The 70,136-nt window shown below is 40.1% G+C and overlaps 3 protein-coding genes and 1 pseudogene across 7 annotated transcripts in view; 2 read left to right on the forward strand and 2 right to left on the reverse strand.

Annotated features, from left to right (window-relative positions):
* The window catches only part of ZSCAN30 (zinc finger and SCAN domain containing 30), a 7,286-nt gene extending 7,196 nt beyond the window's left edge, over positions 1 to 90 (reverse strand). The window contains exon 1 of the mRNA XM_027127739.1: positions 1 to 90. This exon is cut by the window's left edge and continues 470 nt beyond it. The gene's annotated coding sequence lies outside the window, so the exon portion shown is untranslated.
* A 20,703-nt stretch (positions 91 to 20,793) lies between these two features.
* LOC113631344 (zinc finger protein 271) lies at positions 20,794 to 32,620 on the forward strand. Of its 3 annotated transcripts, none has more exons than XM_027127730.1 (3): positions 20,794 to 20,860; positions 21,509 to 21,740; positions 29,631 to 32,620. In XM_027127730.1, the coding sequence occupies exons 2-3, from the start codon at positions 21,641 to 21,643 to the stop codon at positions 31,640 to 31,642; spliced, it is 2,112 nt and encodes a 703-aa protein (XP_026983531.1). In that variant the 5' UTR covers positions 20,794 to 20,860; positions 21,509 to 21,640; the 3' UTR covers positions 31,643 to 32,620. The 3 variants fall into 3 exon arrangements, with proteins under 3 accessions (XP_026983531.1, XP_026983530.1, XP_026983532.1); XM_027127729.1 differs by having other exon boundaries at positions 20,801 to 21,050; XM_027127731.1 differs by lacking the exon at positions 20,794 to 20,860 and adding an exon at positions 21,051 to 21,163.
* A 9,178-nt stretch (positions 32,621 to 41,798) lies between these two features.
* On the forward strand, positions 41,799 to 42,527 carry LOC113631251 (40S ribosomal protein SA pseudogene; annotated as a pseudogene).
* Positions 42,528 to 49,730: 7,203 nt separating this feature from the next.
* Positions 49,731 to 60,280, reverse strand: LOC113631346 (zinc finger protein 24). Of its 3 annotated transcripts, XM_027127736.1 has the most exons (5): positions 60,176 to 60,280; positions 57,797 to 58,299; positions 57,398 to 57,545; positions 56,108 to 56,166; positions 55,229 to 55,335 (listed from the first exon to the last, which is right to left on the reverse strand). In XM_027127736.1, exons 2-4 carry the CDS (start codon positions 58,214 to 58,216, stop codon positions 56,138 to 56,140), a joined length of 597 nt encoding a protein of 198 aa, XP_026983537.1. In that variant the 5' UTR covers positions 58,217 to 58,299; positions 60,176 to 60,280; the 3' UTR covers positions 55,229 to 55,335; positions 56,108 to 56,137. The 3 variants fall into 3 exon arrangements, with proteins under 3 accessions (XP_026983535.1, XP_026983536.1, XP_026983537.1); XM_027127734.1 differs by lacking the exon at positions 56,108 to 56,166 and having other exon boundaries at positions 49,731 to 55,335; XM_027127735.1 differs by lacking the exons at positions 56,108 to 56,166; positions 60,176 to 60,280 and adding an exon at positions 59,503 to 59,745 and having other exon boundaries at positions 49,731 to 55,335.
* Positions 60,281 to 70,136: the final 9,856 nt, after the last annotated feature.

The raw sequence follows: 70,136 nt of genomic DNA on the forward strand, positions 1-70,136 counted from the left end.
CTGAGAGATTCTGAATTCCAGTTCTCCAAAGAGCTCCTGAGGTGGACAATGCTAATATCACACAGGGAAAAAAATGTGTTTAGAATATAAATTCAGGTGTTTGAAAACCAGTTGCCACCAAGTGTAGCACTGTAAAGAAAACTGACTAAAAGGGAGCTTCCGTGTAAATAATACATTTATAGATGATTCAGGATTTTTCTCAGGATGTAAAACGGAAAAGTTAAAGTACCACCGAAATAAATTCAACTTTTGGTAACAATGTTAGAGACAACATTAGGGATAATAACTAATGCTTATAAATCATGGAAATCAGGAAAAATACTATAGTATATTATCAGCTCTCAGAATAATAACCACCATTTTACTGAGCACCTACTAGATGCCAAGCACTAGCTAGATACTTGACATAAATTTAATATAATTCCCCTAATAATTCTATAAGGATAATCATAATTATGCCCATTTTCCAAATGAGGCTACTGAGAATCACAAGGGGACCAAAGACACACAGCCAGTAAGCAGCAGAATGGCTCTCTGCAACCAGAGGACTTATTAGCTCTTTCTATTAAGCCATAGGGTCTCCCCAAAGAAGGGAATTTGCACTTAATAAACCTACTATGGGCCAGGCACTTTACAAATACAATTTTTTGACACTTGTAAATAACACTAATAGGTATGTATTATCAGCTCCACTTTACAGATGAGGAAACTGAGGTTCTTGAAAGTTAAGTAATTTGCCCAAGGCCCCAAACTGGTATATGGCAAAGTCAAGACATGAACCTAGAGTAGCCCAACTCTAAAGCACTTGTTTTTTTAAATTACAGAATGGGTTAATGCCCAGGACAATCTTGGTTGCTACTATAAATTAAGAATGAGGGTGGGGCTTCCCTGGTGGCGCAGTGGTTGAGAGTCCGCCTGCCGATGCAGGGGACACAGGTTCGTGCCCCGGTCTGGGAAGATCCCACATGCCGCGGAGCGGCTGGGCCCGTGAGCCATGGCCACTGAGCCTGCGCGTCCGGAGCCTGTGCTCCGCAACGGAAGAAGCCAAAAAAGGAAGAGGCCGAAAACCGAAAAAAAAAAAAAAAAAAGAAAGAAAAAAAAAGAATGAGGGTGAAGGACTTCCCTGGTGGCACAGTGGTTAAGAATCCACCTGCCAATACAGGAGACAGGTTCAAGCCCTGGTCCAGGAAGATCTCACATGCCGCGGAGCAACTAAGCCCGTGTGCCACAACTACTGAGCCTGCACCCTAGAGCCCATGTGCCACAACTACTGAAGCCTGTGCGCCTAGAGCCCGTGCTCTGCAACAAGAGAAGCCACTGCAATGAGAAACCCGCGCACTGTAACGAAGAGTAGCCCCCACTCGCCACAACTAGAAAAAGCCCACGCACAGCAACGAAGACCCAACGCAGCCAAAAATAAATAAATAAATATATAAAAATTTTTAAAATCTGCTTTCTAGGGCTTCCCTGGTGGCGCAGTGGTTGAGAGGCCGCCTGCCAATGCAGGGGACATGGGTTCGTGCCCCAGTCTGGGAAGATCCCACATGCCGCGGAGGGGCTAGGCCGGTGAGCCATGGCTGTTGAGCCTGCGCATCCGGAGCCTGTGCTCCGCAGCGGGAGAGGCCACAACAGTGAGAGGCCCGCGTACCACAAAAAAAAAAAAAAAAAAAAAAAAAAAATCTGCTTTCTAAAAAAAATAAAAATAAAAAAATAAGGGTGAAAATGTTAGGAAAAGGTCATGGAGAATGGCCAGGGTGAATGTACAAAAAAAGGAAGAATTTTTCTGTTTTGTTAAAATGTTTAGTTCTTTATTTATTAATTTTAATTTATTTACTTTATTTATTTTTGGCTGTGTTGGGTCTTCGTTGCTGTGCACGGGCTTTCTCTAGTTGCGGAGAGCAGGGGCTACTCTTCGTTGTGGTGTGCAGGTTTCTCATTGCAGTGGCTTCTCTCATTGCAGAGCATGGGCTCTAGGTGTGCAGGCTTCAGTAGTTGTGGCACATGGGCTTAATTGCTCCACCTGCATGTGGGAACTTCCCAGACCAGAGCTCAAACCTGTGACCACTGCATTGGCAGGCGGATTCTTAACCACTGTGCCACCAGGGAAGCCCGGAAGAATTTTTCCTGACTTTAAGTCACAAGGTTCTGAGACAGCACAAAGGAAAGAGGAATGGATTCCTTCATCCACTATCTCAACAATATTTGAGCTATGTGCTAGGCAGTGTACTGAACAGGACTCTCAGGATTCAGAGGTCTGTCTTCAAGGACTCCTAGTTTAATAAGGGAAAGTGACAGGGAAACAGGCAAACACAGTGCAATACATCCAAGGATGGAGGGAAGCAGACAAGGTAGCCCGGTAAGATGACTAAGACCAGGAAGAACTGACTGCCTGGGGGAACCATCTCAGCAGAGTCTGGTATGAGTGAGCTGGGTGGAGCTGTAGAGGGAGGTCATTCAGGCAAGGAGCAGTAGGTATGAGAGGATGTGGCCCACTGAGGAAACTGCAGGTGATTCAGAAAGGCCAGGCTCATGGCTATGGCTCAGAAACAGCCATGCATGGCCCTCAGACTTGTTGAATCAGAATCTCCATGGGTGGGGCTTCAATAAGTGCCACAAATGCTTCCGATGTGCAGCCAGGGTAAAAACCCTGGGCCAGAGCCTTGGCAGAGTTAAGGAATAATGAGAGGAGGAACCTAAACACAGAGAAACTTGGGGACATTTTTCTGCTTAACTTTGTAGTATTTGGAAAATACTAAATACATTTCTTTAGTTCTTATTACAACAATTGACATTTAAGAAATCCCATGATGATGCATTGTCAGATCTATGCATCAGTATAAATACTATGCCTCAGCAACTTGTCCTCCATTGGTGGGCTGAGGAATTATAGGTGTTCCTTCTCCATCTCCTTCGCAAGTCCATCCTCCTTTACATCAGAGGTCCACAGGTTAGCCCTTAGTCCACCACTGTTCTCATGCTCTCCCAGGCAATCTCATCCTTACCCTCGGTTACCATCGATCTCTAGTCTGGACCTCTCATCTGAGCTCCAGCCCTATTTATCCATTGTGACTCACATCCATCACAACTCTTTTTCTTTTTGTTAAAATTTATTTATTTATTTATTTATTGGCTGCGTTGGGTCTCTGTTGCTGCGCGCGGGCTTTCTCTAGTTGCAGCAAGTGGGGGCTACTCTTCGTTGCGGTGCACGAGCTACTCATTGCAGTGGCTTCTCTTGTTGCGAAGCATGGGCTCTAGGCGTGCGGGCTTCAGCAGTTCTGGCTCACAGGTTCTAGAGCTCAGGCTCAGTAGTCGTGGCACATGGGCTTAGTTGCTCTGTGGCATGTGGGATCTTCCTGGACCAGGGCTTGAACCCGTGTCCCCTGCATTGGCAGGCGGATTCTTAACCACTGTGCCACCATGGAAGCCTCATCATAACTCTTTTTGAATTTCTCAAAAGGACCTCAAACTCAGCACATCCATGATCAACTGATGATTCCTCCCACCCCAACCTGCTCCTCTCCCAGTGATTCCCCTCTCGGAAGTAGGAACAACAATACGGCTGCACTGCCAGAAACCTGGAAGCATTCCTAATACCTCCTTCCTGTATTTAATGCAAATTAAGTCCTATTGATTTTATTTCCTATTTCCAGAATCTGCTCTTTCCCATCTCTGCCACCACCTTCTTCATTCCAGCAACTATCCTTCCTGTTACACTGTACAATAACCCACAGTCTATTTATAGTGTAACCACAGTGACTTCTTCAAATTGCAAATCTCATCCTGTTCCTCTGACTAGTTTTAAAAAAGCAAAAACAAAAACAAAAACAATAGATAACCAACAAGGACCTACTGTATAGCACAGGGAACTCTGCTCCATATTCTATAATAACCTAATGGGAAAAGCATTTGAAAAAGAATAGATACAGGGGAGGAGGAACCAAGACGGTGGAGTAGAAGGACGTGCTCTCACTCCCTCTTGTGAGAACACCAGAATCACAACTAGCTGCTGGACAATCATCGACAGGAAGACACTGGAACTCACCAAAAAAGATACCCCACATCCAAAGACAACGGAGAAGCCACAGTGAGACGGTAGGAGGGGTGCAATCACAGTAAAATCAAATCCCATAACTGGTGGGTGGGTGACTCACAGACTGGCAAACACTTATACCACAGAAGTCCACCCACTAGAGTTAAGGTTCTGAGTCCCACGTCAGGCTTCCCAACTGGGGGTCCGGCAACGGGAGCAGGAATTCCTAGAGAATCAGACTTTGAACACTAGTGAGAATTGATTGCAGGACTTCGACAGGACTGGGGAAACAGAGACTCCACTCTTGGAGGGTACACATAAAGTAGTGTGCACATCGGGACCCAGGGGAAGGAGCAGTGACCCCAGGGGAGAGTGACCCAGACCTACCTGCTAGTGTTGGAAGGTCTCCTGCAGAGGCGGGGGGTGGCTCTGTTTCACCGTGGGGACAAGGACACTGGCAGCAGAAGTTCTGGGAAGGACAACTTGGTGTCAGCCCTCCCAGAGTCTGTCATTAGCCCCACCAAAGAGCCCACTTACGCTCCAGTTTTGGGTTGCCTCAGGCCAAACAACCAACAGGGAGGGAACCCAGCCCCACCCATCAACAGTCAAGTGGATTAAAGTTTTACTGAGCTCTGCCTACCAGAGCAACAGTCAGCTCTACCCATCACAAGTCCCTCCCATCAAGCCTCTTAGATAGCTCATCCACCAGAGGGCAGACAGCAGAAGCAAGAAGAACTACAATCCTGCACCTGTGGATCAAAAACCACATTCACAGAAAGATAGACAAGATGAAAAGGCAGAGGGCTATATACCAGATGAAGGAACAAGATAAAACCCCAGAAAAACAACTAAATGAAGTGGAGATAGGCAACCTACCAGAAAAACAATTCAGAATAATGATAGTGAAGATGATCTAGGACCTCGGAAAAATAATGCAGGCAAAGATCGAGAAGATGCAAGAAATATTTAACAAAGACCTAGAAGAATTAAAGAACAAACAGAGATGAACAATACAATAACTGAAATGAAAACTACACTAGAAGGAATCAATAGCAGAATAACTGAGGCAGAAGAACAGATAAGTAACCTGGAAGAGAGAATGGTGTAATTCACTGCTGCGGAACAGACTAAAGAAAAAAGAAAGAAAAGAAATGAAGACAGCCTAAGACTCTTCTGGGACAATATTAAATGCACCAACATTCACATTATTAGGGTGCCAGAAGGAGAAGAGAGCTAGAAAGGACACAAGAAATATTTAAAGAGATTATAGTCGAAACCTCCCTAACATGGGAAAGGAAATAGCCACCCAAGTCCAGAAAGTGCAGTGAGTCCCATACAGGATAAACCCAAGGAGAAACATGCCAAGACACATAGTAATCAAATTGGCAAAAATGAAACACAAAGAAAAATTATTGAAAGCAGCAAGGGAAAAACGACAAATAACATACAAGGGAACTCCCATAAGGTTAACAGCTGATTTCTCAGCAGAAACTCTACAAGCCATAAGGGAGTGGAATGATATAAAGTGATGAAAGGGAAGCACCTACAACCAAGATTACTCTACCTGGCAAGGATCTCATTCAGATTCGATGGAGAAATCAAAAGCTTAACAGACAGGGCTTCCCTGGTGGCGCAGTGGTTGAGAGTCTGCCTGCTGATGCAGGGGACACGGGTTCGAGCCCTGGTCTGGGAAGATCCCACATGCCGCGGAGCAACTAGGCCCGTGAGCCACAACTACTGAGCCTGCGCGTCTGGAGCCTGTGCTCCGCAACAAGAGAGGCCGCGACAGTGAGAGGCCCGCGCACCGCGATGAAGAGTGGCCCCCGCTCGCCACAACTAGAGAAAGCCCTCGCACAGAAACGAAGACCCAACACAGAATTAATAAAAACTTTAAAAAAAAAAAAAAAAGCTTAACAGACAAGCAAAAGCTAAGAGAATTCAGCACCACCAAAGTAGCTCTACAACAAATGCTAAAGTAACTTCTCTAAGTGGGGAACACAGAGAAGAAAAGGACCTACAAAAACAAACCCAAAACAATTAAGAAAATGGTCATAGGAACATACATATCGATAATTACCTTAAACGTGAATGGATTAAATGCTCCAACCAAAAGACACGAGCTCGCAGAATGGATACAAAAACAAGACCCATATATATGCTGTTTACAAGAGACCCACTTCAGACCTAGGGACACATACAGACTGAAAGTGAGGGGATGGAAAAAGATATTCCATGCAAATGGAAATCAAAAGAAAGCTGGAGTAGCTATACTCATATCAGATAAAATAGACTTTAAAATAAAGAATGTTACAAGAGACAAGGAAGGACACTACATAATGATCAGGTGATCAATCCAAGAAGAAAATATAACAATTAAAAATATATATGCACCCAACATAAGAGCACTTCAATACATAAGGCAACTGCTAACAGCTATAAAAGAGGAAATCGACAGTAACACAATAATAGTGGGGGACTTTAACACCTCACTTACACCAATGGACAGATCATCCAAAATGAAAATAAATAAGGAAACAGAAGCTTTAAATGACAAAATAGACCAGATAGATTCAATTGATATTTATAGGACATTCTATCCAAAAACAGCAGATTACACTTTCTTCTCAAGTGCACATGGAACATTCTCCAGGATAGATCACAACTTGGGTCACAAATCAAGCCTCAGTAAATCTAAGAAAATTGAAATCATATCAAGCATCTTTTTTGACCACAATGCTATGAGATTAGAAATGAATTACAGGGAAAAAAACATAAAAAGCACAAACACATGGAGGTTAAACAATACGTTACTAAATAACCAAGAGATCACTAAAGAAATCAAAGAGGAAATCAAAAAATACCTACAGACAAATGACAATGAAAACACGATGATCCAAAACCTATGGCATGTAGCAAAAGCAGTTCTAAGAGGGAAGTTTATAGCAATACAATCCTACCTCAAGAAAGAAGAAAAATCTCAAGTAAACAATCTAACCTTACACATAAAGGAAGTAGAGAAAGAAGAACAAACAAAACCCAAAGTTAGCAGAAGGAAAAAAAATCATAAAAATCACAGCAGAAACAAATGAAATAGAAACAAAGAAAACAATAGCAAAGATCAATAAAACTAAAATCTGGTTCTTTGAGAAGATAAACAAAATTGACAAACCATTAGCCAGACTCATCAAGAAAAAGAGGAGAGGACTCAAATCAATAAAATTAGAAATGAAAAAGGAGAAGTTACAATAGACACCGCAGAAATACTAAGCATCCTAAGAGACTACTACAAGCAACTCTATGCCAATAAAATGGACAACCTGGAAGAAATGGACAAATTCTTACAAAGGTATAACCTTCCAAGACTGAAGCAGGAAGAAATAGAAAATATGAACAGACCAATCACAAGTAAGGAAATTGAAACTGTGATTAAAAATCTTCCTACAAACAAAAGTCCAGGACCCGATGGCTTCACAGGTGAATTCTATCAAACATTTAGAGAAGAGTTAACACCCATTCTTCTCAAACTCTTCCAAAAAATTGCAGAGGAAGGAACACTCCCAAACTCATTCTATGAGGCCACCATCACCCTGATACCAAAACGAGAGAAAGATACTACAAAAAAAGAAAATTACAGACCAATAGCATTGATGAATATAGATGCAAAAATCCTCAACGAAATACTAGCAAACACAATCCAACAACACATTAAAATGATCATACACCATGATCAAGTGGGATTTATCCCAGGGATACAAGGATTCTTCAATATACGCAAATCAATCAATGTGATACACCATATTAACAAATTGAAGAATAAAAGCCATATGATCATCTCAATAGATGCAGAAAAAGCTTCTGACAAAATTCAATACCCATTTATGATAAAAATTCTCCAGAAAGTGGGCACAGAGGGAAACTACCTCAACATAATAAAGGCCATATATGAAAAACCCACAGCAAACACCATTCTCAATGGTGAAAAACTGAAACCATTTCCTCTAAGATCAGGACCAAGACAAGGATGTCCATTCTCACCACTACTATTCAACATAGTTTTGGAAGTCCTAGCCATGGCAATCAGAGAAGAAAAAGAGATAAAAGGAATCGAAGTGGGAAAAGAAGAAGTAAAACTTGTCACTGTTTGCAGATGACATGATACTATACATAAAGAATCCTAAAAATGCCACCAGAAAACTACTAGAGCTAATCAATGAATCTGATAAAGTTGCAGGATACAAAATTAATGCACAGAAATCTCTTGCATTCCTGTACACTAATGATGAAAAATCTGAAAGAGAAATTATGGAAAACACTCCCATTTACCATTGCCACAAAAAGAATAAAATACCTAGGAATAAACCTACCTAGGGAGACAAAAGACCTGTATGCAGAAAACTATGACACTGATGAAAGAAATTAAAGATGATACCAACAGATGGCGAGATATACCATGTTCTTGGATTGGAAGAATCAACATTGTGAAAATGACTCTACTACCCAAAGCAATCTACAGATTCAACGCAATCCCTATCAAACTACCACTGGCCTTTTTAACAGAACCTGAACAAAAAATTTCACAATTTGTATGGAAACACAAAAGACCCCGAATAGTCAAAGCAATCTTGAGAACGAAAAACGGAGCTGGAGGAATCAGGCTCCCTGACTTCAGACTATACTGCAAAGCTACAGTAATCAAGACAGTATGGTACTGGCACAAAAACAGAAAGATAGATCAATGGAACAGGATAGAAAGCCCAGAGATAAACCCACGCACATATGGTCACCTTATCTTTGATAAAGGAGGCAAGAATATACAGTGGAGAAAAGACAGCCTCTTCAATAAGTGGTGCTGGGAAAACTGGATAGCTACATATAAAAGAATGAAATTAGAATACTCTCTAACACTGTATACAAAAAGAAACTCAAAATGGGTTAAAGACCTAAATGTAAGGCCAGACACTATAAAACTCTTACAGGAAAACATAGGCAGAACACTCTATGACATACATCACAGCAAGATCATTTTTGACCCACCTCCTAGGGAAATAAAAACAAAAATGAACAAATGGGACCTAATGAAACTTAAAAGCTTTTGCACAGCAAAGGAAACTATAAACAAGATGAAAAGACAACCCTCAGAATGGGAGAAAATATTTGCAAACGAAGCAACTGACAAAGGACTAATCTCCAAAATATATAAACAGCTCAAGCAGCTCAATATTAATAAAAACAAACAACCCAATCCAAAAATGGGCAAAAGACCTAAATAGACATTTCTCCAAAGAAGATATATGGATTGCCAATAAACACATGAAAAGATGCTCAACATCACTAATCATTAGAGAAATGCAAATCAAAACTACAATGAGGTATCACCTCACACCAGTTAGAATGGGCATCATCAGAAAATCTACAAACAACAAATGCTGGAGAGGGTGTGGAGAAAAGGGAACCCTCTTGCACTGTTGGTGGGAATATAAATTGATACAGATAGCCACTATAGAGAACAGTATGGAAGTTCCTTAAAAAACTAAACGTAGAGTTACCATATGATCCAGCAATCCCACTATTGGGCATATACCCAGAGAAAACCATAATTCAAAAAGACACATGCACCCCAATGTTCATTGCAGCACTATTTACAATAGCCAGGTCATGGAATCAACCTAAATGCCCATCGACAGATGAATGGATAAAGACGATGTGGTACATATATACAATGGAATATTACTCAGCCATCAAAAGGAACAAAACTGAGTCATTTGTAGAGATGTGGATGGATCTAGAGACTGTCATACAGAGTGAAGTAAGTCAGAAAGAGTAAAACAAATATCGTATATTAACGCATGTATGTGGAACCTAGAAAAATGGTACAGATGAACCGGTTTGCAGGGCAGAAGTTGAGACACAGATGTAGAGAACAAACATATGGACACCAAGGGGGGGAAACCACGGTGGGGTGGGGATGGTGGTGTGCTGAATTGGGCGATTGGGATTGACATGTATACACTGATGTGTATAAAATTGATGACTAATAAGAAACTGCAGTATAAACAAAGAAACAAACAAACAGAAAAAGCAACTAATACTAAACTTTCTTCGGGTTATTTGTATGGAAATATGTTAATATAACTGTTTCAGACATTACGTGAAAATTCTAAAAATCTTATATGTTCTAGTATAATTTTATGTCATAATTCTAGTTATTACTTTAAAATGTATATCTCAGAAATAACTAAATTTCCTTGTCAATTGCATTATTATGAACTTTCATCAAATCTTTAACTGTGGTCATTCTTAAGTCTTTTGTCATTTACAGACAGTTCTGGGTGTACTCTGATGCTTTTGCAAAAATGTTCCTATAAGAGGGTTTCATGTTCAAGGAATTCATGGAAAAGACTCTGACAAGTACAGGTTTCTGGTAACTGACTATATTGCTGAACTGAATGAATAAGCATTTTCAGAACTCTAATGGAAAATTGATGAATTCATAAAAGTGCTAACAAAAGATCAAGATAAAAAAAATTAATTACATGGGACCGAGTGAACTGATGAGGATGATTATAATTTTTGTGACTTTCTGTTTGAATATTAAAAAAAAAATTCCACAAGGACTCAGAAGCAAAAAATATACAAATCAATTTTCACTGCAAAGTAAAGGAGCTGTTACAGTGGAGGATTACTGGACTGAATGTCAATATTATGACATAGTATGAGTGTTTCGTGTTTGGTAATTGGAATCATTGTTGATTTTGTTGTGGTCATCCATTTACAATGCTTGGTGTCTGTTTATTTATCTCTTGTAAAAATAAAATACAGTGTGTGTGTGTGTGTGTGTGTGAAAAAATCTGATAGCCAAAAAAAAATAAAGGATACAGGTATATGTATAACTGAATCACTTTGCTGTACACCTGAAATTAACAAAACATCGTTAATCAACTATACTCCAGTATAAAATAAAAATTATAAAAGACAAACAAAACAAAATCCTTTAGCCAAGGTGAGGCTTTCTTTGACTGCAGTCACCTCACTTTGCAGATGCCTGGGCCTCATCCCAGCCTGAGCTAGAAACTTGTGGGTGGGGTTTTAGATCTGTAAAACATTCCGCAAGTGATTCTGTTGTGTAGGCAGGCTTGAGAACCCTGGGCCAGTCAAGGAGTCATGAGAGACACAATGAAAGAGAATTGCATTCCTTTCCCTCAGAGCACCTCTCTCATTTTGTCAGTATATATACTTCAGTAGGACTATTGGGGTAATATATATCTTCTCCATGATTAGATTGTAAGCTACACCAACATTTTTGCTCACCACTGTATCACCATCACCCAATCCAATGTGTGGTATACACCCAATCCAATGTGTGGCATAAGTTGACTGCTTTGGACCAGAAGTGTGGATTTAAGTGTCAGTTGTTTATGGAGTTGTCTAGGGAACCCAGTTGGGGGGCTGGAAGCACCTCTGGGAGATAAGATCCTGGTTCCAGTTACCTCTTAGTCCATTCAACCCAAGAACCTCCACGGCACTTTTGGACAATCCTGCTTACTGCAGTATAATGTATCTGCATTGTCTGCTTACTTAAACACTAATTGAGCTTTTATTATAGTCAAGTGCTGTCTACCTGTTTTAAGTGTCTTCATTTCACCTTCATAGCACTCTATGCTCTACAGTTTTACAGAAGAGAAACAGAGAAGTTATGTAATTTGTCTCAGGTCACATGGCTAGTAAGTGATGTAGTCTGGACTGTTTTGAAACCACATGGTCTGACTCCAGAGTCCATACTCTTGGATGTGTTCTGCTGAACTGCCCTTTCACATCTGCCTTCCCCCACCAAACCAAGAGCACTTCTAAGGACAGCCTGTGGTTTTCGCACATTTCTCTAACAATATTTATTGAGTGTCTACTTTGTGCAGGCACTGTGCTAGGCACTGAGCAAAGAGTTATAAACAGTGTCCCTGCATTACAGAACTTAAAAATAGTAAGGAGAAGCAGATGTCAAACAAAAATCGCACGGAACTACCTGATTTAATCGTGATAAGAACTACAAAAGGGAGAGCAGAAAGTGCTCTGAAAGTGGTAAAAAATCTAACCTAGACTGGGAAGTCAATAAGGACGGCTGAGAGCGGACTCAAAAGCGATCTCTGGGCGCGTGAAGTGGGAGGAGAGATTCCATTAGTGCCTCTCCGACTCCTCTGCTAGCGGCCTGGCACACAGGAGGCGCCCGGTAAGTGCTTGTGGAGTCAGTCGACGCAAGGGCGGGTAGATGAACCGGCAAACGGACAAATGCATGAAAGATGGACGGACGGACTGATGGGCTGATGGACAGATGGGCGGACGGACGGTAGCATCGAGGGGCGGCCACCTGGTGCAGCCGCAGGCTCTGCCCGGGGCCGAGGAAGGCCGAGGCCGGTCAAGGGCGGTTTGGGAAACACCCAGGGCCGTGCTGCCGGACCACCACACTCACCCTTCGCTCCGCGGGCTGCGGGGACCGACCCCAGGCGGGGAGCAGATCGGCCTCTGGCCGCGCGCGCCGGAAGTGAGAGCGGCGCGCCCCTCTAGGCCGCCCGGAGGACTGCAGCTCTGTGGCGGGCGCGCGGCAGGGTTCGGAGAACTGGTGCGGGGTCCGGGAGAAGCAGCGCGTCTCTGGGTGGGACCTGGTGGGGAGAGCACCAGGTCGAAAACGGTTGACAGGCGACTGAAAGAGGAAAAAAGAAATAGAGATAGAGGTTAGTATAGCATCGAGGAGATAAAAATAGAACCCATCATCTGTAAATTTGGGGAGGAGGACCAGATCACATTCACACACCACAAACACGTTGACTGTCTGCAATGACAGTTCTAGAAGTTACGGGGATGACTGTAGGGGAAGAGGCTGTACCCTGGCATGGCGAGGGGACAAGGCGGAGATCAACCCTACCGTCGACTGCAAGGGCGTGGGGACCCGGGCCGAGCCAAAGAAGGTCAGTAATTTCCCGTAGAATGCGGTACCCAAGCTGAGCCTTGCCGACCGGCTAAAACGGAGATTTGGAGGAGCGCAGGTTTCCCAGGTAGGGAGCGGCAGGAGCGAGAGCCCAGCGGTGGGACGTACAGGGCACGCTGGGGAGTTAGCCCAGCATCTTGGTTGGCCGGAACCTAGGCTAAGGGATGGGTTGGGGTCAAGTTTGGAGAGTTTCAAATGCCAGGCTAAGGAATTAGGAAAGCATTTAGGAACGGTGCAGACCATTTATATGTGAGATGGCCAGAACTGTACTTCAGGGCAGTATCTGACAGTACTTTGTAGAAAGGATTAAAGGGCAAAAAAGAGGAGAGGTGGTTAAAAATGTGAACTTAGCAAGATTTGCTAGTATCTGAAAATATGATTGAAGATGGGGAAGGGAATGACATTACCAAGGGAGATCTTATGGAAAATAAACAGGGAATTATGAAATACTAGTACCTGGGGGTGGGAAGAGGAAGAGTTGGTAAAGAAGAGGGGCTTCTCAGAGAAGTTGGGCCCAGCTGGTTCAAACATCAAAGCCAGGAGAGCATCTCAGGAGAGGGAACAGGTGACTAGGAGTTGTGCCAGAGAGCTGGAGATGATGAGAACTAAGGTGATGCTGGAATTAAGGCGAAGGGCAGAAGAAGGGTCAGAGAGAGATGTTACCTGAGGAATGTCCTTGCCAGGGGTTAAGAAGTGTATGGTAAGGCCCTGAGAATAGATAATAATTCCTTTTAAGAAATGTGATAATGCAGGAAGGAAAAAGAGAGGACACTGGTTGGTCTAGGCAACAGGATTGAAAGGTGTTTCTTTGTTTTCTGAGGAGGGTAGAGACCTAATTATATTTGTAGAAAAAAGGTAAAGTGTGAGTGGGGAGAAAAATTGAAGATAAAAGAAAAGAGGAATAGCTGACAGGGCGAGAATAAGACTGGATAGGTCTCAGAAAATAAGATGAAGCATTATAATAAAAAATGGTGCATTTGGTCTATGTTGTCATGCTTTGAGTGCAGACCAGCCAAGTAGTATCAGTTAGTAATGCTGATTTTACCAGTAAATATGTGCATGTACCGTTTGTTGAATTGTCACAAACTGAACACACTCATGTTACTAGCACTCAGATAAAAAAACAGAATATTATCAGTCCTCAGAAAACCCCCTTGTGCTCTCCTCAAGCCGCTACCCTCCTCTAGCCCTGAAAGATAGACTACACTGAACATTGAGCACGATAGGTTGGCCTTGCCTATTTTTGTATTTTATATAAATGGAACTCAATATGCACTCTTTTAAGTCAGACTTCAACATTGTTTGTGAAATTTGTTCATATTGTTTTATAGATATACACTGTACATTTTCACTTCTAATAATATTATATTGTGTGATTATGCCAACACTCAGACATTTTATTATTAGTGAACATTATTCAGAGTGAAGTATTTAAGTCTCCAAGTACATTAATTTATTTTTGAATATTAAACCAACCTTGTATTACTAAGATAAATTCTACTTGATTATGGTGTATAATTTATTAATATATTAAGGAATTTAATTTACTATTGTTTGATTGAGATATTTGTGTCCATATTGTTAGAGGTATTGGTCTGTAGTTTTCTTTTCCTATGATATCTTTGCTGGCTTTGGTATCAGAGTAATTACTGGCCCCACTTATTTTCTGGGAGAGATTTTGAAGGATTGGTATTATTCTTAAACTGATAGAATTCACTAGTGAAGTCATCTGAGCCTGTGCTTTTGTGCTTTACTTTGATAGAAAAATTTTTATCACTAACTCAATTTCTTTACTTTTCATATATTTATTCACAGTTTCTATTTCTTTTCCAGTCAGTTTTAGTAATTTGTATATTTCTAGTAATTTGCCCATTTCACTTATGTTGTGTAATGTGTTGGCATAACAATAATCCCTTTAAATCTCTATAGGGTTGGTAGTGATGTCCCCTCTTTTCGGATTTTGTTAATCTCTCTTTTTTCTTCGGTCAGTCTAGTAAAGGCTTGTCAATTTTTGTTGGTATTTTCAAAGAACCAAATTTTGGTTTGTTTTTTTAAAATTGTTTTTCTGCTTTTTATTTCATTAATTACTACTCAAATCATTATTACTTCCTTCCTGCTGCTTGTTTTGGTTGTTGTTGAGTTTGCTCTTCATTTTTAAGTTTCTTAAGGTGGAAACTTAGGTTACTGATACGAGATTTTCTTTTCTAATATAGGCATTTCAAAGCTAAAAAATTTCCTCTAAGCACTGCTGTAGCTGCACCCTATAAAATTTTATATGTTGCATTTCATTTTCATTCAGCATAAAACATTTTCTAATTTCCCTTGTGATTTCTTCTTTGAACCATAGGTTATTTAGATATGGGTTGTTTAATTTCTAAATATTTTAGAGTTCCCAAATTACTCTGTGGCTTGATATGCCCTCTGGGTCAGTGAAAACACTATCAACCCCAGTCTGTGGGCCACATAGGTCCCACTGGCCCCTGAGCCACTCTCAGCTGAGGTGGCCTTGGTGTCTCAGCCCTCAGTAGTGGACCCACCCTCTGGGTAGTCCATTCCCTGGATGTAGAATCCCAGAAGTCTGACAGCTTTCCTTTATTTTGTCCTGTCTCTGTCAGGAATTTCCCTGGTTGTCCAGTGCTTAAGACCCTGCGCTTCCACTGCAGGGGGCGTGGGTTCAATCCCTGGTCAGGGAGCTAGAATCCTGCATGCCCTGCAGCACAGCCAAAAAAAAAAAAAAAATTCGGTCCAAGATGGCGGTGTTGTTTCTGGTGCTATAACATTCTCAAGAGCCACGTTGGTCTTCCATGGATATCAGGGGATCCACACAATTGGATACAAGGGTCCTCCACAGATCCTTCCTATGGATAACCCCATTTCTATTCCTGGTTTCTGTTGAGATGGTTGATTGGATCCATGAATCACACATCCAACCTCTTCACCAAAAGGTTGTCCAGCTACACTTATGGCCTTATCTCCAGAGCATGCTATCTGTGTAGGCTGAGGATTTTCCTAATCATCAAGTACTGATTCCTTTTTGCTTAACAGTTCCTTCCTCAATTTATCTCTTCCTCTCACATTTTACTATAATCAGCAAGGAAAAAACATCAAGCCCCACTTTACACATTTTGCTTGGAAATATCCTCAGTTAATTACCCAAGGTCATCACAAGTTCTGTTTTCTGTCCAACAGCAGAATATGATTCAGCAAAGTTTCTGCTACTTTCTAACATCTATCACCTTTCTCCAGTTTCCAGTAATGTTTTCTTCATTTCTGCCTAAGACCTCTTTTTTGGCCACGCCGCATGGCTTGTGGGATCTTAGTTCCCAGACCAGGGGTTGAACCTGGGCCCCAGCTGTGAAAGTGCTGAGTTCTAACTACTAGATTGCCAGGGAATTCCCCCCACCAGAAGTTTTTTTTTTTTTTTTTTAATTTTTATTGGAGTATAGTTGCTTCACAATGTTGTAATAGCTTCTACTGCACAGCAAAATGAATCAGCCATACATACACATATATCCCCTCCCTTTTGGACTTCCCTCCCATTTAGGTCACCACAGTGCATTAAGCAGAGTTCCCTGTGCTATACAGTATGTTCTCATTAGTTCTCTATTTTATACATAGTATCAGTAGTGTATATGTGTCAGTCCCAATCTCCCAGTTCCTCCCACCCCCCCTTCCCCCTTGGTATCCATACATTTGTTCTCTACATCTGTGTCTCTAGTTCTGCTTTGCAAATAAGGTCATCTATACCATTTTTCTAGATTCCACATATATGCAGTAATATACGATATTTGTTTTTCTCTTTCTGACTTCACTCTGTATAGAAGTATTTTTTTAATGCTCATTATTTCTAGCAAAATTCTGTTCATGACAATATATGTATTCTCTAAGATGACAGAGGATTCCTCTACTGTCCTTTTCACTTCCTTCTGAGACCCTGCCAAAGTCACCTTTAATGTCCGTATTTCTACCAACAATCTCTTCAAGGCAACCTAGACTTTTTGTATCATGAGCCTCAAAACTCTTCTAACTTCTAGCCATTACCCAATTCTAAAGCCACATCTACATTTTTAGGTATTTGTTAAAGCAGCACCCCATTTCTGGTACCACAGACAGAGTGGTTTAATACAACAAAAATTGATTCTGTCACAGTCTGGAGGTTAGAAATCCAAAATCAAAGGTGCTGGCAAGGGCCATGCTCCTCTGAAGGCTCTGGGGAAGGACTGGTTCCATGCCTGTCTCCTAACTTCAGGTGGTTGCTGCCGTCCTTGGCGTTCTTTCCCTTATGGACGCATCACTTCAGTCTCTGCCTCCACATTCACATAGCATCCTCCTCTCTCTGAGAGTCCCCTCTGTGTCTGAATTCATCTCTTCGTATATGGATACCAGTCATTGGATTAGGGCCCACCTTAAACCAGTATGACTTCATCTTTACTTGATTACATCTGCAAAGACCCTATTTTCAAATAAAGTCACATTCTCAGGTAACAGAGGTTAGGAGTTGAACATATCTTTTAAGGGGGGGAGGACACAATTCAACACAACAGTGTGGTAAGTACAAACTAAGAGTTGTTTAAACCACTGTGACTTGGTTTTGAAGTTGAAGACTTCAAATTGTTGCCAATGACCTCATTTGATTGAAGACAAAAGAAATGATTTGATCTGAATTCAACACTAAAGGTTTTGGAGAATTCTAGTGTTTCTGATACAAGCCTACCCATCTCTGCAAAGTGAACCTAGGGAACTCTGATTATATTGGCCATTATTTCCCCTTCTGAATCTGAGTTTTCAGCACTTGTTCTGTTTTTGAAAAGTCAAAGTCAATTGGACACGCACATTAACATTTCAAAGGTGTTGTATTGTTGTAATTCAGGTGTCTTATTCAAAACAAACAGCAGCAGCCTACTCATTAATACATACTTGATCAAAACGAAAGTTAATTTTTTTAAATTTGCCTTCACAATTTGGATTTATGTCCCTTTTTTACCTAAACCTAGAGATTGAGTTTTAAGTTGAGGTTCATTCTTTGTGAAGATTGCTTATATAGTCTAAGTATCGAAGGAAATTAATTTCCAATGCAATGTAATACATGGTAAGCAAAAGTTCTCATGTAGGTCTTCATGTTCAACTTTCTGAGGAAGAGGTCCATAGTTTTCATCATATTCTCAAAGGAATTATATTATCTCAAAGATTAAGAACCACTACTCTACAAACCATGCCTAAATCAGACATATGTTAGTTTGGCCTAGTTTCTCCCAAGAGGAAATGGAATAGGAAATAGAAATCAGGTAGAATATTGGGGGTCGGGGGTAACATATCAGTTTCATTCTTGAGGCTCTGATATCATTTTCATGCCTGTATTACCACCCCGATCTCTCTGGAAACCTCTGAATATCTTTTACCTCACTGAGATGAGCCTCTTCAGTGTCAGCTGGAGTGGACCACAGTTGGGTCTAGGTTTGTTCTGGCCAATCCATCGAACTGTTGAACTCCAAGCTGGTTTCTCAGACTCACTCACAGAATGTAACATCTCTGGTAGGACTCCACAAAGCAACAAATCTAGCATAATCTGAAAGAACAGTTTGGTTTTCTTGGTTAAACACCCAGAAAATTTATGTTCACTTCATCACTTCTGGGTAAAAGATTAACAAAACCCTTACATTTGTACGTGAGAATTAACCTTTGGTTGACTTTCCCATTCTCTTTTACTGGAAACCTATTACAAGTATGTCAGCTGTGGCATTCTCATACACTGTTGGTGGGAATGCACAATGATTCAGCCACTCTGAAAAGCAGTGTAGCAGTTTCTTAAAATGTTAAACATACACTTAACCAGGAAAGAGAAAAAAGCATATGTCCATATAAAGACTTGTACACAAATGTTCATAACACCTTTATTCGTAATAGTGAAAAAACTATAAATAACCCAAATGCCCATCAGCTGGTGAATGGATAAACAAATTGTGGTGTGTACATCCAATGGAATATTATTCAGCAACAAAAAGGAGGAGTGGACTATTGATACACACAGCAAGATAGACAAATCACAAAATAATGCTTAGAAAGAAGTCTGAGTGCAAAACAGAGTGCATTCTGTTTGATTCCATTTAAATAACTCTCTAGAAAATGCTAATTAATCTATAGTAACAGAAAGCAGAACAGTGGTTGGGGGCTGTGGTAGGAAAGGGAGGGATTATCAAGGGAAGGAGGAAACTTTTGGGGATGTGGTCACAATTTTCATTGTGGTGATGGTTTCACAGTTGTATACATATGACAAAATTTACCAAATTGTATACTTTAAATATTTGCTGATTATTGTATGCCTGTTATACATCAGTAAAGCTATTTTTTAAAAAGCATCTGTACTCCCTACTTGGGAGGGCTGGACACAAACGAGCTCCTTACATTTTATCAGGGTCTCATTCACACATCCCTAAGATTTCATAAATCAGAACAGGGTCTTAGGCTGGAACAGAAAACCCTCTTCCTCTACCTCAATCATTACTTCAGCCAGTCACCATTTTCTCAAACCTATACCTTTTCCTCCGACATCTTAACCCAAGTCACATGTCTCACCGGTCTCAATACTTCTATTATTTCTTATTTCTATATCTTCCCCCCCTGCCCCCCGCCCTTATTTCCCAAGATATTTCCAAGGAAACAGCAATATCCTTTCCTACCCTGATGCCCTCCCCCACCCCCTTTCAGGTCCTTCTCACCCTGATCCTTTAGACACAATGAGGATTGTATTGGCAAGCAAACATTTTAGGAGACCCCATGGCCTTTCTTGATAGCAAAGTAGGTGAAAATCCAGCTTCGCAGCAATTTAGGGATTAATTCCTGAGCATTGTTTATTTTTAAGGCAGTGGTTCTCAGAGTGTGGTCCCAGGACCAGCAGCATCAGGATCACCTGAGAACCTGGGCTCTCATGACAGACTTACTGATTCTAAACCGGCGTGGGGCCCAGAAATCAGTATTTTATTAGAGGCATGCCACTGTGCTGGGGGGAAAACCAGAGAGGACAGGAAGAAAGAATGGAAGCACACCAGCGAATCTGATTGACAGGTTTGGGGTTGGGTGGGTGGGGGAAGGGATTAAAAAAAAAAGAGAGATAATTAAGGAAGAACTCATTTTGTAGTCAGAAAACCTACCCTGCCCCCAGGGAGCTTTCTAGAAAGATGTTTTCTGACATTCACGTCAAGAATTGGCAGATAGGGGGACTTCCCTGGTGGCGCGGTGGTTAAGAATCCGCCTGCCAATGCAGGGAACACAGGTTCGATCCGTGGTCTGGGAAGATCCCACATGCCGCGGAGCAACTAAGCTCGTGCACCACAACTACTGAGCCTGTGCTCTAGAGCCCGCGAGCCACAACTACTGAAGCCTTCATGCCTAGAGCCCGTGCTCCGCAACAAGAGAAGCCACCGCGATGAGAAGCCTGCGCACCGCAAGGAAGAGTAGCCCCCGCTCGCCCGCGACAAAGCCCGCTCACAGTAACGAAGACCCAACGCAGCCAAAATAATTCATTTTTAAAAATCCGAAGTGATTAAGTTATGTGTCTGCATGTATATATACACACACACACACGTATTTTAAAAAAAAAAAAAAAGGAATTGGAAGATAGTGCCAGCCAGGCCCCTCGCTACGGCTCCGCTAGGGCCAGATCCGCAGCTGTTCAGGGTTAAATCTCGGCAACTCCCGGCCCCCAGCTCACCTCGCCGCCCCCCGCCCCGCGCGTGCGCACGTGCGAAGCTACGCGCCATAGAGCTGAGCAATCCTCCCAGATTCCTAGAGCGGTCGGCGGTGATGGCCGGTTTACAGGGTGTGAGGCTTGACGGTGACTTAGAGAATACATCGAGGTATGGGTGATGTCGGCTCACGGAAGGCGGAGGAACTCGGGTGATCTGCCCTCCCCAGCGGCCTTGCAGCGCCACCGGGGAACCGTATGCTGTTTCTTGAGTCCGTGGGGAGTCGAGGCTGCCGACGTGGCCCCCAGGCGCGGCTCCTGGGCACTGCGAGCTGGTCGGTTCTCGGCCTGGTGTGCTTTTGGTACGCGGTCAGCCCTTGACTAGCGTTGCGTTCAGCTGAATGAACACCAGAAACTTTGGGGGCGGGTGGAATCCAGAGCTTGGATGCATTCACACGAATCAGCGGACGAATGCGTGAGTGTGATAAGAACGGAAGGAGGGAGAGACAGATCATGATGATGGATCAGTAGTGTCATTTCGGTGTAGAAGGGGCAGCGAATAACATAGAGCTAGCTAATCGCTAGGGCAAAATTCTGAAATTCCCTCCCCTGCCTTATCTTTACAGTTATATCCTGATTTTGGTAGCATTAACCCCCTGATTATCTTTGAAGATCTCTAGGTTTGGAATGGAGAATGTATGTCCAAGAGGGGTGATGCCTGACTCCTGAATGATAGGGAAAGAAGCGTAGTAAATTTGAAAGAAAAGCGCTTGAAAGTTAAATGAGATTTTGTTTTCTCTTTAACTTCTTTTATATCTAGAGGATGCTCCTGGTGGTCTAGTCTCAGAACTTATATCTCCAGTCTCCGCAATGATTCCCTTCCAAGTCCAGTGGTGCCCAGTTGCCTCCAGGTCTCAGACTCCTACGTGGACAAGAAAAGCTTAGTGAGGAAATGGTAAATCTCCAGTTGCTCCCTGACGTGTCAAGTGTCCAGTGGCAGTCTATGGAGATCCAATTCAATTATGAAGCTCAAGAACACTACCTTCTGTCAGGTGAGAAGCAGTGTGTATCTTTCTTAGTGGTTTGGGTGGGTTGGGGGGTGGGCGCCGTGTTACCTTGCTATGTTAGTGTCTTCAAGTGCTATTGGTATGCCTCATTGCCTACCCCTCACTGTATTATGCAGTACCATTTCTTTTGTGCTCCAAGCCCATGGCTTTATTGTACATTCTGTCAATCAAATTCTCTTGGTTTTCCTTCCTCTCCTTAAGTACCCAGTGTCATCCATTTTTCCCATTATAATCACCTTATTACCAATCTGTCAGTGTTTGGTATTTGCCCTTTAAAATCTTTTCAAGTCATCTTTCTCATGTACTGTTGGGGCATAGTTAAAAGTTTTGGAGTCTGACACCTGGATTCAAATACTAGCTTTGTCATTTACTAGCTTCAGTAAGTTACTTACATTTTTTAAAAATAATCCTGTTTCCTCACTTTATAAGTGTATAATAACTCATACCTTGGAAGTTATTTTGAGGGTTGTGTCTATCTATTACTCCATAATAAAGGACCCCAAAACTTAGTGACCTAAAACACTAAGACATTTTTCAACCATGTTATTTTCTTATGGTTCTGTAGGTCATTGGCTTGGGCTGGGTTCAGCTGGGCAGTTTTCTTCTGGAATCACTCATGCTCAACTAGGGCCAGGGTCTATGTTGGTATCAATCATAACATGTCCAGCTGTTGGTGCTGGCTATAGCTTGGGTCATGTATCTCCGGCAGGCTAGCCTAGACTTCTTCACGGGGCAGCTAGTCTTTAAAAAGAGAGAGGGATGCTAAGCACTTTTCTAACCTGTGTTTGCGTTACATTTGTTATTATCTCATTGACCAAAGCAAGTCACATAACCAATTCCAGAGTCATTGTGGGAGAAAACCACACAAGGATATAGATATTAGGAGATAGGATCATTGGGGTCCATTACTATTATAACAGATACCACAAGCACTAGATAAGATTCCATATATACGGCTCTGAGCAGATACCTGGCTGGTAGTAAATTCTTTACGAATGGTAGTCACTGTTATTTTTAGTAAGATAATCTTGGTGCTGACTTTGTTCAGATGTTCTGCAGGCTCTCATTTCCACATCATATTTTGCTGCTTTTTGATTTTGGTCTTTCCATTACTGCTGTTTTGCCTATGAAATTAACCTGTTGTCCTTTTCTTTTACTCTAAATCTTTTGCCTGTCTTTAGTTTTGGAGTATCTTTTTTTTTTTCGTACGCGGGCCTCTCACTGTTGTGACCTCTCCCGTTGCGGAGCACAGGCTCCGGACGTGCAGGCTCAGCGGCCATGGCTCACGGGCCCAGCCGCTCCACAACATGTGGGATCCTCCCGGACCAGGGTACGAACCCGCGTCCCCCGCATCGTCAAGTGGACTCTCAACCACTGCACCACCAGGGAAGCGCTGGAGTATCTTTTATTTTATTTTATTTAGTTTCTCTCTCCTGTATTTAGAATTTGTTTTTCCTTAAGAGTCTATTCTAAGGCATCTAGCTGTCTTCTTTCCTGAGAATCACTGCCTCCTCCTTGTTGTTTTACTTAAATTGACATACATACTATATGTGTTTGTGTCTCTTAGAATGTGTATAAAATACTTTTTTTATGATAAAGAAATATAATTATATTAAAGTGCATTTATAAAATATAGAAAGGCACAAAATAGAAATTTTGATAACCTACAACTCCACCATTTAGAGGTAGTCACTGGATACATTAATACATTAATGTATCCTTCAAATCATTTAATTAACTGTTCAACAAATATTTATTGTTGATAAATGTTTATTAGTTCATAAGATCATAGCTTATTAATGATTATTAACCATTAATAATAATATTATTAGTTACTGAGGGTTTACTTTGTATCAGCCACTGTTCTAAGTTCTGGGGATGTAGCAGTGAACTAATCAGAGAAGCCTTTGCCCTCAAGGACTTTACATTCTAGTAGGGGAAATAGGAAATATATAAGTATACAGTGTAGTGTCAGATAGTGATAATGGTTATATAAGATGTATCAGTCAGGATTCTGGCAGGAAACAGATGGCTCATTCAAATTGGGTAATTCAAAGTTTCATAAAGAGGATGGGAAGGATTACAGAAATCAACAAGGGATGGAGAACAGCATACGCAAAGCCTAAGCTGATAGTCGTAACTATCCTCTCCCATCACCCACTCCATATTGCCCTTACCTTCTGCCAGAATCTCAGTGGCACAGAGTTCTTTATCTAGTCAAATAAAATAAACCTTTTCTAGATGACCTGAGTCCTTGGTGATCCTGTCTCTTTCAGGTTACTTCCGTGAACCATTGACTGGGCCTATTAGACATGAGAGAACTACGAGGCACCCCCACTGAGTCCTCTGAGTTCCAGTAGCAGCAACCATTTCCCCACTGGTGATTGGTATCAGTCATTCTGGCCGGTAGAGGGACCCCATCTCTGCGGGCTGGTTTGGCAGTTTGAGGAGCCCAAAATGCTGAAGCAGGAAGCAGTCTCAACTTCAAATTTAACAAAATTATGACTTTGTCCCATGGTAGAAGTATTTTTCCTTTGAGAATCAGAACCCTGAACCCACCAAGCCCAAGATCATAGGGATAGGAAGCAAAAATAATATAAGTGGATTATGAGGTATATAGTAAGAAGAGACATTATTATTTTCTCTACCACCCTTCGTTCCTATACCCATGTATTATGGCCATGGGGGAGACAACACTGTTTATCACCCTTTAGTTTAATGCGTATATTGCATCCTGTATGACAGCACCCCAAACTTATCAAGGTGTTGTTGTCTAGCTTGTACTGTAACTGAGCCTACATTTAATCATTCCACCATTATCACAATCCACTTACTTCTGGATGATGGGACATGTGGTAAGACCCATGAATTATATGTGTATTAGATCATTGCTTAACTTCCTTCCCTGTAAAATGACTCCTTTGGAGGTAATATTATAGAGAGTACCATGATAATATATACGGCATTCTCTTAAGTCAATGCAAATTTGTATCTAGACTATGTATTTAGTCCTTTGAAGTTGCTGCCCTTTCCATAATAAAAGGGGTCAGATGTAATAAATCTGTCCCCAAGTGGCTAGCTGTTTCCTCTCTAGGGAATGGTACCTTATTAGGGCCTTAGCAGTTGGCTACTTGGGCACATAGCAATGATTATAGGCATATCAATCTTGATAAGTGGAGGTCCGTATTGTTGAGCCCATATATAGCCTCCATCCCTGCTGCCATGACCTCTTTGTACATGAGTCCATTGGGCAAACATTGGTAAAAAGGCTGATTAACATTCATAATATAGATCACCAAGTCCATCCTTCTGATTGAGAGGCTTCTCCACAGTGGATGCCCTTTGGTGAGGATTCACATGGGCCACAAACATAGTCATTCTTTGGTTTATCCTCATACTTTTCCTCCAGAATTCTTATTTCTTGTCTTCCAATCTTGTTCTTTCCAGGTACCTAACTAATCAAATAACCCATTAGTCACTATCCATGGATCAGTATATACATGTGTCTTAGACTATATTGCCTTCCATGGAAAGTAGACCACCAGGTGTATACCTGAAATTCTGCCCACTGGAAGGATTTGCCTTTACCAGCATGTTTAAGGCCACCCCTGAGTAGGGGTGTAAGTGAAAGGTACTCACTTTCAGGTAGTGCCCACACACTGGGCAGGCCCATCTACAAACCAGTTCTGTACATTTTCCTCCTCTGTTAACTGGTAATAGGGAATTCCCATAGGGCCATGAATATAGGTTGAGGGGGAGAGGTAGTGGAGCAGTAGGAACAAGTACCATGGAAATCTGAGTCACTAGCACATGGAATATACTTGTCTTCCAGATATGCTTTTATAATGGAATACTGGTTTGTATGTTCAGTTTTATGAATTGATGGGTCAAATAACAACTAATACATAGTGTCAGTTTGCAATAGTTATTTGGTGCCCTGTGGTCAAGCATTAAGTTTCTGTTAGTGCCCAAAAGCAAGCCAGGATCTGCTTTTCACTTAGAAAATTGTTGGCAGAAGACAGTATGGCCTTACTCCAGTGTGGTTCTCTTATAGAGGCTTGCAAGAGGCTTCATACAGCAACCGTGACTGCTGCAGACACTTCCAAAACCATTGGTTATCCTGGTTAATAAGGGTCATGTGACAGGACAGCTTGCATTGCAACATGGTCCTACTGCAGAACGTTTTTTTACTCTAAGCCTCACTCAAAAGTAGCAACTGTGCAAGTTACTCAAATTGGTCATTTCAGCACATTTACTATGGTATCTGTTGCCTCAAAAATGCAGGGCCCACCAACATTGTGCCTTTCTGAGGTGGTAACAGTTGGTTAGAGAGATAACCAAAGTGAAAGCATAAGCCATGTAACCATCTGAGAGAAGAGTCTTCCAGGTGGAGGGAATAGCAAAAGTCAGAGGCCCATAGATATAGCAGGAACAGAGTAATAAGCCTGGGGTAGACATGTGATAGGGGTGGTTTAGAATGAAATGAGGGCAGAGAGAAAGAAAGGGACCAGATCATATGGAACCTTCTAAGTCACGGTAAGGACTTAGAATTTATTCCCAGTGAAATGGGAAACCATTGGAACTCTTTACACAGGATAACATGTAAAGATCACTCTGACTGTTGTATGGAGAGCAGGAGAAAGGTAAGTTAGCAGGAAGAAAGCAAATGATTTAAGAGAGTAGTCAACTATGTCAAACAAATAAGAATAAGATTGAAAATTGACCACTGGATTTGTCAAGATAAAGCATATTAGGGACTTTAATAAGTGCAGTTTTGATGGAGTTACGGAGATAAAAGCCTGATTGCATTGGGTTAAAAAGAGAATAGACTTGATGTTGGTTAGAATATAGAGCAATGTGAACTATATACACCTGATGGAAGTGTGAATTGGCTTAACCACTTTGGAAAAGTCTAGTTGAAGACCTAACAGTTCTGATCCTAAATTTATATAACGTAGAGAAACATTTGGATATGTGTATGAAGATAGACGTACCAGCATATTCATATCAGCATTGTTTGAAATAGCAAAATGTTCTTATCCATTGAAGAATGGATAAATCACTTGTGGTGTATGTCACACTATAATAGTGAACATGAATGGACTACAGCTACACACATGACTGTGGATGAATCTTCCAAACATAATGTTGAGTAAAAACACAAGTCACAGAATACGTGTGGTATGATTCCATAAATGTATAAAGTTAAAAAACATGCTGTATTTGCCTGCTAGGGCTATAAGAAAACCACAGACTAGGTGGCTTAAACAACACAAATTTGTTTTCTCAGTTCTGTGCATTAATTTTAGTCATCTATGCTTTGCTTTCTTCTAGAAGTATTATAGTTTTAGCTTTTATATTTAGGTTTATATTACATTTCTAGTTAATTTTTGTGTATAGCATAAGGAAAGAGTCAGAGTTAATTTTTGTTATCATGATATCCAGTTGTAACACTTTTTTTGAAAAGAGACTACCCTTTCACCCTTGAATTATATGGGCAACTTTGTTGAAGGTCAGTTGTACATATATGTTTGGATCTATTTATAGACTCTGTTCTGTTCCATTAATGGATATGTCTATCCTATGCCAGTACCTTGCTGCCTTGATTACTGTAGCTTTGTAGTAAAGCTTGAAATCAGGGAGTATAAGCTCTCTAATTTTGTTCTTCTTTTTCAAAATTGTTTAGACCCTTCTCTGCCTTTCTACACAAAGTTTAGAATCGGTTTGTCAGTTTCTATGAAGAGCCCTGCTGAGATTTTGATTGGGGTTGCATTGAATCCATAGATCAGTTTGGGGAGAATTTCATCACTTTAACAATATTAAATCTGCCTATACGTAAATGATGGCATATATTTCTATTTATTAGATCTTTAATTTCTCTCAGCAACATTTTGTAGTTTTCATTATGCAGATACTGCACATATTTCATTGAATTTGTTTCTAATTATTTCATTTTTTTGGTGCAATTGAAAAAAATTGTTTTTAATTTTAGGTTCTAATTGTTCATTGCTAGCATACAGAAATACAATCAGGTTTTGTGTATTGCACTAATAAAACCATTTACAAGTTCTAATAACTTTTTAAAGACACTTTAGTATTTTCTGTATACGTGACTGCATAGTCTATAAGACAGTTTGACTTCTTGTATGCCTCATTTATTTTTCATGTCATATTGCATTTACTATGAATATTCAGTAAAAGTTGTACAATATTGAATAAAAGTAGTTAAGAGAGGGCATCCTTATTTTCCTCCCTTGTTCCTAGGACAAAAGCATTTAATGTTTAACCATTAAGTATGATGTTAGCTGTTGGTCTTTCTTTGCTTTTTATTGAAGTAGTTAATTTACATGTAACATAGTTGATATTTGGATTTAAATGTACCATCTTATTTTTTGTTATTTTCCCATATTTTGTTTCTTTTTTGTTTTTCTTTTTTCTCCCTTTGTGCCTAATTTAATTATGTTATCAAGTTTTTTATTTTTCTGTTTTTTTCTCTATTAGCTTATTGTTTATACATCCTTTTATTGTTATTTAATTGTCACCTAATAGCAGCCTTTCTCAAATGTGATTCTGTGAGAGAATTAAGCCAAAATGCTCTGAGGCATCCACTGTAAGTTACATATTAATGTTTCTTCTGTACATCTATTGATTTACTTGCTATCTACCATCTTTGGGAGAATTAAGAAAATAGGCAAATTATTTTCTTTTTATTTTTTTGTGGAACCCTAGTTGAAAAAGGCTGCCTTAGAAGTTACAACGTACACATTTGATTTATTACAGTTTATCTTAATTTATTATTTCTAGGATAACCCAAAGACCTTGTAATATTATAGTTCTATTTACCTCCCTCCTCTTGTGCTATTTTTGCCATATATTTTAACTCTACATATATATTGTAAAATCCATGAGACTTTCATATTGCTTATATCATTCAGTACATACACATTTAGATTTACCGCAATACTTTACTTTTTCCAGTACCCTTTGCCTTTGGCAAAGAGGATAAGCCTCCACTTGGAGGCTTGGGATTTTGGACTTTAGCCCTTGAAATTAATCTTTGTCATGTTTTCAGCTCTCTAGACCATTTGCAGTCTGAGAATGGTGTGCCTTTTATAGTAAACACCACTTAATAATGGACTGATAGTCTCAAGAATTTCAATGGAGCTCCCATGTTCTCTACCATTACAGGCCTCTGGTATTGTTGAGCAGAGGACTAATCTCCTCAAAAATCAACTCAAAAGAGATTTCTGATCCTACCTCCCTAACCTTTTTCTGGTCCACATACCTTAGTAAGGAAGTTTGGTCACTGAATATGGCTGTTCCCAAAAGGATCATGTTTTCTAGGCCACTTCTTTCTAATAATCAGGGCAAAAGAGGTGGAGGACTATGTAGACCTCTTTTTGAAAATTCAGGCTTCTTTTCTAACCATTCCTGAGCTTGATGCTTCTTTCTTTCCACTAATGACAACATGTGACCAGCCTGGTTGGTATACACTCACAGTGACAGCCTGGCTGCCACTGCCTCCTCCTCCTCTCCCTCCCTTTCACCTTCTCCCCCACTCCTTCACCCAAGTATTCATTCATACTGCCTACTTTATATATGTCAGTAAGTTGTTTATGTATTAGCTCTAATATAGTCAAACTTTCCTAATCACTGTAATTAGGTTTCAGTATTCCCAGATCTCCTGTGACAGACATATACAGAACATATCTGATAAGCCACTTCAATAAACGATTATCCATTACTTGTTGATTCTTCTTAGTTTCGCTCTTAGAAGATAATTTTCAGTATTTTCATAGGAAAATACTAATATATTTCACCTGAAACTTTCTTACAGTATGGAGAACATATTCCATTTATATTTTATTGTTCTAGATGGTGAGACTAAGGCCAAGGTTGGAGAGCTGGCTTCCGAGGAGGAAATTACAGCAAAAATTGAACCATTGACTGAAGAGTCTGGTAACCCCAGAGATGATGTTCTCCAGGATTCTGAATGCAGGGAATTCTGTGGATTTGGGGATAAATTCAATGAAAAGGATCAGAACCTCTTCAAAAGAAGACAATATAACTGTGATGAATGTGGGCAAAACTTTGCTTGTAGTACAGGCCTTATTAGGCATCAAAGAACCCATTGGGAGAAACCCTATGAATGTGATAAGTGTGGAAAGGCCTTTAATGTGAGCTCAGCCCTGGTTCTGCATCAGAGAATTCATACTGGGGAGAAACCCTATCCTTGTAATTGGTGTATTAAAAGTTTCCGTCGGAGCTCAGACCTTATTAAACATCAAAGAGTCCACACTGGTGAAAAACCTTACAAATGTGACGAATGTGGGAAAGCCTTCAGTCAGAGCTCTGATCTTATTATACATCAGAGAATACATACAGGAGAAAAACCCTATCAGTGCAGTCATTGTAGTAAAAGTTTTAGCCAGCGCTCAGACCTGGTTAAACATCAAAGAATACATACTGGAGAGAAGCCTTATACATGTAACCAGTGTAACAAACATTTTAGTCAGAGTTCTGATGTTATAAAACATCAAAGAATCCATACTGGTGAGAAACCATATAAATGTGATGTGTGTGGAAAAGCCTTCAGTCAGAGCTCAGATCTTATTCTACATCAGAGAATCCACACTGGAGAGAAACCATATCCATGTAATCAGTGTAGCAAAAGTTTCAGTCAGAACTCAGACCTTATTAAACATCGAAGGATCCACACTGGAGAGAAACCCTATAAATGTAATGAATGTGGGAAAGCTTTTAATCAGAGCTCAGTCCTTATTCTGCATCAGAGAATTCACACTGGAGAGAAACCCTATCCATGTAATCAGTGTAGCAAAACCTTCAGTAGACTTTCAGATCTTGTTAATCATCAACGAATTCACACTGGAGAGAAGCCTTACCCATGTAACCAGTGCAATAAAATGTTTAGTCGAAGGTCAGACCTTATTAAACATCATAGAATTCATACAGGTGAGAAACCCTATGAATGTGATGAGTGTGGGAAAACCTTTAGTCAAAGCTCAAACCTTATTCTGCATCAGAGAATCCACACTGGAGAGAAACCCTATCCATGTAGCGATTGTACTAAAAGTTTTAGTCGTCGTTCAGACCTTGTGAAACATCAGAGAATACACACTGGAGAGAAACCGTATGCATGTAATCAGTGCAATAAAAGTTTTAGTCAAAGCTCAGACCTCACTAAACATCAGAGAGTACACTCTGGGGAAAAACCCTATCATTGTGATTGTTGTGAGAAAGCCTTCAGTCAGAGTTCTGACCTTATTCTTCATCAGAGAATTCACACTGGAGAAAAACCATATCCATGCACACAGTGCAGCAAAAGTTTCAGTCAGAACTCCGACCTTATCAAGCACCAGAGGATCCACACTGGGGAAAAACCATATAAATGTAATGAATGTGGGAAGGCTTTCAGTCAGTGCTCAGCTCTTGTCCTACATAAGAGGATCCACACTGGGGAGAAACCATATCCATGTGATCAATGTGGCAAAAGCTTTAGTCGACGCTCTGATCTTATTAACCATCAAAGAATCCACACTAATGAAAATCCATATAAATGTGATGTGCCTGGGAAAGCCTTTAGCGCATGCACTGATCTTACTGAACACCAGGGAATCCACATTGGAGAGAAACCCCACAGGTGTGTTCAGTGCAGCAGAAATTTTAGCCAACTCTCTGATCTTATTAATCATGAGAAAGTCCATTCTGGGGAAGACACTCTAAATGTGATGAATACAGGAAAACCTTTAGTGTATACACCAACTTTATTCAGTACCAGAGACACTCTGCCAGAAAAAAGTCTTATGAACGCTATGGATGATTATGAAAAAGGTTTTAATCAATGCTCAACTCTTGTGCTACATTAAAAAAGACCACACACACTAGAGAGAAAACATATTAATTCAATTTTTATAATGAAAGTTTAACTCAGCTCAGACATTACTAAAGAAAAATTCTGAGGAGGAATCCTGTGAGTTGTTGGAAAAACCCTCAATGTGAAAAATTTTTTACTGAATGTCAGAAACAATGGAAAAAAATTCTATCTGCTGTAATGTAAGAAAAGCTCTAGTCTTTTATTCAAACACTGCACAAGAGGAAAGTTTTATCATTATAAGAAATGTCTAACCATATTAATGCAGAACCTTATCAGATATTGTAAAAACCAGTGTGGTGTTGTGTGCAATCAGAAGGAAATGTATTAGTGTTATAATCTCAAACCTTTTGTGAGCCCAGATCACCTATTGCATATCACAGAAGTTATTTTAGTAAATGTAGGGAAAATTTAAACCCTTCCCATATCTTAATTGGCATTCACTCTGATAATTCACATACCACTTATCTCCTGAAAGCTGGAGAATCCTACCTTATGCAAACATTAGTTATTAAATTCCCTCTGTGTGAACATGCTATGCTATTCTGGTATTAAACTTATTAACTGCATAACTCTAGTGCCCCATTTTCTGAAATACCCTTTTTTTTTGTGGGGGTGGCCAAGTGTTGGTCTTCCTAGTGAGCATGAGTTTTCAAGTTCCTGTGGTGTTCACAGCAAACATGAATTTATTTTGCTCTTAATAATGTAGCCCATCCATAAACTTTGGTGGTTTGAAATTACTTCTTCAACACTACCATTTAATTACAGTTTCTAAATATGTGAAACAATTTAAAAAAAAATAATTCCATATGTTAAAGTGTGAATATTTCTCTACTACTATGTTTATCCTGTCTGTCATCTATAGATTGAACAAAAATGTTAGCTAAAGTAACACCCACATGACTAATTGATATTGCATATTCTGTCTAAAAATAAAAAGACCTATTGATCTTTTTTTTAATGGCAACATTCATCAGACTTTGTTTTGTTTGTTGATTTCTGACATATATATTGATAATATGCCATGTGTACACAATGTTTTCAACTGAAAAACAAATAGTTTTTAAAAATAAGAAAAATTGTCTTTGTGGTATTAACCATTTGTTAAAATCCTGCTACTGTCATTTACTTTGACTATCCCCCATAATTATCCAATTAATATTTTAATTTAACATACATTGTTAAATTATTATGTGCAAGGCATTTTTTTAGGTTTTGTAGTATACACAAAGAATATACTGTCCCCAAAAAACATGTACTGTACAGTGATAAAGGCTGATGTATACAGAAAATATATGGCTCAATATAATCATAAAGTTAGGCAAGATGCTTATAAGAGCTCACAGGAGGTAGGGTTCAATTCTGATTGGAAAGAAAAGGAAAAGCTTTGTGGAGCTCCTGAGATTTGAGTTTTGAAGGATGGGAGTAGAGGCATAAAGGCAGAGAGGGAATAATCAACAAAGGCACAGAAGCAAGAAAATATAAGAAGTGATGTCGAGTATGGTGCTTAGTCATTAATTCAATAAATATTCAGTGTCAGGCACTGTACTGAGTGCTGCTGAAGAAAAAATGATTCCTGCCCTCATGCTTAAGTGTTTAGGAAAATAATGACTGAAGCATGTACTTAAAAGAGTAAGAATAAAGTGGAAATTAAAATGAAGGTGAAAAGACAGTTAAGAAATGTGATGCTAGGGCTTCCCTGGTGGCTCAGTGGTTAAGAATCCGCCTGCCAATGCAGGGGACATGGGTTTGAGCCCTGGTCCGGGAAGATCCCACATGCTGGGAAGCAACTAAGCCCATGTGCCACAGCTACTGAGGCTGCACTCTAGAGCCCTCAAGCCACAACTACTGAGCCTGTGTGTCACAACTACTGAAGCCCGTGCACTTAGAGCCCGTGCACCTAGAGCCTGTGCTCCACAACGAGAAGCCACTGCAATGAGAAGCCCATACATTGCAGCAAAGAGTAGGCCCCGCTCGCCGCAGCTAGAGAAAGTCCACACACAGTAACGAGGACCCAACGCAGACAAAAATAAATAAATTTTTTTAAAAATTAAAAAAATAAGAAATGTGATGCTAAACAAGCAGACATTTCAACTTTCTGGGGTTTAGTGTTATGTGTAAAACGGAAAAGTACTAGGTATGGTTGGAATAGATTTCATATTTCTGCATTTTATTCTCAAGGTAATGAGAAGCCATTAAGATCTTTCAACCAGGGAATGGCATGATCATCTTCCTGCTTTCAGAAGAGTCTAAAATTAAAAGGAGGAGCAGAAAGGAAAACTATTTGGGAAGTCTGGAAATAAAATCACAAGGTCCAGAAGTACAGGAGCTAAAATGCATAGACATGATGATAGGTTGAGAAGTGAGTAGGGGAAAAAAGTGTACAATCAATTATCGTCTGTTCCTTAGGGAATTTTTTTTTTTTTTTTTTTTTTTTTTTTTTTTGCGTTACGCAGGCCTCTCACTGTTGTGGCCTCTCCCGTTGTGGAGCACAGGCTCCAGACGTGCAGGCTCAGCGGCCATGGCTCACAGGCCCAGCCGCTCCGCGGCATGTGGGATCTTCCCGGACCAGAGCACGAACCCGTCGCCCCTGCATCGGCAGGCGGACTCTCAACCACTGCGCCACCAGGGAAGCCCAGGGAATTTTAAAAGTGAAGAAGAAAAAATAAGATGATCAAATTTATATCTGAAGGTTAGCCATCTTTCCTGAGAATAAACGTTAAGAGCCAACTGCTTACTACACGTTACTATCTAGTGTCCTATAGGTAAACTCAAATTCATGAAGTTGACACACACCCATGATATCTTCCTCCTGAATCCCCTACTAAACACCTTGCCATCCAGATAAAATAACTGGTTGCTATCCTACACTCCTCACTCTCCTCCAGTTTTCTAAATCTACTTGCTCACTAGGTCATTTCTGAGTTAAAAAAATAACACTACCTACTGTAAAAATTTAAACAGTAGTGAAATATACAGAGTAAAATGGGAAGAGAAACACAGAGAATTGGACCTGACATTTTATGCCAGTTGATTTCCTCCAGGCATTTATTTGCTGAGTCTCAAACTGGCAGGGCAAAAGGCCAAGAAATCTAACCAAAGGACACTGGAAGGTTAAGTGGAACTCAGCAGACTCACTTTGATAGTGGATAAAAATTGGGAATACAAGACATGCCAAGTAGGAGGTGTTCTTATAAACACCCCACAATTTCAGGATAAACATTAAAAGGCTATATATACCCTCAGAATAAGAATGAAATATGTGTGAACCAAGTCTAAAAAAAGTCTGAAATGCAATCTCAAGTCAGGTCAGCCTTTTAGTGAATTAAGTTATCTACTCCTAATCTAGCTGCCAACGAGAAGAGAAGAGGGTGAATCCTGTCTGGAGAATGACAACCTCATCCAGAGACTATAACTTTTCATGCACAATGTCCAGTGTTCAAATCAAAAACTACCAGAATCATTAGAGTCATAGACATTAATATACATTTACACACCCACACAGATGGATAGACCAGAAACAGTTATAGAATGTGTGTATACATGGATTAGTAAACATATATATATATATACATATATATATATATATATATATATATCACATATACATACATATATAACATAGCTCTGTTCTCTGAGAGGACCCAGGGCAATGATACTCCAGTATCAATAGGCATACCTAGATCATGGTTTGTAGATAGCATTCTACAAATTAAAGGAACCAGTGCTCCTTTGAGAAATGGCTGATTCTAGGGCTAGGGCAGGGAAAATACAAGATGAGCCAGGAGCATGTTATAGCATCAGAAAGTAAGCAAGAACTCAAGAAACAAAACACTGGGAGCAGGTCAAAGGAACATAGGAGCCAACGTGAAAGTATTCCCAAGGCCAAATAAATATACATGGGTCCATACTGATATAAATAAATATGGCAGAAGAGACAAATCTTCCTTATGGAAGAATTTCAAATAATATATGTAGATTTTCCCCCCTCAGGATGTGGAGTTTAATCCCCACCTCCCACTCCTAGAAGAGGCTGGACCTGTTGACTTGCTTCCAAGGAATAGAGTATGGGAAGGGAAAAATAGTAACCACAGTGGAGAAACCTGGCAAAAACTACTTTAACCTAAGTTTTCTTAACCTCAGTACTATTGACATTTGGGACCAGATAATTCTTTGTTGGGGATGGGGGCTATTTTTTCTGCTTATAGGATTTTAAGTATCATTCCTGGCCTTTCTCCACTAAATACCAGTAGCAATCCTCCCCCTGCCCCACCAGTTACAACAACCAAAAATGGACATTGCTAAATGTCCCCTGAGGGCAAAAATTACACCTGCCAGAGAAGCACTGCTTAAAGTTTAACAGCACCAGTGATGTGTGGATATCATGAACCACTTGGTATGATGTAATAAGGTCACTTCAGCTCTGTATATTCTTTCCAAAAACCTATAATCTCAAAATAACTAAAGTCAGAAATGAAAGAGGGCACATTATTGTGAATATTATAGAAATAAAAAGGATTATAAGAGAGCACTAGGAACAGTTGTACACCAACAAATTGGATAAACTGGACAAATTCCTAGAATCATGCAACCTACCAAGTGAATCATCAAAAAATAGGAAACCTGAATAGAACTATAGCTAGTAAGGAGATTCCCAACAAAGAAAAGCCCAGGACCAGATGGCTCCGCTAGTGAATTCTACCAAACATTTAAAGAAGAAACACCAATCCTTCTCAAACTCCTTCAAAAAATTAAAGAGGAGGGAATGTTTTCAAACTCATTTGATGAGGCCAGAATTAACCTGACACCAAAGCCAGACAAAGACACTACAAGAAAAGAAATCTACACACCAGTATCTCCTATAAATATTGATGCAAAAACCCTCAGCAAAATATTACCAAACAGGGCTTCCCTGGTGGCGCAGTGGTTGAGAGTCCGCCTGCCGATGCAGGGGACACGGGTTCGCGCCCCGGTCCAGGAAGATCCTACATGCTGCGGAGCGGCTGGGCCTGTGAGCCATGGGCGCTGAGCCTGCGCATCCGGAGCCTGTGCTCCGCAACGGGAGAGGCCACGGCAGTGAGAGGCCCGCGTACCGCAAAAAAAAAAAAAAAAAAAAAAAAAAAAATTACCAAACAGAATTCAACAACATATTAACAGGATTATACACCATGACCAAGTGGGATTTATTTCTGAAATTCAAGGATGGGTCAATCAACGTAATACATCATATTAACAGAGTAAAGGATAAAAACCACATGATCATCCCAATTGGTGCAGAAAAAAATTTTTTTTGACAAAATTCAACACCTTTTCATGATTAAAAAGTTAAAAACACACTCAACAATCCAGGAATAGTACTTCAACATAGTAAAGGAAAGTACCTCAACATAATAAAGTCCATATAAATAAAACTCACAGTTAACATCTACTCAGAGGTGAAATACTGAAAACTTTTCCTCACAAGAATGCCTGCTTTTGCCACTTTAACGTAGTACTGGAATTCCTAGCCAGAGCAACTGGCAAGAAAAATAAATAAAAGGCCTTGAAATTGGAAAACAGGAAGTAAAATTATCTCTCTTTGTAGATAACATGATCTTATATGCAGAAAATCCTTAAAATTACACACACACACACACACACACAACTTGTTAGAACTAATAAATCAATTCAGAAAAGTTGTAGGATACAAAATCAATAGGCAGAAATCAGTTGTGTTTTAATACACTAACAATAAACAACCTGAAAAATAAATTAAGAAAGCAATTCCATTTAAAATAGCATCAAAAATAATAAAATACTTAAGAATAAATTTAACCAAGGCAACAACACTAGAAACTACAAAACATTCTGGAAGAAATTAGACACCAATAAGTGAAAAGATATCCCATGTTTAATACTACCCAAAGAAATCTACAGATTCAGTGAAATCCCTATCAAAACCCCCACAATTTTTTTCAGAAACAGAAAAATCCATCCTTAAACTGATATGGGATATCAAGGGACCCTCAATAGTCAAAACAATCTTGAGAAAGAACAAAGTTGGAAATCTCACACTTCCTGATTTCAAAACTTACAAAGCTACAGTAATAGAAACAGTGTGATACTTGCATAAAGACAAATGTATAAACCAATGGAATAGTATAGAGAGCCCAGAAATAAACCCACCCATAAATGGTCAAATGATTTTCAACAAGGGTGTCAAGACCATTCAATGGGTAAAAGACAGTTTTCTCAGTAAATGGTATCGGGAAAACTGTATATCAACATACAAAAGAATGAAGGTTGACCATTGCCTTACATCATATACAAAAATTAACTCAAAGTGGATCAAAGGGGACTTCCCTAAACATAAGAGGAAAACTACAAAACTCTTAGAAGAAAACATTAAGGAAATCTTCATGCAATTGGATTTGTCAGTGATTTCTTGGATATGACAACATAAGCATAGGAAACAAAAGAAAAAATAGATAAATTGGACTTCATCAAAATTAAAAACTTTTGTGCATCAAAGGACACTATTAACAGAATGAAAATGCAATCAATGGAATGGGAGAAAATATTTGAAAATCGTATATCAGATAAGGGATTGATATCCAGAATATATAAAGAACCCCTACAACTCAACAACAGCAAAAACTAACCAGATGTTTTAATTGGTCAAATGGTTTGAATAGACATTTCTCCAGAGATGGTATATAGATAGTCAAAAAGCACATAAAAAGATGTTCAACATCACTGATCATTAGGATAGCCATTATTTATTTATTTTTTTTTGCGGTACGCGGGCCTCTCACTGTTGTGGCCTCTCCCGTTGCAGAGCACAGGCTCCGGACGCGCAGGCTCAGCGGCCATGGCTCACGGGACCAGCCGCTCCGCGGCATGTGGGATCTTCCTGGACTGGGGCGCGAACCCGTGTCCCCTGCATCGGCAGGTGGACTCTCAACCACTGCACCACCAGGGAAGCCCAGGATAGCCATTATTTAAGAAAGAAAGGAAGGAGGGATGGAAGGAAGTAAGGAAATAATATTGTTGGTGAGGAAGTGGAGAAGTTGGAACACTTGCACAATGCTGACGAGAATGTAAAATGTTGCAGCCACTGTAGGAAACAGTAGGGTGGTTCCTCAAAAAAGTGAACATAGGGTTTCCCTGGTGGCGCAGTGGTTGAGAATCTGCCTGCCAATGCAGGGGACATGGGTTCGAGCCCTGGTCCAGGGAGGGTCCCACATGCCGCGGAGCAACTGGGCCCGTGAGCCACAACTACTGAGCCTGTGCGTCTGGAGCCTGTGCACCGCAACAAGAGAGGCCGCGGCAGTGAGAGGCCCGCGCACCGCGATGAAGAGTGGCCCCCACTTGCCGCTTTCGCTCGAGAGCCCTCGCACAGAAACGAAGACCCAACACAGCCAACAATTAATTAATTAATTATTTTTTGAAAAGTAAACATTGAATTACAATATGATCCAGCAATTCCACTTCTGGGTGTATACCCAAAATAATTGAAAGAAGGGACTCAAATATGTGTACACTGATGTTCATAGCAGCATTATTCACAATTGCCAAAAGCTGAAAGCAACCTAAATGTCCATTGACAGATAAATGGATAAACAAAATGTGGTGTATACATACAATAGAATATTACTCAGCATTACAGAGAAAAGAAATGTTGACATACACTACATCATGGAGGAACACTGAAGACATCATGCTAAGTGAGATAAGCCGGGCACAGGACAAATATCTTATGATCCCACTTACATGAAGTACCTAGCAGCTTGGATACACTGAAATGGGAGTTAGTGAAAGCTACATAAGTAGAAAACATGAAGGCTGAAACATGGAGGGAAACAAAATTATAGAAGATACAGCAAAGAGCCTAGGAATCATATCTGATACAGAAAAAAAGGCCTAACATACACATATCTGAGTCTCAAAATGAAATAAGAGATGATGGAACAAAGGCTATATTTAAAGAAAGAGTGGTCAAGAATTTTCCAACCCTCATGAATAATCAAATCATGCATTAAAGGAGCACCACAGACAACAAAAACTACAAAGAAAAGTATACCTGGGGACATCATAGTACCTAACAAAAGCAAAGAAAAAGAGAAAAATCGAAAAAAGGGGAAAAAACATTATATTCAAATAAACAACAAATAAACTGAGGTTTAACTTCTCAACATAAAGCCAGAAGATAATGAAATATCTTGGAAGTATAACTTTCAAAAGCAAAGACAATGTGAAGACATTTCCAGACAAACAAAAATGAGAGAATTCATTGCCCACATACTCAAACAAAAAATACTAAAAGGAGTTCTCAGGCACAAGGAAAAAACAGTTTAGGAAGAAATGAAGAGCCATGGAAAGTGTAAATCTGAAGGTAAATGTAAATGAATATTAACTGTAAGAAAAGATAATAATGCCTAAAGTTGGAACTAAATACATTCTCAGAGAGATTGTAGAAGTACTAATTTATATTAGGTTCTAATAAACCAAGGGTGCATGTTGTAATTGCTAGAGTAAAAGAGGAATATAACTAACAAATTAACAGAAAGTAAAATGGAGAAATAAAAATTGTTGATTAGGGCTTCCCTGGTGGCGCAGTGGTTGAGAGTCCGCCTGCCGATGCAGGGGACGCGGGTACGCGCCCCGGTCCGGGAAAATTCCACATGCCGCGGAGCGGCTGGGCCCGTGAGCCATGGCCGCTGAGCCTGCGCGTCCGGAGCCTGTGCTCTGCAACGGGAGAGGCCACAACAGTGAGAGGCCCGCGTACCGTAAAAAAATAAATAAAATTGTTGATTAATCTCAAAGAAGGCAAGGGAAAAAGAATATAAATAGGCAAGACAAATAGATAACACATAGGATCATGACAGATGTAAGCCCAAATACACCAGTAATTATATTACATGCAAGTGGACACAAGACAAAGATTCTTGACTAGAATTTTTAAAATTAATCATGTAATACTTACTTGAGATACAACTACCAGAATCCAGGAAATTTAAAATACAAGTATGGAAAAAAGATACTGCATTCAAACACTAACCGAAAGAAAAGGTGCTAATCGCTGTACCAATATCAAACAAGAAGTAGACTTTAAAGCAAAAGTCTTACTAGAGATAAACTGGGACATTTCTATTGATGAGTCAATTTACCAAGAAAATAGAAATATTCTAAAAGTGTATACATCTAATAATTTTGCTTCAAAGTATATAAAACTAAAATTGACAAAACTAAAATGAGAAAGAGATAAATCTGCAATCCTAGTAGGAGACTTTTACGCAACTCCCTTAGTAAAAGAGGACAAGCAGAAAAAATGTCTAAGAATATAGTATATGTGGACAATATGATTAACAAAATGACCTAATGGACCTATGAGGTAACAGTACAACCAACAATGACAGAAACCTTGATTCTTTTTAGGTGCACAGAGAACATTTTCCAAAACCGAGCATATGCGGGTTTGTATATTCAACAAGCCTCAACAAATTTCATCAGATTGAAATTGTTTAGAGTAGGCTGTGCAATAGAATTTTCTGTGTTCTACCTGCATTGTTCAATACAATAGACACCATAGTCAACACAGTAGTCACTAGCCACATGTGGCTACTGAACACTTAAAATGTGTGCCTGATGAACTACATTTTATTCATTCTAATTAATTTATATAGCCACATCTGGTTAGTGACTACATATTGGACAGCACAGACTTAGCACGTTTTCACATAACAATGAAATTAGCTAGAAATCAATAACACACACACTTAAAAAAATTCCCAAATGTTTGGAAATTAAGAAAAACAATTTAACTTACCCATGGGTAAAGGAAGAAAGCACAATAGAAATTAGAATATATTTTTATCTGGATAATAGTGATATTATTAGGGGAAAAAAAGGCTAAAATTCAATGATTTGAGTATCCATCACAAGAAGTTAGAAAAAGAATAGCAAGTAAATCTAAAGAAAGTAGGATGAGGTCCATAAGCGTTGTTCTGGTTTCTCATCATAACTTAAAGAGAAATATTCACAATATCCAGAGCCCTTGATGTCCTGCAAATGAAGGAAGAGGAGGTCTTCAAATTCCTTACATAAGGAACCCACTTAGGGTGACACCAGCCTTGACTTCCAAATGGAGCAGTGCCTCTACAAAAGGAAAAGTGATGGCATCTGCCTCATAAATCTGAAGAGAATCTGGGAGAGGGTTCTGCTGGGAGCTTGTGCCGTTGATGCCACTGAAAACTCAACAGATGTCAGTGTCCTCCAGAAGTACCGGCCGGCAAGCAGTGCTGAAGTTTGCTGCTGCCGCTGGAGCCACTCCTACTGCTGACTGTGTCACTCCTGGAAGCTTTACTCATCAGATCCAGGCAGCCTTCCAGGAGCAGAGACTTCTGGTGTTTACTGACCCCAGGGCTGCCCACCAGCCTCTCACACAGGTGTCTTATGTTGACTTGCCCATCCTTGCTCTGTGTAACACAGACTCAACTCTGTGTTCTGCGGGCATTGCCATTCCCTACAGCAACAAGGGAGCTCACTCAGGGGGTCCGAAGTGGTGGGTGCTGACCCTGGAAGTTCTGCACATGCGTGGCACCATCGCCCGTGGACACCCACGGGAGGTCATGCCTGATCTCTACTTCCACACACACCTGGAAGAGACTGAAAAGGAAGAGCAGGCCACTGCTGAAAAGGTTGTGGCCAAGGAGGAATTTCAGTGCGAATGGACGGCTCTAACTCCTGAGTTTACTGCTACTCAACCTGAGATCCCAGACTGGTCTGCAGATGTGTAGGTCCCCTGTGTGCCTATTCAGCAGTTCCCTCCTGAAGACTGGTCTGCAGCTCCCACTGCTCAGAACACTGAATGGGGAGGGACGACCACTGATTGGCTTTAAGCTGTTCTCCCACAGCCCTTAAAGAGAAAATGGAAATGAAGTTGATGAAAAATCAACAGTTTCTTTAAAAAAAGAAAATAGAAGGAAGGAAATAGTAGAGCATGAATTAATGAAATAGAAAGCACACATTTTAAAAAAGAAAAGCCAAAAGCTCATTTTTGAGAAAGAATTAAATTGACAATCCCCCAGCAAAACTGATCAAGAAACAGAGAGAAGTCCCTTTTGTCAACGTAAGGAATGCAAAAGTGGCCTTCAGCACAGATCTACAGCCACTACAAGTGTAATATAAAGGATATGATTCATAATTTTACCTAAAATTTATAAAATTTACCCAAAATTAACACAATAAGAAATATAAAATCTGGGACCTCCCCAGTAGCACAGTGGTTAAGAATCCACTTGCCAATGCAGGGGACACGGGTTCGATCCCTGGTCAGGGAAGATCCCACATGCCATAGAGCAACTAAGCCCGTGCACCACAACTACTGAGCCTGCACTCTAGAGCCCGCAAGCCACAACTGCTGAGCACGAGAGCCACAACTACTGAAGCCCACGCTCCTACAGCCCGTGCTCCACAACAAGAGAAGCCACCGCAATGAGAGGCCTGCGCATCTCAACAAAGAGCAGCCCCTGCTCACTGCAACTAGAGAAAGCCAGTGTGCAGCAACAAAAACCCAACACAGCCCAAAACTAAACTAATTAATTAATTTAAAATAAAATGTCCAGCTCAATGGCTTTAAAAAAAGAAAAGAAAAGAAATATAAAATCTAAATAGCTCTGTGTCTATTAAGGAAATTATTGGGAATTCCCTAGTGGTCCAGTGGTTAGTATGTGGCACCTTCACTGCCGGGGTGGCCAAAAAGAAAAAAAAAAGGAAATTATCTGTAACTTAAATTTTTCCCATCAAGAATAGTCCAAGCCATATATCTCAGCAGGGAAAAGTTCCAGACATTAAAGGAAGAAATAAAGCAATCTTACACAACCTCTTCAAGGTAAAAGAAAAAGACAATACACTACCCAACTAATTTTATGGAAGCTGTGGATTATGTTCCTTACAGAAGAAGATTTCCTTCCTGGAACTAGACCAGGAGGCATGGCTTTCCCAAGGATTTTGGCACACGCATTTCTCCGCATCTCCCTAGGATGCCTTTCAGGCCTTTGATCACTCCAGCTGTCAGGCAGCTGCATCCGAGCCTCCAGGGCACATTAAAAGGAATCTCTTTCTCACAGTTGGGATCCAGTGGCAGGCAGACTGAATCTAATTATCTACAATATCATACAATGCATATTTATCACTTACACTACACTTCTCCAGACAAGGTGTTTGTTATTTGTTTATAAATGTGGTTCTGTTTAAATGCTTTCATTAAATTTTATTTAGTCAGCTTACTCAATGATATAGCTAATTACAGGGGGCCAGTGGAATTCCCAGACTGTCAGTTGGTCAAGGGGGCCCTATAGAAAACTCCAGAAGAATGAAAATATTCCTTTCCTGTGAGCCATGCTTTAGGGAAAAAGTATTCTTCTAAATCAGGGGTCTACAAACTACTGCAGGAAGACCAGCCAGCCACTGTTTTAATAGAACACAGCCTCACCCATTTGTTTGTGAGTTATCTAAGGCTGCTTTCTGCTATAAAGGCAGAGTTGCATAGTTGCAGCAGAAACTGTATGGCCCTCAAAGCTGAAAATATTTGCTATCTGGCCCTTTACAGAAAATGTTTGCTGACCCATGATCTAAATGAAAATTTTTTTTAACTTTTATCGATTTTTTTTTCTTTTTGCTGATTATAAATGTGCTGCTAGCTTGCTGTTAAAAAAAAAAAAGATACTATGTAAAAGAATAAAGATAAAAGTCATTTATCTCCAGAAGCCTACTTAGCAAACTTAGTATTTTGATGAGTGCCATTCTACGTATATATTTGTGTACTTTTTTCCAAAAATGATATTGATGATGGCAAATGAAAATTTTCCCATTGTTGTATCATAAACATTTTTTAAATAAGTTTATTTATTTGTTTTATTTTTGGCCGTGTTGGGTCTTTATTGCTGCGTGCGGGGTTTCTCTGGTTGCGGCGAGCGGGGGCTACTCTTCATTGCGGTGCGCGGGCTTCTCATTGCGGTGGCTTCTCTTGTTGCACAGCATGGGCTCTAGGCGCGTGGGCTTCAGTAGTTGTGGCTCACAGGCTTAGTTGCTCTGCAGCATGTGGGATCTTCCCGGGCCAGGGCTCGAACCCGTGTCCCCTGCATTGGCAGGCAGATTCTTAACCATGCGCCACCAGGGAAGCCCTATCATAAATATTTTACACATCCATAAACATAGCTCTTCATCTTCTTTTTAAATATGGCTGTAGGGGATATTTATAACTGCTTTCTCAATATTCCCTTCTCCCTCTCCCTGCCCCAAGCTTTCTCGATAACAGCACCTTACCTGATTTTCCTTTAGTAATTCACTCTCTCCATTTCGGGGCCATTAAGTTTTCTTTAACTTTGAATTTTGAGATAATTTCAAACTTATAGAAAAATTGCAAGAACAGAACAAAGAATTCCTATATTTGCTTCACCCAGATTCCCCAAGTATTATTTTATCACATTTGCTTTATAATTCTCTATCTACTTATGCTATATGCCCAGATATATCTATATCTATAGCTATGTTAAGTTTTCCCTGAATTGTTTGAGTAAGTTACAGACACAATGCCCCTTTGACATTCAAACAGAGCGAGGAGGAAGAGGATTTTGAGCAGAGAAGTGACACAGTCTGAACATGATCTGGATGCTGTGGGGAGAGCTGAGTGAAGCAGAGCAAGCAGGAAATCAGGGAGGCTATGGCCTGACCAACTGGGAGGACAAAATTGCCACTTTCTAAGATGAAGAAGACTACAAGAAGAACATGTTTGGGGAGAAATTAAAAATTTGATGGGGGCATGTTGGGTTTAAGATGCCTAATTAGTCACTGTACCAAGCCCAGTTTATAAGCCTCCTCCTATTTGCAGGGCCAGAGTTTCTGCTCTGTGATACTGACGACCCTCTAAGAAGACTGCCTGCACCAACCCTTGAGGTTGCAGGCCCACCAGGCTGCAGGCAGAGGGAGCAACTGACTCCCGCTGGATCTCTTGCCTGCCACTCCTCCTGTGCTATGGCACTGTCTTGGAACCTGACTGCTGGAGAGGCTGAATGGTGCACCTGGAAGTGTGGAATTGATGTTCTGTGGTGGAAACTGACCAGAGGGCGAGCGAGGGGAGCCTGCAGAAAATTCTTCTCCCTCCTCCTACCCCATGGTGAGGTGAGATGACATAGTTCATGCCATTTGCCCTCTGAAGATAGTCAGTGAGACTAAGCAAACAGCTGTGCCCAAGCTGTAGACACTCAGTAACACCCACCTGTGTTTGTTCTCTCTTTTCCCTGCTTCACCGCCCATTTACCTTCAGTCATCCTGTTCTGGGATTGCATCACCCCAATAAAGTATTAACAATAAGGTTTAATTTTATGCTGTTTTCTTAGGAACCCAGATTAAAGCAGGTATCAAAGTGGAGATGTCTGGTAGGCAAAGCGATATATGAGCCTGTAGTTCAGAGAAGAGACCTAGGCTGAAATATAGATTTTGGAGTCCTAGGTAATAAAGATCTAAGACCAGATGAGATTACCTAGGAAGTGAACATAGGTAGAAAAAAGAAGAGATTTGAACACTGAGCCCTCAGGCACTCCAACATACTGAAGTCCAGAGAGGTGAGGAAATACCAGCATCGAGACTGAAAAGAAATGTCCCATGAGGTAGAGAAAAACCAAGCATGTTGTTTCTTGAAGCCAAATGAAAATACATCAATTATGCAAAATACTGCTGATGGCTCAAGCAATATAAGTAATAAATGAATATTGAAAATAGCAATATGGAGGTTAGCAAAGTTGATTAGCACTCTTCTTTTGTTTTGTCTTGTTTGGCCACACCATGCAGCTTGCGTGCGGGATCTCAGTTCCCTAACCAGGGACTGAACCTGGGACACGGCAGTGAAAGCGCTGAGTCCTAAGCACTGGACCGCCAGGGAATTCCCATTGATTATCACTCTTTATGTGGAGAAGAATTTGTGTAATATACAGTAATGTCACACCTCTCATTCCTGTTATAATTTGTATCTTCAACTTTTTTTCTTTCCTGATCAGTCTGGCTGGAAGTTTATCAATTTTATTAATCTTTTTTAAAAGTTAGCTTTTGGTTTAAACAGAGTACAGAAATTGATTTTTCTCCTGTTTTTCTGTTTTCTATTTTGTTGATTTCCAATCTAATCTTTCTTCTCTTTACTTTGGGTTTAATTTATTCTTTTTCTGGTTTCTTAAGGTGGAAGCTGAAGTCTCAAAAAATTGAGACTTTTTTTTTCTATTATAAGTATTTCATTACTAAAAATTTACCAATAAGAGCTGCGTCCCAGAGATTACTTTTTTCAAATATTTCGCTATTCCTCCTCCCTCCCCTCACCGTCAGGAACTCTAATTACTCTTACACATATTAGGCTGCTTGAAGTTGTACTACAGCTCTGTTCAATTTTTCTTAGTGTTTTATTTGCCTGTTTTTCATTTTGGATGGTTTCTTTTGTTATGTCTTATCTACCATGATTTTTTTTATTCTTTTCTTCTATTATGTTTAATCCACAGTTAATCCCATCTGTGCATTTTTTTTAAATCTCAGACATTGCAGTTTTTATCTCTAAAAGCTTAATTTGGTTGATTTTTTTATAGCTTTCATGTTGCTACTGAGCATGTTCAATACTTCCACTAGCTTCTTGATCACATGGAATAGTTTAATAATTGTCTTAATGAGCTTGTCTAATTCTTTGTCATTTCTGGGTCAATTTGATTGAGTGGTTTTTCTTATTATGGGTTGTATTTTCCTGTTTCTTTGCATGACTTATGAGTTATCCAATTTTTGATTGGATGCCAGTCATTTTGTATTGTATGTTGTTGGGTACTGAATATTTTTAATATATATATTCTTGAGCTTTGTTCTGGGATGTGTTTAAATTGCTTGGGCAGTTTTACCCTCTTAGGTCTTGCTATTAAGTATCTTTCAGGCAGTGTTTAGTCTAGGGTTCATTTTTTTCTCCTATGCAGGCAAGACTCTACTATTCGAACCCAGAGTTTCTCAACCTCAGCACTATTGATATTTAAGGCTGGATAATTCATTGTAGGATGTTTAGCAGCATCTCTGGCCTCTACCCAGTAGATGCCAGTAGAGCCCATCTTCTCTGGTTATGAAAACCAAAAATGTCTCCAGATACTACCAATTGTCTCTTGGCGGGGGTGGGGCGGGGCATAAAACTGCCATCGTTTGAGAGCCATTGCTCTGACGTCCTGTGACTTAGGAGGTTTTCTGCCCTCGCCGATGGTACTATTACTGGCACTTTGTGAGTTCCAGTGATTTTTTTCCCCCTAATTCTTCTGGATGATTCTTTCCCCCACCTCAGGTAGTTTCTTTACACAGGTGTTCATCAGCAATCAACTGAATACTTGTGAGGGACCCTCTGCAGACCTCCAGCGTTTAGGTCTCTCCTCTTTGGTACTCTGCCCTGCCAATCTAGTCACTTGGCCTCTCAGGGCGCCTTGCTCCGTCATCTCAACTTAGGGATACGGTCAAGCTCTGCTTGACTTCTCCCTCCCTGTGCTGTAGCCTAGAAACTCTCTCCAGGCAGTAAACTGAGGGAACCCAAGTTTGCTTCATGTTTCCCATTTCAGGGATCACGTCTCTCCCATCCTTTGCTTCTGATATATTTTGTCTGGTATTGTACTTGTTCAGGCAGGTTAGTCATCTTGGTCCGAAGGCTATGTGAGTGACTTTTAAAAAGTATGTTTGTATGCTAATTAAAAAATTCAGGAGAGGAAAATTTGATAATGCAAGAGGTGAGGATTATTGGGGTATGTCTTTGAGTAGGTGTGAGAGGGTGGCTTAGATCCAATGAAGATGCTAGCCTCAGGCAGAAACACAGTTGATCCAAAGTTAAGAGGAAAGAGGCACTAAGATTAGCAAACCAAGATACGGGCATTTTGTTTACTGTTTTCTAGATTTTTCTTTCTGTTTTAAACATGGTATAATAGGTATAGATGGGGATAGGTATATAGAGAATAATATAGGCATAGAGAGAACATAAAAATGTTAATGTGCTGTTACTATGTGGACTCATGGGTGACTTTTGGGGTGATTTCTATTTCTAAACTTTTCCTATATTAGTTTATATATTAATAGTTATATTATAGAATTATATTTTTTAAGAATTTAAAGAAACGAGATAGCTAGACACTGCTTTGTTCTATTCTCAGCACCTACTCATTACACTCCTTTGCCCAAAACCTCTAATAGTTTCCCATCTCATTCAAAGTAAAAGTCATAGTCCTTACCAATGGCTAACCAGGTCTTCCATGATCTGGCCCTACCCTCCACCCTTAACTCATTTCTCTGGCTTCATCCACTACTTTCCCCCTTTTCATTCTGCTCCAGCCACACTGGCCTTCTTGCTGTCTCTTGAACAAATCAGGCATTGCTCCTACATCAAGTTCTTCGCACTTGCTGTTCCCATGCCTAGAACATCTTTCCTCCAGAGTCTCGTGGACTTCCTTATACTCATTCGTTATCTTTTCTCAAATTTCACTATCAGTGAAATCTTCCCTGGACAACCTATCTAAACTGCAATACTCTTCCTCCTTGATGTTTTGTGATCCTTTCTTTCCCAATATATTTTCTCTTTACCATTCATCACGTCGAACAATATGCTTTCCTTTTTTTCCACTGCCATCTATAGTTTCCAAAATCAATAGATGTAAACCCCAGAACACTCTTGGACCTGAGCAACTTCAAATCCACAGGCCTGAAAATTTAAAAAAGAGAACTCCGGAGAGCCTTGTTGGGGGGGGAGGCAGGGGAGTGGAGGCCATGGGGAGGAAGTCCAAGGGTCACATACAGGGGATGCTTCAGGGAAACACCCCAGGAGCAATGGTTGGAGGTGGGTACAGCATAGACTCAGCAGTGTAATCCCGTCTGAGTCCCAAGTTAATGAATCTGTAGGAAGTACAGAAGAGAAATGCCAAAGACCTGATTGTGTGAAGTTTTTCATCTACAGACAATGCCAACACCAATGTTCAGTTATTATCGGAATTTAAAGTATATGTGTGTGGTGTGTGGTGTAGAGTAACAAATGGCAGAGGTTGACAGAGGTCAAATCATGGAACGCCATGCTAATTTTATTAACCTATGTGGTGCATTAAGTATAAGTCTAGAATTTAAAATTACAAAGGTTTTCTAAAAATTGATATGAAAATACAAATAACCTATATTAATCAGGACAGAAATCCAATTCAATTATCTTAAACAAGAAAGGGACTTTATTGGCTCACAAAACGTTAAAGTCCAGAGGTAGGGCAGGCTTTAGGCACAGCTGGATCTAGGGCCTCCAGAAAATTGACATCAGAACTTAGTTCTCATTCCTTTCTGCTAGCCTCTGAGTTTCCCCTCAGACTCTCTTCACATGGTACAAATTTTCAGGCTTACACAGTCATTAGTTCGTGAGATCTCTGTCGAGCGTTCTTTCCAAGAGTTCCAGCAGAAGTTCTGTTGAGGACTTTCTTTAGCCTGGCTTGAGTTACATGCCCATTCTTTAATCACTGTGGCTAAGGAGCTGTGGGACTCAGGAGGGCCAGGCCTGGTTATGTACTCACCTAAGCCACAGGGAATGGGTTCCCCACAATAAATAAGGATTCTGTTATCACAAGATGGGGAAAGAGATGCTGAACAAAAACAACATATATCCACACATAACCCAACAGAAGAGCAGGTAAAGGATACAAACAATCCATGATAAAACTATAAACGGCCAATAAATATATGTAATCAACCTCACCATTAACCAGGGAAATGCAAAATGATCCTTTTTTTTTTTTGCCCATCAGATGAAAATTATCAAGTGTAGGTAAGGCTATATGGGGAAATGAGCACTTTCTATACAGTTGGTGAAAATAGAAAGTTATGAGGGCCTTTGGGAAGGCTAAGGTGGGTCTACCAGAGCGCACCCTTTGTCCCAACAATCTACCTTATACTCCATTCTAAAAACATATTCACACGCGTGCACAAAGAGATATGAAAGAGATCTTTACTTCGGCAATGTAATAGCAAAAGAAAAAATAAGGGAATAGTTAAATAATGGTATTTTCATAGTACTGAATACTATTCAACCATTAAAGAAATTTAAAGACCTCAGGATCTGGGACAAAAAAAAAAAAAGCAAGCTGCAGAATACATATATATGATCCTATTTATGTAAAAACAGCATTTATATGTGTATATTCACATGGAAATTATGGAAAGGAGATCAGAAGAACGTATACTAAACTGTGGGCAGTGGAATGTGATAGGAAACGCTGCAGAAAAGGGTCTCTCTTCAGTCTTGTGTAAGAGTTAAGTACACTGAGATGGTAGTCATTTATACTTCCATAATTTAAAAAAATGGGGAAATGCAATTCACAATAGGAAATGAAAATGGCCAATAAACATATGAAAAGATGTTCCTTCTTATTAACAAAGAAAAGAAAGATAAATTTTTGCCTATCAGAGTGGCAAAAATATTGAAGGATTCAGTGTTGGTTGGGAGTGTAGGCAAAGAGGCACTCTGACTACTGATGGAGTTGTAAAGTGGTACAATCTTTTTGATGGTATTTCTCAAAATGTTAAATGTGCATGTTTTCTGACCCAATAATTCCACTTCTAGCTATTTATCCCACAGAAATACCAACACAGGCAGCAAAATATATACGGATGTTAACTCTACCTTTACCTATAATAAAGAATCAGAAATAACCAAATTACCTACCAACAGGGGTTGGCTAAATAAGTTACAGTGTATTGATGCAATGGATTAGTATGTAGCTATAAAAAAACATCTACATCAAAGTGGGAGGGAGGAGGCAAGTCTCAGTGCAGTTCACGTAAAATAGGGATATGTACCTACCACACTCATATGATCGCTGTGAGGATTAAGAGTTAATCCATGGTAAAGCACTTCCAACAGTGCTTGTATACAGTGACAAGTGTCAGCTATTAACACATTTTTGCTTAATTATGTATATGTCTAAGTCTGGAAGAACAGCAAACCAAATAATTATTACTTCTGTGTGCAGACCATGAAAAGGAATGTCCTTTTTCATTTTACATTTCTGTGCTGTAGAAAACTCAAACGAGCATGTTTTAATAGCTTTTACATTTGTTAACCATAAGATAAAAGCATAAAATTTATCAATCAAGGTTTAATAGCCATCATTCATTGCATTGTGAAAAAATATACATCCCTGGAATTCACAGAACTAGATTTTGAGTTTTAGCTCTAACTGGCCACATGCAAGTCACACAATCTCTAAATCTTGCTTTCCTAGTCTACAAATCTAAGTGAGATAGGTAAAGTGTCTAATCCAATGTCTGGCATGCAGATTACTTCAGTACATAGAACTCTCCCTTGAACTTACACAAATGTATTAGACATATTGCTAAATGATCAAGTGCCAACTGGGTGTGAATGTGGGGAGTTCAACCTCCAAGAAAACCAAAAGAAAATTTAGCAGTAATGAGCAAATAAATGCTCAGTGGCTCCTGGACAGGCATCAGCAGTCTGCATGCTGTTAACAATGACTGCTCATTTGATAACCCAACAGATGCCACTGCTTGGCAACTGCCAGATCACCACTTCATCAGAGGCTGGGCACCCCCCCAGAATCGCCAATATCATTATCTGTGTTAACGTATATGAATGTCTGGATGAAATCTTAAATCACCAAATAGTTATTTAAAATCAAATTGTCTAGCAGGAACTTAGACTAACCAGAGATGGCGAGTACACAGACCATCACTTCCTTTTCATGTGTATTGTCACACAGTTTTTTTGGGTCCAACCCATTTTCCCCAGAGCCTTGCCTTAGTTTCAGAATCCTTTCTAAACAACGTACAGGTATCGGAGATGGCAAGACAACCTCATATTTGCCAACTCAAATACTTTCTCTAAGCTCTCACATTATACCAAACATCTTTGGCATTTATGAAAAATGTACCACAGGGAAGCTTCTTTGTATATAGGAAAAATAAGATCTAAAAAAACCCATGAAATTCTAGCCACCAAGAGGTTATTCCCTTCTTACCTACTCTGATAAAAGAATTCTGTCATCCCAGCAGTATTCCAAATATGCCACCTCAAAACCTACTTGGAAAGAAGCCAGTTATAAATAAATAAATCAATCAACCCAAGACCGTTTTATCTTAGAGTGGAGGAATTTATAGCTTTATTGGACATTGACTTGTTTCCTCTCAGCCACAAAGAGAAGACCCAAACAAAAGTCCCTACATATTCTTGTATAACTTAAAATACATTATATCATTACTACATATTTATACTTCAATAAATCTTAATCTATAAAGCACATTTCTTATAATTGTTATCAGAAAATCTATAGACAAGCTCCATTCTGCCTCACTTCTCCACCAGCTGGCCTCGCATTAGTATGCTTTTTAACAGGCTCATGCAAATCTCACCTTCCATTTTTTAATTTGATCCAAGTACCAGATGTAACCAAAACCTCTGGAACTATGAAATATTTTTATTCACATGGGTCATTTTCCACACAATTATGCCCACTATAAAAAAGCCTTTTCTCATATCTATATTTTAACTTTCAGAGTTTTCCACTAAACAGAACCACAGTACTTGGGATTCTCAGACAAGGAGTATATGATCCTACTACTACAATGTGTATTATTTTTATACATTAAAAAAATGTGTTAAGACTTAAAATGAAAAAAAAAAAGTTCCACCAACTCTGACAGTTAAACTAGTTGTTATAACCTAGTTTTTTTTTTTTTTAAATAGAACCCATTCAACTTAACATGTAAGTATAACCTCAATGCAACTAGAGATTGATTAGTTTTTTTTTTTTTTTTTATAAAAGACCCACAAACCTCCAAACTGTGATAGTTATCTTGGACTCACCTCTGAAGATTGCTGAAGAGCTGGCTAGCTCTTTGAGCTGAGTCTTCCTTTACCCAAATACAACACCCTGGTAAGACAACTATGGCTCTAGGAATCTCAGAGGTGGGGGAAGAGGCTAACTCACATGCAACAGCTTTGTACCAACCCCCAATGATTTACAGTGGAAGAAATACCTACCTAATTATGGCAGGGTTACAGTACCTAGCACAGTGCCTTGTCGGTAGAAAATTTAATAAATGCATGGCTGCTTTGTTAGCCCGGTGTTCAATCCTTTTGTACCAAAGGAGTAAAATCGCAAACCTGATACTCATTGCCCACCTGTCATGGATTTTTCTGTCCTTAAAAATGAAGGAAAAATAATGACTTAGATCTTCAAGTCTTTTGTTTTCTAAAAGCCAAGAAAGACCATCACTCTTATTTACATTTGCCCTTCAACACTGCCATTCACTACAAATCTTTCCCTAGTGTTATAATTTCTACCTTCATAGTTTTATAACTGTTTATTGTTTAGACTGTCCACTTTCTAATGATACATGAGAGGACATTATTTTCATTAGTGGGATGCTTCCCAATTACAGGTAAGATGAGCTATTTTTGAGTTTTCCTGCAGGCAGGAAACTAACTACACCTAGATAAATTCTTGATATACTTCAATTCTTGGATCAAAGTATTTGTCAATCTTCCCCAATCTAGGTGTCCCATTCACTTTTTGATGTTTCATCACCATCACTTCTTATCTGAGTTTTAAGGCTCATTTCACTTTGAGGTTTTTGGTCATCCTTTATCTTCTATTTTCTGAAATGCATATTCAAATTAGGTAAAAGAAAACTGGTAAATTTGGAAAAAATGGTTTCAGTTTTCAGATTTTACAATTCCTACATTGCTTTTCAATGTAGAAAGGAATGTATCCTTGTAAAGAACATTTCAATGATCAACACAAATAACATATCTGTCTAAGAAGGAAAGTTTTAACAAAGGGACAAAGAATCAGGTAGTTTATCATTTGGAAAAATAATAAGAATATAAACATCACATGGAAGATTTAGGCATTAACACCTGAATTAAGTTTAAAATTTCAGTTTCTAGGCAGGTATGACACCATTTCTTTCAAGATAAGATAATAATAGTGGGTGAAAATTTTCTACATTTCCCAGTGGATTTTCTAAGTCTATAGGAAAACTATTATGTATCATTTCATGTTTTTAATTTTGTCTTCATTTCAGAAGAAAAAGACCTGAGTGCTGATTTTTTTTTTTTCATTTCTTAAACTTTCACAACATTGAGAAGTTTCTCTGCATTGTGTCTTCGTTGATGTCTAAAAAGATTTGAGCTTTGACTATAGGATTTCCCACACTGAACGCATTCATAAGGTTTCTCCCCAGTATGGATTCTCTGATGATTAATAAGCCCAGAATTCTGGCTAAAGGCTTTTCCACATTCAAGACATTTGTAAGGTTTTTCTCCAGTATGGACTCTCTGGTGTTGCACAAGGATAGAACTCCTGCTGAATGCTTTCCCACACTCAACACATCCATAGGGTTTCTCCCCACTGTGGATTCTTTGATGAAGAATAAGGGCTGAGCCCTGACTGAAGTGTTTTCCACATTCATCGCATATATGTTGTTTCTTTCGGGAGGGATTTCTCTTTCTTTCAAACCTGCCCTTGGGAAAACAGGTTTCTCCATATTTAAAAATTTGAGGAACACCTATATTGAGAGTGCCAGGAACTTCATGAGATTCTACTGCTGAAGGAATCTCCTGCTTTGGAGCTAGCGCTCCATTTTCAGTCCTAGCATCATCATCTGAAATAAACAGAAAATGTAAATATCACTCATTTCCTATTCTGAGAGGAAAGAAACTTGAAGAAAAAATTTTTTAAAAAATGAACTAAAAGTAAATAGCTTGCATATGTCTATAAACAGCACTATGAAAACTGGTGATAAGATTACCTACTCTCAAAAAAGAAAAAAAATGAAATGGCTGATTATGAGGTTAATGAAGTGAGAGCATGGGAACATGAGAAATTAAAAGGTTGTATCCTAATAAAAGTGGTAACATAAGGGAGTGGGTTATACAGTAGTAGTCAAAAACCAAAGGGCAGAAAAATGGCAGATTTTTTAGAGAGTCTAAGTTTGTTACAGACAGTCAAAGTGATGCAGCTAGGTCTGGAGAAAAAATAAAATTGGCCGTTTTAAATCATTTTAATATTCTTTTACTTTGAAAAAGGGAGAAATTATATCAAAATACAATGTGCAAATAACCACCAATCTGTCAGAAAGTGACTATTTCTAAAATGAGCAGGACAAGGCAGGTCACAGCCAAGATCAGAATAAAAGGAGAATATAGGAGTCCTGACAAAAAGCTGAAGGTAAGCCGAGAGTGTCCTGTGTTAATTTGGGACGTGACACTTACAAATTCAATGCACCTTTAATAACTGAAAGTTTTCCTTTAAAAGCAGCCTCATGTATTTGGTATTTGTCATGGTTTTTAGACGAGTTGTTACTTCCAGGCCTCAGTAAGATGTGTTCAGTGAAAGAATGGCCCAAATTACCAACATGAGGTACCATGACCCACCTGTAGGCAGGCAGTGATTATGAGCGAGTCTCATTTCAGACCTTCCTGAAACTTCAAGCCTTAAAGAATAAACACAGTTACTAAAGGGTGAACAGCACTGCTCAAAAAAGTTATAAACAGTGAGCAAATCTGTAGCAAATGATTAAGAAAGGGATAGTCAGAAAAAAGGCTGACAAAGAGATGCTGAAGAGTTAGAGGGGATCAGTGAGGTCTGGAGACTTGAAGAACAGAGAAGTGAGTGTGAAGGTGACAAATGGCACACAAAGAATTGAGCTCCCAAGTGTGGTAGAGACCAGACTGCTAAAATGAGGCTACTTAAAAAGAGGCGAGAATTATCCTAAAGTTCAGGCAGGGGAGAAGTTCCTAGGAAGATACCACCTCCAACAACCAAAGACAGTGGTTCTCAAACTTTATTGCACAAAAGAATGCCCCATAATTCAGAGGGGAAGCCTGCTCAGAGCTCATTACACTAGCATTACCTCCAACTACCTCAAGGAATGATTCCCAAAGCAGTCTCAAACAAAATTTCATTTTAATTCATATAAATATGAAAAAGAAATGTAGCGGTTTTAGGAATATACGGGGTTGTATCAAAATAAGTAAGTATGTGGCATTAACTGCCAAGATACTGGGAAAGAACAGCCTTAGCGAATTATGAGCTTTCTACTTAATTTTTCTATACTTGTATTTATTATAGCTAGGAGCCATATTTTTCCATAAATACTTAGAAAAGGTGAAGAATTTTCTCTAAATATCATTTCTACAAAAGAAGCTTCTTAGGAAACAAAAATGACTTTAGGTAGGATGTTTGAAGAAAAAAACACATACAAAAAGCTAAAAATTCAGAAGAGGCTTCAGTAATAAACTATAAACAAAAAAACTAGATTTGAAGAGGTATCAGGTAAGCTTATTGTACCAGGAACACTAGGCAAGAGACTAAAAGGATGTGAAACAGATGGCAAATAAGCAATATGGCAAGTGAAACAGAGCGACCCGGTCTACACGTGGGTGCTGGCTCAGAGTAAGGCAAATCCAGCCTGAAATGGATAGGCCTTCAAAGAATGAAGTAAAAGAGAAGAAAAGGCTGATGATGTTAATGTTGAGGAATAAAAGACCTGAGGTTAGCAAACCAACTGTTATTAGAAAAGAATCGAAACCCTACAGTGTGTCTATGTCTAAGCAATCAAGTTAAGGTGATTATCCCCCCCCCCCCACAGTAAAAATAAGCAAAGAGTTCCGGACAAAAGGTCCACACCCTCTTTCATCCTCCTGCCCACATGGGTTCCTCACCACAGTGCCTTAGGGAATGGAGCTCCCAGGATGCCCACTTGAGCTGGTTTTCCACTGCATCGAGCTCAGAACTTGGTAATCCCTGAGCTTCTTCTTGAGATACCATCTCCTCTACTAACACTTCCCGTTTTCGTCGTCGAAGAGAAACCTGGAAATGAAAGGGTTTGGTTCAGTTGAGAACGAACGTGATGAGAATCAAACCTAAACGCACACAAAAGAAACCATACAAAACATATGCTGCAGAGGCCTAGATGGCAAACAAGCATAGATAATGCGGGGGGGGGGGGGGGGAACGACACAGAAACATAATTTTAACTTAGTTGAGTGGAATTAATTCAGCAGCTGCGCCTACTGCCATGCCAATGCTCCTGACCCAGGAACGTGACGCAGCAGGCTTACCGGCTGTCCAGGGTCGTCCAGTTCACTCTCTAAATCCTCCAGCACCGTCACTGCCTCCTCTCCATTCTCTGGATGATGCTCTCGAACCCAAGTCTGTAGCTCCTTGGGTAGGATGGCAACAAACTGCTCCAGTACTACCAGCTCCAAGATTTGTTCTTTTGTGTGTGTCTCTGGCCTGAGCCATAGACGGCAAAGTTCCCGAAGCTGGCTCACAGCTTCACGGGGCCCAGGTGAATCCTGGTATCCAAACTGCCTGAATCGCTGCCGGAAAACCTCCGGGTCAGGGAGATGGTTCCAGGGGATACTTGACCCCTCTTCGCCATCAGGATCCTCCTCCAACTTCACTCTCAGAATTTTTTCCTCTTCATCTGGAGTTGGGATGATAAGTATTGAATCCTCTTCCACTGACTGTGCAGACATCCTGATTTATAATACTTCAAGAAAAGACAATCAAGGTAGGATACAGGCCTCAGGGAAATACCCCGTTTTCTTCACAGGCACTCCTGAGGCACAAGAAATGAAAAATATATAAATGACCAAATATTCTAAGAATTTGGACATATACCGATTAAAGGAAATAAAAATGTATTCTTTTACTAGGTTAAAAATTCCAATCAATAACCTAAAACCAGAAGTTGGCAAACTACAGCTCATGGCCAAATCTAGCCTGGTGCCCATTTTTGTACAGTGCTTGTACTAAGAAGAGTTTTCACATTTTGACATGGTTGAAAGAAATCAAAAGAACACTCCATGACATGTGAAAATGATACGAAATTAAGTTGTCTCCATAAATTTTATTTGTTCACACTACAATAGCAGAATTGAGTAGTTGCAATAGACACTATAGGGCATGAAAAACCTAGTATTTACTCTGGCCCTTTAGAGAAAAAGTTTGCCTATCTGTGACCTACAAAACCTATTTCAACAATCAAAAGAATCCAAGTAAGCACCAGACCACTTCAGTGTTATTTAAATGCATCTGACCCTTGAATACATTATTTGCAATTCATAACTGGTGTTCCCTGACACACTTAGGTCACCTCAAAAGCAGGGACTGCTTTTTCATTATCTGCTTAAAAAATTTCTTTTGACAAATGTTTTTTAAGGGCTAAGAAATATTTTCAAAATGTTTAAGAACTCCCTGGAGTTAAAATATACGTGAAAAAAACATTCACTTGCTCAGTAACAGATACATAATGTTGACAAAAATTAACCACTATGTGCCATAAAACTTATTATTCAGTCACCCACCGCGCCGTAAGTACCTTTACATTTGTAATGACAGGCATTAATCACAGTAAAATTTTTCAAAGAAAAGGCACTCTCATAACACCGTAACTTCGTGCAGTGGTGCAGACTCTTGTCCTTACACTGGGTGACTCACAGGCTCCCCGGCTTCTACCTTCAGGGAAACCTTGTACTATTTCTGATCCTTTCCTTAGTATTTGCACAGTCATGCCCATGCCATTGTTTACAATACCCATTAAGAATGAGCCATGCAGCTACTCAATGTACCTATTCAGGACCCGGAATGTGAAAGCCAGTAATTTCCAAACAACTTCCCGTAACCCCATGAGACTAGGAATCGGAAAATGTCTTATCAGGTAATATACATACAGGTGTAATTAAACACTCTGGAGTGTGGCGGCCCTACAAACACGTAGGTTTGGCCTACAGATTCGTTTGTTCCTATTCCAAGACCCTACCTTATCGACGGCTCAAACAGTCTACAGAAAATAAATTTCTCTTCCTTTTACGTTCTCATACAGCACCCTGCCCGTGGGACGTGAGGAGGTGCGGGGAGGGCAGCCTCGCTGTCCCGACGGCGCGTGGGCGGGGAGCCCAGTTCCCCACTCACTCCTGCAGACTGCCGCTGCGAACCCCGCCCCCACCGCAGCGATTCCAGCCTTCTTCCCCGCACTCGCGGCGGCGGCTTTCGTTAGACCAAAAGCCACCCTGCCACAACAGCGTCGAAGCCACGGTACTTCCGCCCGCGACCGGCTGAACTACAAGTCCCGGCAGGCCGCGCGCGAGGTCCGCCCACTCCCACCTCCGCCCGAAAAGAATCCCAGAACTCTCCGCGAGATGCCAGGGCCTCGAAATAGAACAAAACCGCCCGATGGGGGAGGGGAAGGCAAGGGTCGCGGAGGACACAAGGGATGGAGGAGTCTCCGAAGGTGCTGAAAGCCGAATCTGGCTTTCCGTGTACCCCTCGCCGTCCCCCAACTGCCGGGCATGGAGTCCGCGGCCTGCCCCCCCGCGCCTCCCGGGAAGCCGAGAAAGGTCCCCGCCAGGCTTCTTCGCTGACTCTTGCCAAAGCGGTCCGCAGCCCGTAGCCCAGAGTCTCCCTCACGCACTTCCCCCCACTCTCGCGCAAACCTCGGGCTCGGGAACCGCAGCCGCTTCGCTGTGCACGGCGGACGCACAAACGCCACTCACGAGCGGTTTCCCAGCAGCCCCCGGCGCAGACTGCTTCCGGTCTGCGGGCCCCAGGAGGCGGGGGGAGGCGAAGCACCGCGTTACCATGGAGATGCGCTCCGGGCAGGGGGAAGGGCTGTCCGACGACAATGACTGCTTTGAGGCTACGCTTGGCCTCGCGCCTCTTTCCTCCGGATAGCCCAGCCTTCTGTGTTCCGCTTAGAAGACAAGGAAAAGAAAGAATTCAGCCACTAAGATAGTCTTACGGTTTCATAAGCCTTTTCGCATGCATTATCTCATGTGATCCTCACAGTAATCCTCTGACAGAAGTAACAAAAGCTAATATTTATGAATGCTAACTACATCGTACCAGGCACAGTCACCATGCTTTACATGTATTGTAATTTAATTTTCACAACAACCCTAAGATGGTAAGAACTTTTATTATCCCCATTTCACAGCTGAGATAATCGCGGCACAAGTAAATAGCTTGCCCAGAGCTCATAACTAGTAAGTGGGAAGCAAGATTTAAAACCAAGGCATGACTCTAACCTTTGCCTCCCCACTTGCTGTGCTATAGAGCTTTAGTATGACCAATTTATGTGTCAGGGAAACAAAATGAGACTCTTAACCAAGAGCTTTGGCAATGATCGCACATTGAATTTGCAGAATGCGTGGTCACCTTCTGACTTCAGGCTTGACATTTTATACTACAAAACAGCTGCCAAAGTGATCGTTTAAAAACATAAATCAGATCATTTCATCCCCTATTTAAAGGCCTTCAGTGGCTCCCTACTGCCTTAATTATGACATAAAAACTCCTGACGTTTGTCTGTAAGGCCTCCTGTAATCTGTTCCTTGCCCCCAATCCCATCTCCACCCCACCCCACTCCCCAGCTCTTAGGCTCATTGTGACCCAGGATCCTCAGCCTCCCTGACCACCATTTCCTCCCAGAAGCCTCCCCACTCTCAAGCACTGGGTAGAAGTGAGCCCACTTATTCATTTCTCTGGTTTTTGTTTTCTTTTGTTTTTCTCCATAAGTCTCCTAAGGGCAGGAACCTTGCCTGTCTTGTTCACCACAGTATCCCCACCTAGTAGTCCCAGGATGCTGACTGCCTGGTACATAGAGAACCCAATAAATATTTATTGAATAAATGAATGAAGCATGGGCTGCTCAGATTGCTGCCTTTGCTAGATCACATGTCAGGCCTCAGAAACCACACAAAAGAGCCCTGTTGTTTAAGTTCTGTGTTAGAAGTGCAGGTCCAGCCTTCCAGAAGCATTCCAAGATCCTCAGGCTTCAGCTTTCTGCCTCCTTCAGGAAAGTGTCCTTTGCAAAGAGCCCTCAAGTCTCTGCTGGATTCATGAATGAGAGAGCAAGTGAGTTAGAAGCTGATGGTATAGCATTACTCTACTCTCTGACTAGAGCTTTGCCTCCCCAGAACCCCTGCGACTTCTGATGCCTCTTCTCTCTTCATTTAGGCAGTTTCCGAAATCCAGACTTTTTTCTCTCCTGCTTGCCTACTGCCACCAACCTACCTGGCTGCTCTTCCCAACCTTTCTCTCTTCTGTGACTCTAAAAGCTAGCTCAAGGCATTTTTGTTTTGCTTTAAGAGTTCTTTTTTTTACATCTAATTAATGTTGGAAAACTAAAAGGATACACATCAAACAGAAATACTTGGGGAGATTAAAAATGTTGCAAAATTTTACAAAACCCTTTGCCTGGGATTCGTTCTATCATTCCTAATTCTGAGAGAATAAATGGTAACCACGATGAAGTTTTCCTCTCTAATTTACTCGTTTGAGGGCAGGGACTACCAACCCCGGTTTTGAAACACCATCCTTCTGAGCCCCACTATGTGAGCTCTTTCCTGAATGGTGGACCCTGTTGCTATCTTAAAGATCTAGTCTTAAAGATCTAGGACTTCCCTGATGGCGCAGTGGTTAAGAATCCGCCTGCCAATGCAGGGGACACGGGTTCAAGCCCTGGTTTAGGAAGATCCCACATGCCACAGAGCAACTGAGCCCGTGCACCACGACTACTGAGCCTGTGCTGTAGAGCCCTAGGGCCACAACTACTGAAGCCCGCGCACCTAGAGCCCGTGCTCCACAAGAGAAGCCACCACTCTCCACAACTAGAGAAAAGACCATGCGCAGCAACAAAGACCCAATGCAGCCAAAAATAAATAAATTTATTTAAAACAAAAAAGATAGAGCATCATGATCCTCTGGGCAACCTGAGTGTAGGGAATAGCTCCGTGCCAGTGCCTGACGACCTTGCACATAGCTACAGAGGCCACAGAGACGAGGCTTGTGCTGCAGCTGACCTGAGTCTTGGCAGAACACCTTGTGATCCCCCTGGAACATGAGAGGCTCATGAGGAGCTGCTATAGGCCACTTGCCACTCAGCTCCCTGTCTTCCCAGGAGGCTGTCAGGGAAGTTTCTCCAGGCTTCCCAGGTTGTGATGAGGCTTTCTGCCTCACCAGCCTAGAGTACAGCTGCAGATTATACACAGGTTTAGATATGCAGTGTGGCATTAGCCCCTCAGCAACAAGGGGTCCCACATCTCAGGTTGCAGTCACCCAACTGTTGTTTAGGTGTCATCCTTTTGGTGTGTGAGACAAAAGCTCATGGGGAGCTGAAACCTTTGGCTACTCTTGCTTTGTCTCTGTAAGTAATAATCTAAATCTAAAAACGGCTTGTTGTTTCTTTACCAGCCAAATCTTTTAACCTTGCCTTGAAAGCATCTCATCCATTAATTAATGGTAAAAATTAAAAGCAAACAAACAAACAAAAGCAGACAGATGCTACCTGGCTGAGTTCCAGAGACCTAGAAATGATTAAAATGAAGTCATGATTCCCTCTTTTAACATTACCGTCTGGTTCGGGAGATAGACATAGAAAACAAGAATTTACAAGACAATGTAGAAGTGCTACAGTAAAAGCGCTTAAGAATACCAGCAGGAAAAAAAAAAAAGAATACCAGCAGGGGCACCTAAATGAATTAGTATGCTGAAGGGGAACGGAGGCACCCCGAGAGCGAGGAAGTGGAGTAAGAAAAGTTTTCATGCTGAACAAAAACACAGACCTTCAGATTTGGTGTTACCATATTTCATCCCAAAATTATCTTTTCTAGGATTTTCTCTAACAATTATTTTGGAGCTCTCATACCTTCTCCTCAGCTCAAAAGTATCTCCCTCTGGGCACTTAAAGTACACTGGTTAAATATTCCATTTTAGCTAATAAATGCACTGCACCAGGAATCTTTTCATTGCAAGTGACTAAAAAGGTAACTGTGGCAGGCACTGTTAGCTTCCTACATAAAGCACTCCCCCTTACTTCTAATACGCCCCTCATTTTTTTGATTTTGGGGGCCCAACACTGTGCCCAGCCCATAGACAATAAGTTGTGATTGAGCTAAGCCATCCATGACTTCTCTGTTTCTCTTTGCCATGTATTCACTTTGCCTTCCTAATGGCTAGGAATGGCCAAATGATTCTGTTCTGGTCAATGAGATGTAAGGGGCAGTAGTTTGTGTATTTCAAGAAATTTATCTAATTCATGTAAGTTGTCAGATGTATTAGCATAAAGTTGTTCATAATATTTCCTTAATATCCTGTCTACAGGATCAGTAGTGATGTCCCCTTTTTCATTCCTGAAATTGATACTCTTGTTTCTTTTTCAGTTTTGCTTGAAGTTTATCAATTTTATTAATCTTTCAAAGTAACAACTTTTGGGTTCATTTGCTCTATTACTTTTGTTTTCTATTTCATGGAGTTCTGCTCCTTTTAAAAGAAATTAATATACGGTAAAATTAGTTCTGTTTTAGCAGATAGCTCCAGGAGTTTTAAAACATGTACAGATTGTAAAACTACCACCAAAATCATGATACAGGATAGTTCTATCATTCCACAAAACTCCCTCAAGATGTACTCACAACTTTCCTACTCCCTAACCCATGGCAACCACTGATTTATAATCCATCAATGACTTTTACACGATGTAATACAAATGGAATCATAAAGTATTTAACCTTTTACATAACTTTCATCAAACATACTACCTTTGAGATTCATCTATGTTGTTGCATGTCTCAATAGTGCATTTCATTTTATTGCTGAGTAGTATTTTACTGTAGATATCAGTTTGTTTATCCATTCATCCATCGAAGGACTTTTGGGTTGATTCCAGATTTGGGCAATTTTGAATAGAGCTACTATAAATACTAATGGACATGCTTTTGTGTGACCATAGTTTTTATCTCTCTAGAGTAAATATCTAGAAGTGGAATTGCTGGGTCATATAGTATTATGGACTGAATATTTGTGCCCGCCTCCCAAACTCACACGTTGAAGCCTTAACCCACAGTGTGATGGTATTTGAAGATGGGCCCTTTGGGAGGTAATTAGGTTAGATATGGTCATGAGAGTGGGGCCTCCACACTGGGATTAGTTCCCTTATAAAAAGAGATGTAGAGAGTTTGCTTCCTCTGTCTCTCCACCATGTGAAGACAAGGCAAGAAGATGGCCACCTGCAAGACAGGAAGAGAGCCCTCACCTGGGAACCAAATCAGCTGGCACCTTGACCTTGGATTTCCCAACCTCCAGAACTGTAAGAACTAAATTCCTGTTATTTAAGCCACCTGGTTTATAGTATTTTGTTATAGAAGCTGGAGCTAATATGTATGATTTTTGCTTTTTTTAGTTTGAATACATTGAATTTTAAAAAGTGAAAAAAAGAAAGAAATATTGAGCCAAAATCAATATTTGGTACATAAAGTATGAATCTGGAAAAGCACTATTAAAAATTATATCTATCTCTATATTCTTTTAATAGTGTGTTTCACAGAGAAAAATGTTTAATTTTGATGAACTCCAATTTATCCATTTTAAAATTTTATGGCTAGTCCTTTTGGTGCCATAGCTAAGAATTCCTAACACCAGGACCTGAAGATTCTCTCATGTTTTCTTCTAAAAGTTTTATATTTTTACATTTAATATTAGATGTATGATTTATATTACATTAATTTTTATATAAGGTATGAATTATAGGTTGAGAGTTTGTGTATATGTCTGTTTCCATATAGATGTCCAGTTGTTCTATTTGATAAAAAGGTTTTGTTTTTATTGCATTGCATTTCCATCTTTTTTTTTTAAATTTATTTTTGGCTGCATTGGGTTTTCGTTGCTGTGCGTGGGCTTTCTCTAGTGCGGCGAGGAGGGGCTACTCTTCATTGCAGTGCTCAGCCTTCTCATTGTGGTGGCTTCTCTTGTTGTGGAGCACGGGCTCCAGGCATGCAGGCTTCAGTAGTTGTGGCACACGGGCTCAGTAGTTTTGGCTCGAGGGCTCTAGAAGGCAGGCTCGGTAGCTGTGGCGCATGGGCTCAGTTGCTCCATGGCATATGGAATCTTCCCGGACCAGGGCTTGAACCCGTGTCCCCTGCATTGGCAGGTGGATTCTTAACCACTGCACCACCAAGGAAGCCCTCCATCTTTATAAAAAAAAAAAAATCAGTTAGCCATATTTGTGTGGATCTTTTTCTGAACTCTCTAATATGTTACATTGATCTCTGTGTCTATCTCAATACCACCTCTTTGATTACTATAACTTTATAATAATTGTTTAAAATCTGGTAGTGTGAGTCCTCCAACTTTGTTTTTCTTTTCAAAATTATTTTAGGTATATATATATATATATATATATTTAGCATTCCATAAAACTTTTAGAATTAGCTTGCCTATATCTACACAAAATATCCTACTGAATTCTGTCAGAATTGCTTTAAATCTATTGATCAATTTTATGGACAACTGGCATGTTAATCATATTGAGTCTATCAATCCATGGATACACATTATATCTCTCCATTTAAATTTTCTTTGATTTTATTCATCAGCATTTTGTATATTTCAGTGTGTAGATCCTGCCCATGTTTTATTCAATTTATTTGTGAGCATTAACTGATTTTTGGAGCTATTTAAAATGATATTTTAAAATATCCAGTTATTCACAGCTGTATTTATAAATATCATTGATTTTTGTGTATTGACTTGTATCCTAGAACCTTGATAAATTCCTGTATTAGTCAAGGTTCTCCAGAGAAACAGAACCAACAGGATATATATCCATATATCTGTATCTATCTATCTAAGATATGTTCTAGAAGTTGCCTTACAGTTATGAAGGCTAAGAAGTTCCACAATCTTCTATCTGTAAACTGGGGAATCCGGAAAGTTGGAGATGTAATTCATTCTGGCTGATGTCTGAGAGGCAGGAAAAAATGGATGTCTCAGTTCAAGCAGAGAGAGCAAATATGCCCATCCTTTGCCTTTTCAGGTCCTCAAGAGATTGGATGATGCCCACCCATACTGGTGAAGGTGAACTTCTTTTTTATTTTATTGAAGTGTAGTTGACTTACAATGTTGTGTTAATTTCTGTTGTACAGCAAAGTGATTCAATTACATAGGTACATTCTTTTTCATGTTCTTTTCCATTATGGTTTATCACAGGATTTTGAATATTTCCCTGTGCTGTACAGGAGGACCTTGTTGTTTATCCATTCCATATATAATAGTTTGCCTCTGCTGATCCCAAACTCCCAATACAAGGGTGAACTTCTTTACTTAATCTACTGATTCAAATGCTAATCTCTTCTGGAAATACCTTCACAGGAACACCCAGAAATAAGGTTTTACCAGGTATCTGGGCATCCCTTAGCTCAATCAAGCTGACACATAAAATTAACCATCATAACTCCATCATTAGCATTTTGAAGATTTTTTATAGAGTCAGTGAAATTTTCTATGGAGATAATCATGTTATCTGTGAATAGGGAAAATTTATTTAATTTCCAATCTGTATTATTTTGATTTCTTTTTCTTTGCCTTATTGTACTGTCTAGGACTTCCAATTCAATACTGAGTAGGAGAGGAGAGAGTAGACATCTCTTAGGGGAAAAAGTATTCAGTCTTTCACAATTAAGTATGATCTTAATTCTAGAGGTTTTTGTTTGTTTGGTTTGGTTTTTTTGCTTTATGTAAAGACTATTTTTGGAGCAGTTTTAGGTTTACAACAAAATTGAGAAAAAGATATCCCCTGCCCCTACACATGCATAGCCTCTCTCATTACCAACATCACTCACCAGAATGGTATATATAATTAAAAATAGATGTATATATATTTCTGTTTGTGTATATATTTTTTTTTTTACGTTTTTTAAACCAAGGATGAACCTACATTGACACATCATAATCTCCCAAAGTCCATAGTCTACCTTAGGGTTCACACTTGGTGTTGTACATTCTATGGGTTTGGACAAATGTATAATGTCATATAACCATCATTATAATATCATAAAGAGTATTTTCATTGCCCTGAAATCCTCTGTGCTCTGGCTATTCATCTCTCTACTCTCCCCCACCCCTGGCAACTTTTTACTGTCTCCATAGTTTTGCCTTTTCCAGAATGTCATACAGTTGGAATCATACTGTATATAGTCTTTTCAGGTTGGCTTCTTTCACTTAGTAATATGTATTTAACGTTTCTCCATGCCTTTTCTTGTCTTGACAGCTCATCTCTTTTTTAGCCCCAAATAGTATTCCATTGTCTGGATATACTGCAATTATCTTTTCGAATTAATATTTTCTTTTTTTTGGATACATACCCACAACTGGAATTGCTGGGTCATATGGTAGTTCTATTTTTAGTTTTTTGAGAAATCTCCATACTGTTTTCCACAGTGGCTGCACCAATTTGCACTCCCATCAATAGTGTACAAGGTTCCCCTTTTATCCACCTCCTGGCCAGCATTTGTTATTTGTGTTCTATTTGATGATAGCCATTCTGACAGGTGTGAGGTGATATCTCATTGTGGTTTTAATTTGCATTTCCCTGATGATTAACGATATTGAGCATTTTTTTCATGTGCCTGTTGGCCAACTGAATGTCCTCTTCGGGAAAATGTCTGTTCAGGTCTTCTGCCCATTTTTAAAATGGGTTGTTTGTTTTTTTGATGTTGAGTTCTATGAGTTGTTTATGTATTTTGGATATTTACCCCTTATCGGTCATATCATTTGCAAGAGAGTATGTTTAGTTCTGTAAGAAACTACCGAACTGTCTTCCAATGTATCTGTACAATTTTGCATTCCCACCACCAATGAGTGAGAGTTCCTGTTGCTCCATATCCTCATCAGCATTTGGTGTTGTTGGTGTTCCAGGTTTTGGCCATTCTAATAGGTTTGTAGTGAATTCTAGCTTTTTAATAGATGTCCTTTATGAGTTTGAGGAAGTTCCTATTTTTTCTTATCAGTGGGTGGTGAATTTTGTCAAACACTCTTTCTGCATTAATTGATATGGCCATGTGGTGTTTTCTCTTTGCAACTACTAATCTGGTGTGTTTCTTTGATTTTGAATACTGAGTCAACCTTATAGTCCTGGGATAAACCCCACTTGGTCCAGGTGTTTTATTCTTTTTACACATTGCTGGATTCAGTTTGATAATATTTTGTTGAGGAATTTTGTGCCTGTGTTCCTTAAGGATTTTGGATTGTGGTTTTCTTTTTTTATACTGTCTGGTTTTTTTTTCCTGTTTTTCAATCTTTTATTCTCTGTGTTGTTTAAATTGGATGATTTTTACTGATCTATAGCTATTTCCTCTGTCATCTACATTGTTCCATTAAGCTCATCAAGTGAATATTTTATTTTGGTTGTATTTTTCAGCACTAAAATTTCCATTTGGGTCTTCTTTATACCTTCTGTTTCTTTGCTGATGTTTCCTGTCTTTCCATTCATTCACCCTTACTTCCTAAGCAGGGTTATAATATCTGATTAAGGTCTTTTTCTGATAACTCTAAAATCTATGTCATCTAGGCCTTGATATAATTTGATTTTCTTTCTCTTTGCAAATTGAGATAGTCTGGTTCTTCCTGTGCTTAACAATTTTGCATTGTATACTGCACATTTTGAATATTATGTTATCAGATTCTGGGTATCATTTAAACCCTAAGTTGAAGGTTGACTTGTTTGTTTGTTTTAGCAAGGAGCTGCCCTTGTTAGGGTCAGGTTACAAGGTCTGATCTGCATTGTTTGGGCTTTCCAAAGTCAGTTCAGTTTCCAAACATTTCTAGTCCTATGTGTATGCCACTCAGTGGCCAGTCTGGATTCTGGGCGGTAGTCTGCCCCGTAGCTCAGTTCGCAATGCCTGTGCTCTGATGTTTAGGGTCAGATCCATGCATGCATAATTTAGAGGTGAGCAGAGGAGTTCATACACTACTTGTGGGAATTACTCTTTATCTCTCTAGTCTCTGCAACAAATGCAACACTTTCTCACTCCTTGAGGCCTCCCTTACTAGTCTTCCAGCTAGAAAGCTGGGGTTTTATTTTCCTTGCTCTGATATTTACTCCTCTCAACTACATCTGCATCCTGGTCAAAGGAGTGATAGGACACCAAGAGAATAAAAGTAATGGGGATTGGCACCATGCTCTTGGGACCAAAGCTCCTCTGATCAGAGTGAAGGGTTCCCCTCTCTCTTAGTTGAAGGTGACTTCCCTGTGACCCCTGCCATTGCTGTGCTGCTGCTGCTGCCACTGCCACTGCCATAGGGAGAGAAGTTGAAGGAAAAAAAAAAGATGCGGGATTTCCCCTATTTTCTGGACCCTTAGAAGCCCCTTTCCCATCCCTTGGGCCAGACACAGAACACCTCTCTTGGAGTTCTTCTCTTTGTGCACTTCAGGGTTTCAGGCTCCCTTTGAGTCCAGGCCAGGTGATACCAAAAGGGAAAAAGGGTAAATTCAGTGGAACTTGAAATTCTAGTCCTCTTCCCCAGTCTGCTTGCTATTATTTACATTGAGGAGTCCTCAGCATGAAAGTTCCATGCTTTCTGTCCAGGATTCTGTGGGAATCTCTCTTTAGAGAGAGACAG

This window comes from Aethalodelphis obliquidens, unplaced genomic scaffold (genome assembly GCF_003676395.1).
Source record: "Aethalodelphis obliquidens isolate GAN/ISIS:26980383/991018 unplaced genomic scaffold, ASM367639v1 scaffold32, whole genome shotgun sequence".
Taxonomy (NCBI): Eukaryota; Metazoa; Chordata; class Mammalia; order Artiodactyla; family Delphinidae; genus Aethalodelphis; species Aethalodelphis obliquidens.

Bases quoted from the DNA above. Each gene is read 5' to 3' on its own strand.
- LOC113631344 (XM_027127730.1), top strand. From the start codon at position 21,641: ATGGTAAATCTCCAGTTGCTCCCTGACGTGTCAAGTGTCCAGTGGCAG. The intron at 21,741-29,630 runs GTGAGAAGCAGT...TTATTGTTCTAG, and splicing joins AGAACACTACCTTCTGTCAG to ATGGTGAGACTAAGGCCAAG.
- LOC113631346 (XM_027127734.1), bottom strand. From the start codon at position 58,216: ATGTCTGCACAGTCAGTGGAAGAGGATTCAATACTTATCATCCCAACT. The intron at 57,546-57,796 runs GTAAGCCTGCTG...TTTCATTTCCAG, and splicing joins TGGACGACCCTGGACAGCCG to GTTTCTCTTCGACGACGAAA. The intron at 55,336-57,397 runs GTGAGGAACCCA...TGTTTATTTCAG, and splicing joins CCATTCCCTAAGGCACTGTG to ATGATGATGCTAGGACTGAA.